Here is a 72089-nt window from a genome sequence, read left to right on the forward strand (position 1 = left end):
TTTTTAATCACTGTGTGGGATACTCACTTCTTTAAGGGAATCCTTTTTTTCCCTACTAACTGCTTCAAGATGAATGGCAAAACCTAGAGTTTTCTGGTCTTCATAGAAATATCAGTTTGGAAAATTTAGTTTCTTTCTTGGTAGTAACCTTCTGCAGCAGACATGACATCCTAAGCACTTGGTAAAGAAGATAAGTCTCCATGCAGATGAGCCTGAGAGCAAAGAAGTGCTCCTTGTCCCACAACCTGACTCACATCCAACACAAAATAAGGGGCTCATGTTTCTGATAGTTTTAAATACGTTAAAACCAGGTCTCTGAAGAACTAAACCTTTAAGAGTTTATACCTGGGGGACAAAATTAAAGTGATATCATTGGCATTTGTGCCAAGATTTTTCTCCAAAATAACATCTTCTCTCCAACAGAGGATTCCTGAAAAAAAAAATTTTTTTCCCCTTTGAGATCCTCCTTGTCAAAACAGACCATATTTTCCATCTGTAGTGATATTAACAGTAAACACATGCTAAGATGGAGTAGTGGATCCTAAAGCCTGAGTGCAAATCCCAGCTCCACAGTTTGTTCCACAGTTTGGCAAGTGGGGCTTGCTGTTTGTTCTGTTTGTTTTTAATGCTCTGTTCCTCAATATCCTCCTCTGTAAAATGGAGATAATAATAGAGCCTGGCTTACAGAGACATTGGAAGAATTAGATGAGTTATTACATGTACTGGGCTCGCAAGAGTACACGCCACATGATAAGTGATCAGTAATATCAGTTATTGTTTTTAGGAATCTACAGCCTAGTTGTGGAGACAGGACCTAGGAATAAAAAGAAAGCCCACAGTTCAATGTATCACTGGATTGGTTCAAAGCAAAACAAACCACAGAATTTTAGAAGAATGAGGAATCGTTGTGAGCTGAAGTGGTTGGGAAAAATTTCATGTGCAGATTAGTTTGGAAAGACAGACAAGTTTGAGATGATGACCTGAAATTAAGAGGAAGGGCATCACAGGTAGAAGTTAGGAGATGAACGGAGACAAGGAGGCAGGAACATTCAACTTGGTTGGAATAAAGGTTTATAAAGGAGAGAAGAAAACATCGCATCTGAGGAGATAGTGTGATAGGCAGAATAATGGTCTCCAAAGATGTCCACCTCCTAATCCCAGGGACCTGCAAATAGGGTACCTTCTGCAACAAAAAGGGACTTGGATGATGTTATTAACCTAAGGAACTTGGAATGAGGAGATTATCCAGTGGGCCTTCTGGTGCAACAGAGGGAGATGTAACTAGGGAAAAATGGTTAGAGATATACAACTGCTGGTTTTGAAGATGAAGGAAGGGGGCCATCAGCTGAGGAATGTGGGCAGCTTTGAAAAGATGGAAAAATCAAGGAAACACATTTGCCCTAGAGAGTCCAGAAAGCAATGCAATCCTGCCAACACCTTGATTGCAGCCCAGTGAGATGCGTGTAGGACTTTTTAGGCTGCAGAACTTTAAAGTAATAAATTTGTGTTGTTTTAGCCACTAAGCTTATGGTAATTTGTTAGGACAGCACTGGGAAGCTAATACAATTAGGTTGGATGACCTCAGTCACCACTTCCTCTGGAAAGCTTCCCACGATCCCCTAAAAGGGATGTGATCTCCCACTCCCGCAACCATCATAGCATTTTCTTCATAGCTCATCCTATCATCTGACTTTGCAAGTTCAAGGATATAGCCTTACAATTGTCTTTATCCTATGAAGTATCTATCTCAGAAAGTTGCAAAGAAGACAAATTCTATAAGTATTTTTGAGCGAAATGGAAAATAAAACAAAAATATTTTGCAATCCATAATGGTTTAAATGTACCAATTTAAATCATATCATATACTTCAATTAAAGAAGGCAAAACAAAAGCATTTTACCCTTTTCTTCTACTTGAAATCACCTAAAACTGGAAAGGAAACTGAAAATAACAAAAAAAAGATAAATAAAATGATACTTTATTAAACTTCAAGAGGAGGAAATAATATGATATGAAAAAATATGATAAAGCAAATTCTATTACAGGAAAATGCTTCTCTTGGACATTTATAAGAAATTTTCCCTCTGGAGAATGAAAACATTTTAAAAAAAGATAAAATTGCTTAATATGATAGTCAGCTGGCTGACTGGAGGTGGTCCTCAAGAGGACATAACCATCCATTGACCCTCCCACTGGACCTGGGCAATCAGAGGCTCTGAGTCCCTATTCCCTGTCCTTGGAATGTACATGCTGCCCACCCTTCCCACAGTGGGAGCCATTTTCAAGATACAGCCTCAAGGGGGTAATGTGTTGTTGAGACCATCTGGATGGTGTATGTGACTGAACCCAGTTAAGGCCTCTATATAAATGTTTAAGATTCTGATGGGCAGGTGTGGAGATCTGCTGCCTAAGATAAGCCTTGAATGGCAGTTCTCTAGCTTATTAAACTTGCCACCTGCCATCTGAAGTGGCCTGCCTCCTCCTTAAGTCTCTCCTTGCCCTCTTGTGTAAAGGGACTAGTTGTAGATTTTTACCCAGGAAATACCCAAGTGTTTGAACCAACAGTTGGTGAGCCAGCTAGGAGACCTAAGAATGGAGGCTTGGGAAAGAGGCATCAGGAGGGAAATCCTGAGTTGGCCCATAATCTCTATGTGGAGAAGGGTGGCCTGTATGTCAGAGGCTTGTGGACTGCACCTAAGTACAGAGATGCCCCCCATGCCAGATGCTTTAATGCACTTGTCTGAGGAACTGCAGCAAAGCAGGAAAAAAATGGCTGCCGGTGTGCTTGCCTCTACTGTGGGCAGCTCGCCCAGTCGCTGATGCCCAACTAGAGACTGACGCATGCATTAGAGAGTTACAAGAGCTCAGGTGAGAGAAGAATGTGCAGGGGTCCACCCCTCTGCTAGCTTCAGGGCTGGCAGACAAGGCATACTTATATAACACTAAAATTTAATTTTCCCTCATCTGCTAAAAGCATGAAGTTTTCTTGGATTATGGGTCTATTCTTGATAAGATTGTGGAAAGTTTTTCTTTCTCTTCTGAGTAATCTGCCCAGAAAACAAAAATTCTGTGTTTTATCAAAATAATTTCCGGTGGCTTCATGTTGCCTTTATCGAGTCTTCAATTACTTAAGAATTCAGTCTTTACCAGACTGACAAGAAAAAAACAAACTAAGACTATCAGAAAAATACAGTCCTCAAAGTTTTATTATGTGAAAGTAAGATATATTTTTTTAAAAGATTTTATTTATTTATTTGACAGAGAGAGACACAGTGAGAGAGGAACACAAGCAGGAGGAGTGGGAGAGGGAGAAGCAGGCTTCCTGCTGAGCTGGGGGAGCCCGATGCGGGGCTCGATCCCAGGACCCTGGGACCATGACCTGAGCGGAAGGCAGACGCTTAATGACTGAGCCACCCAGGTGCCCCAGATATATTAATATAAATATGTTTCAATGATTGTATACATGTTAGGTTAAAAGAAGCTCAAGCTCAAGTATACACCTGTTGGGGCACCTGAGTGGCTCAGTCGTTAAGCGTCTGCCTTCATTCGGCTCAGGTCATGATCCCAGGATCCTGGGATCGAGCTCTGCATTGGACTCCCTGCTCCGCGAGAAAGCCTGCTTCTCCCTCTCCCACTCCCTCTGCTTGTGTTCCCTCTTTCGCTGTGTCTCTCTCTGTCAAATAAATAAATAAAATCTTAAAAAAAAAGTATACAACTGTTACAATAACTGTCTGAAGTCTTTGTTTCTAAATAGTAATCCTATCTCAAAAGGAGACAATTAGTGGCGACAGTGTGTGTGTGTTTTATCATTACATCAAAGGCCTTGAAGATTAGTCAGTGTCCTCCCTGTTATATGTGATTACTTTGTAACAGGGTAATCACTGACTAAATCTTTATTAATTATGTGTTATCCTTCAGCAGAAGATTTCATACTTTTCTATGTTTTATTGCTGGCTAACAAAATGATAGAGGAAAATTGACTAAAATCTTAGATCAGCATTGGTAGGGCAATTTTGCTTAATATTATTGAGAATATTTCTTTTTTTTAAAGATTTATTTATTTATTTTAGAGAGAGAGAGAGTTGAGGGGGAAGGGGGAGAGGGAGAGGGAGAGAGAATCTCAAGCAGACTCCCTGCTGAGCACGGAGCCCAATGCGGGGCTCGATCCCACAACCCTGAGATCATGACCTGAGCCGAAATCAAGAGCCAGACATTTAACCAATTGAGCCCCATAAATTATTGAGAATATTTCTAGCACATATTCCATCAGCCAAGCTTAGAGCTCAGATAAAACTCTAAAAGTAGAACAAAGGTACGAACAAATGCAGAAAGATCATGTGAACATTTGCATTTTAAACAATTGCCTTCAGTCCACTAGACTTGCTTTCCTGGTTAGGACTAAGAAAGATAAGGGGGCACAAAGGAGACATTTCAGATCTATTAATGATATTACTTCCAGTGTTCCTTACCACTATAGTCCCATATTTTATACTGCTTAGAGTTTAAATGCCTCTGTGTAACTGCTAACTACTAACTCAAGAGATGATTGCAACCATCCCAGAAAATCAAAATACTAAATCTTAGCTATCCTCCAAAATTCTTAGCTTCCAAATGTTCCTCCCCACCCCTTATCCCTAAATGAACTTAAGCAGCCAATAGCTGTTACTCTGAGATTCCATCTTCCTTTTCCTACATCCTGTCCCATGATTAAGATAACTCATTTCCCCCCTACTTTCCAAGAATGTGAACAGTGAATACTTCTCAGAACAAAACTAAACTTGGGATGACCCTCCCCAGTCAGTCTTGTGAAATCTTTCAGCTACTTGCTCCCTGCAAAACACTCATCTCAAAGCTACTCCCATATTGTAGCATTCTTAGTACATGCTTGAGTTAATGACTTTGGATTGTTTTTTTGTTTCTTTTTTTTTTTTTTTAAGAGAGAGAAAGAGAAGGGGGGAGGGGCAGAAGAAGAGGGAAAAAGAATCTCAACAGACTCCCCAGTGAGCGCAGAGCCTGACAGATGTGGGGCTCAATCCCAGGACTCTTGAGATCATGACCTGAACTGAAATCAAGAGTCAGATGCTTAACTGACTGAGTCACCCAGGCGCCCCTGTTTTTGTTTCTTTCAGTGTAGTATCTACCGTACAGAGCTGTAAATATAAAATATACAGGCAGATCATTCAGCAGGCTTCATAGCAGATCTTTCACAAATGGTAGTTAATAGTGATACAGCCAGTAAATAAAACATTCATTGCCAGATCATTGATAATGAGGAGGAGGATGATAATAATGAAGCCTAGGAAGGTAAATGGCAAATAATTGGGTGGCAACTTGAAACAATCACAGTGGAACAGTAAACTTTTTGAGGACAGACCAAACCCAAGAAGGGCAACATTGTCAGCAGTAAATCGAAGTGCAAAGAGCAAATTACTTTGAAGATTTAAAAGTATTGTTTTCATTAGTGATACCACACAGCCTTGCAGATTTCAGGCCATTGTCTCTTTACTGATACACATCTCCAAATTGCTTGCAGACATTTTTGAGAGGAAATTTTATATTTCTTGTGAGAGATTTCTTTGTCAAACCTCTAGAAACAAACCTGGTATTTTCCTGCCATATAAGCCTCTGACATTAGGATAGAAATAATAACATTTCTTTGTTTTTTTTTTCTCATGGTAAAAGGGAAGGTCTAAAAATTGGCAGTCTTATCCCTTGACACTGTGAAATGTGAAATGAAATGAGGTCGCTTATGTCCAGGGGTTTTTTAATGGAGCCAGGAGACCATTAAGGAGATGGGCTTTCTGTGCACCCTCCTCAGTGAAACCATCAGCTTTTGAACTGGGTCAAACCACAAATATTCCAAGGGCTCAGCCCAAATACCTGCAACTTGCTATAGTAGGACACTGCGGCTTAGTGTTAGCCTTAGCAACCAATTATATTCAGTTAAGATTAGTTTCCTGCCACCAACACCAATCAGAAGTCTTTGTAAACAACATATGCAAGCATTCACTTTTGTCTTTAAAATCCCTTGACTTTTGTTCCCTGAGGGGACACAATTTGGGGGCTACCAAAAGCTGTGCTTCCTGAATTGCAATTCTGAGACCCTCAATAAATGCTTTTGTTTTATTTTAGCTTTGCCTCTTTCCTTGGTCAACACCAAATTTTCTAGTGTCAAAGACTTTCTACATCTTTGAAAGATGCTTATATTCAGAGAGCGGATTTATTTTTAAATCCCATGATAAGTGTAGTCACCATCTGTCACCATATATTATTTTTTTAAAGATTTATTTATTTTAGAGAGAGAGAGAGCGCACAAGCAGGGGGAGGGGCAGAGGCAAAGGAAGAAAGAGAAGCTCAAGCAGACTGTCCATTGAGCACAGAACCTGATGCGGGGTTCCATCTCACCACCCTGAGATCACGACCTGAGCTGAAATGAAGAGTTGGCCACTTAACCAAATAAGCCACCCAGGCGCCCCTATTACCATACATTATTGACTATGTTCTCTATCCTGTACTTGATTTTTTTTCACTTGAAAGTGTCTTTATTTTATAAAATTTAGAAAACAAAAAAGGAAGAGGAGAAAAATGTTACCCAGAATCTTTACCATCCAAAGACAAACAATAATAACATTTGAGCCAATTTTCTTTCAGTTTTTTATTCTGCCTTGTTCCTTTTTCATTATTATGACTTTTTAACCCACATTTTAATTCATATTATGTATTATTACTAACTCATTTTTTTCAATTCAAGTATAACTAACATCCACTGTTATATTAGTTTCAGGTGTACATTTTAGTGATTCAACAATTTTATATATTACTCAATTCTCACCATGATAAATGTTCTCTTCATCCCCATCACCTGTTTCACCCATACCCCCACCCATTTCCCCTCGGGTAACCACCAGTGCATTGTCTATGTTTAAGAGTCTGTTTTTTGTTTGCCTCTTGTTTTCTTTGTTCATTTGTTTTGTTTCTTAAATTCCACATATGAGTGAAATCATGTGGCATTTGTCTTTCTCTGACTTGTTTAACTTAGCATTATACCCTCTAGTTCATCTGTCTTGTTGCAAATGGCAAGATTTCATTTTTTATGGCTGAGTAATATTCCATTATATATATTATATATATAACACAAAATTATTATATATGTTATATATATAATGGAATATTACTCAGCCATAAAAATATGTTATATATAATATATAATTATATAATTATAATATTATATATAAATAATATATATTATTATATATAACTATAGTATCTATTATAAAATATATAACTTAATTATATAATATTCCATTATATATATGTGTGTGTGTATATATATATATACACACAAAACAAATGCTGTACTTTCTTAAGTGAATTGCCTTTTAATCTGTTAGCCAAAGTCTTTACAGAACTGTACACTAGGTTCAAGATTTAGAGAGGCAGAGTCTGTTCTTTTTTTTTCTCTTTTTTTTAATTAATTAATTTATTTATTTATTTATTTTGGATGCAGTGTTCCATGATTCATTGTTTGCATATAACACCCAGTGCCCCATTCAATATGTGCCCTCTTTAATACCCATCACCAGGCTAACCCATCCCTCCACCATCTCCCCTCTAGAACCCTCAGTTTGTTTCTCAGAGTCCATAGTCTCTCATGGTTCATCACCCACTCCGATTTCCCTCCCTTCATTTTCCCTTCCTACTATCTTCTTTTTTTTTTAACATATAATGTATTATTTGTTTCAGAGGTATAGGTCTGTGATTCATCAGTCTTACACAATTCACAGCACTCACCATAGCACAGACCCTCCCCAATGTCTATCACCCAGCCAACCCATCCTTCCCACCTCCCACCACTCCAGCAATTCTGTTTGTTTCCTGAGATTAAGAATTCCTCCTATCAGTGAGATCATATGATACATGTCTTTCTCTGATTGACTTATTTCACTTAACATAATACCTCCTAGTTCCATCCACATTGTTGCAAATGGCAAGATTTCATTTTTTTGATAGCTGCATAGTATTCCATTTTCTGTGTGTGTGTGTGTGTGTGTGTGTGTGTGTGTGTATATATATATATACATATACATATATATATATATATACCACATCTTCTATTTCCATTCATCTGTTGATAGACATCTTGGCTCTTTCCATAGTTTGGCTACTGTGGACATTGCTGCTATAAACATCGGGGTGCACATACCCCTTCGGATCACTACATTTGTATCTTTGGGGTAAATACCCAATAGTGCAATTGCTGGGTCATATGGTAGCTCTATCTTCAACTTTTTGAGGAACCTCCATACTGTTTTCCAGACTGGCTGCACCAGCTTGCATTCCCACCAACAGTGTAGGAGGGTTCCCCTTTCTCTGCATCCTTGCCAACATCTGTCATTTCTTGACTTGCTAATTTTAGCCATTCTGACTGGTGGGAGGTGGTATCTCATTGAGCACTTTTTCATGTGTCTGTTGGCCATTTGGATGTCTTCTTTGGAAAAATGTCTGTTCATGTCTTCTGCCCATTTCTTGATTGGATCATTTGTTCTTTGGGTGTTGAGTTGGATAAGTTCTTTATAGATTTTGGATACTAGCCCTTTATGTCATAAGACATTTGCAAATATCTTCTCCCATTCTGTCAGTTGTCTTTTGGTTTTGTTGACTGTTTCCTTTGCTGTGCAAAAGCTTTTTATCTTGATGAAGTCCCAATAGTTCATTTTAGCCCTTGCTTCCCTTGCCTTTGGCGATGTTTCTAGGAAGAAGTTGCTGTGGCTGAGGTCGAAGAGGTTGCTGCCTGTGTTCTCCTCTAGGATTTTGATGGATTCCTGTCTCACATTTAGGGCTTTCATCCATTTTGAGTTTATTTTTGTGTGTGGTGTAAGGAAATGGTCCAGTTTCATTCTTCTGCATGTGGCTGTCCAATTTTCCCAACACCATTTGTTGAAGAGACTGTCTTTTTTCAATTGGACATTCTTTCCTGCTTTGTCGAAGATGAGTTGACCATAGAGTTGAGGGTCCATTTCTGGGTTCTCTATTATGTTCCATTGATCTATGTGTCTGTTTTTGTGCCAGTACCATACTGTCTTGATGATGACAGCTTTGTAATAGAGCTTGAAGTCCGGAATTGTGATGCCACCAGCTTTGCTTTTCTTTTTCAACATTCCTCTGGCTATTCGGGGTCTTTTCTGGTTCCACCCAAATTTTAGGATTATTTGTTCCATTTCTTTGAAAAAAGTTGATAATATTTTGATAGCAATTGCTTTAAATGTGTAGATTGCTCTAGGTAGGATTGACATCTTCACAATATTTGTTCTTCCAATCCATGAGCATGGAACGTTTTTCCATTTCTTTGTGTCTTCCTCAATTTCTTTCATGAGTATTTTATAGTTTTCTGAGTACAGATTCTTTGCCTCTTTGGTTAGATTTATTCCTAGGTATCTTATGGTTTTGGGTGCAATTGTAAATAGGATCGACTCCTTAATTTCTCTTTCTTCTGTCTTGTTGTTGGTGTATAGGAATGCCACTGATTTCTGTGCATTGATTTTATATCCTGCCACTTTGCTGAATTCCTGTATGAGTTCTAGCAGTTTTGGGGTGGAGTCTTTTGGGTTTTCCACATAAAGTATCATATCATCTGCAAACAGTGAGAGTTTGACTTCTTTGCTGATTCAGATGCCTTTTATTTCTTTTTGTTGTCTGATTGCTGTGGCTAGGACTTCTAATACTATGTTGAATAGCAGTGGTGATAGTGGACATCCCTGCCGCGTTCCTGACCTTAGGGGGAAAGCTCTCAGTTTTTCCCCATTGAGAATGATATTCGCTGTGGGTTTTTCATAGATGGCTTTTATGATATTAAGGTATGTACCCTCTATCCCTATACTCTGAAGAGTTTTGATCAAGAAAGGATGCTGTACTTTGTCAAATGCTTTCTCTGCATCTTTTGAGAGGATCATATGTTTCTTGTTCTTTCCTTTATTAATGTATTGTATCACATTGATTGATTTGCGGATGTTGAACCAACCTTGCAGCCCAGGAATAAATCCCACTTGGTCGTGGTGAATAATCCTTTTAATGTACTGTTGGATCCTATTGGCTAGTATTTTGGTGAGAATTTTTGCATCCATGTTCATCAGGGATATTGTCTGTAATTCTCCTTTTTGAAGGGGTCTTTGTATGATTTGGGGATTAAGGTAATGGTGGCCTCATAAAACGAGTTTAGAAGTTTTCCTTCCATTTCCATTTTTTGGAACAGTTTCAGAAGAATAGGTATTAATTCTTCTTTAAATGTTTGGTAGAATTCCTCTGGGAAGCCATTTGGCCCTGGGCTTTTGTTTGTTGGGAGATTTTTGACGACTGCTTCAATTTCCTTAGTGGTTATGGATCAGGTTCAGGTTTTCTATTTTTTCCTGGTTCAGTTTTGGTAGTTTATACATCTCGAGGAATGCATCCATTTCTTCCAGATTATCTAATTTGCTGGCATAGAGTTGCTCATAATATGTTCTTATAATTTTTTGTATTTCTTTGGTGTTGGGTGTGATCTCTCCTCTTTCATTCATGATTTTATTTATTTGGGTGATTTCTCTTTCTTTTTTGATAAGTTGGCCAGGGGTTTATCAATCTTATTAATTCTTTCAAAGAACCAGCTCCTAGTTTCATTCACCTGTTCTACTGTTCTTTTGGTTTCTATTTCATTGATTTCTGCTCTGATCTTTATTATTTCTCTTCTCCTGCTGGGCTTAGGCTTTATTTGCTGTTCTTTCTCCAGCTCCTTTAGGTGCAGGGTTAGGTTGTGTATTTGAGACCTTTCTTGTTTCTTGAGAAAGGCTTGTATTGCTATATACTTTCCTCTTAGGACTGCCTTTGCTGCATCCCAAAGATTTTGAATAGTTGTGTTTTCATTTTCATTGGTTTCCATGAATTTTTTTAATTCTTCTTTAATTTCCTGGCTGACCCATTCATTCTTTAGTAAGATGCTCTTTAGCCTCCATGTATTTGAGTTCTTTCCAACTTTCCTCTTGTGATTGAGTTCTAGTTTCAAAGCATTGTGGTCTGAAAATATGCAGGGAATGATCCCAATCTTTTGGTACCGGTTGAGACCTGATTTGTGACCTAGGATGTGATCTATTCTGGAGAATGTTCCATGGGCACTAGAGAAGAATGTGTATTCTGTTGCTTTGGGATGGAATGTTCTGAATATATCTGTGAGGTCCATTTGGTCCAGTGTGTCATTTAAAGTCTTTATTTCCTCGTTGATCTTTTGCTTAGATGATCTGTCCATTTCAGTGAGGGGGGTGTTAAAGTCCCCCACTATTATTGTATTGTTGTCAATGTGTTTCTTTGCTTTTGTTATTAATTGCCTTATATAATTGGCTGCTCCCATGTTAGGGGAATAGATATTTACAATTGTTAGATCTTCTTGTTGGATAGACCCTTTAAGTAGGATATGTGTCCTTCCTCATCTTTTATTATAGTCTTTGGTTTAAAATCTAATTTTTCTGATATAAGGATTGCCACCCCAGCTTTCTTTTGATGTCCATTAGCATGGTAAATGGTTTTCCAACCCCTGACTTTCAATCTGGAGGTGTCTTTGCATCTAAAATGAGTCTTTTGCAGACAGCATATTGATGGGTCTTGTTTTTTTATCCAATCTGATACCTTGTGTCTTTTGATTGAGGCATTTAGCCCATTTACATTCAGGGTAACTATTGAAAGATAGGATTTTAGTGCCACTGTATTGCCTGTAAGGTGACTGTTACTGGATATTGTCTGTGTTCCTTTCTGGTCTATGTTATTTTTAGGCTCTCTCTTTGTTTGGAGGACCCCTTTCAATATTTCTTGTAGGGCTGGTTTCGTGTTTGCAAATTCTTTTAGTTTTTGTTTGTCCTGGAAGCTTTTTATCTCTCCTTCTATTTTCAATGACAGCTTAGCTACATATAGTATTCTTGGCAGCATATTTTTCTCGTTTAGTGCTCTGAATATATCATGCCAGTCCTTTCTAGCCAGGCAGAGTCTGTTCTTAATGAAGTCCTCTCTTGACTTCCAAGAGGTAAATGAGAGGTAAAATTTCCTAGGCAAGCAGTTTCTAAAGGATATCTTTTTGTAATATAATTGTCCAAAATTTTATTGGGAATTGTTTTCCTTATCTCTTTTTATTATAATTTCATTGAACCACATATGTAAGTGGATTGATTTAACTCAGGCACTTGCACCATATTAAACAATAAGGGTTTTTTGTTTGTTTGTTTGTTTATAATATGGGTACTAAATTTTGTTTAGGTTTTGTGATTCCAACAACTTTTGTTAGGTTACCTCTTTCATGACCATAATTAATTACCCCCTTTCTTGTAAATGTGTGCTAGTCTTCCATTGTAAGATTGAGATAGGGGTTTTTCCATGTCTTTGAATAAAGGCTGAACTTACTAATTTGCTGGATCAATGAATTGAGCAGATTCTTGGATGGAATTCTGGAATTGGAATGCTCACTGGACAGATGGCAGTAAGAGTCCAATGCTGGGTCATAACAACTAGCATGCCCAAGCATTACAATTACTAAGACTCACCAGCAGTGAATTGGGATGGGGTACAGGTAAAAAATACACATTGGCTTATGTAATTATCTCTAGGTTGTGAAAGATACGGGGAGCAATGGTAACAATTGGACTATGGAATTAGTTGTTGTTAAATGTCACTAACATGCTAAAAGATGAAAGTAACAGACTCAGGCCAGACAATTTCCAATTCATGATATGATGTCAAAGTCAGATAAGCAGCATTTTAAAAGGTCCTGATCTCCTACAGTTAGAGACCAAACCGCATATAAACTCAACCCAACAATCTGAGAGTAGGAAATAGAATCAGAAAGCAGCTGAATTCACAACCTCTGCAAGTTTCCTGTATAAAAGTCAGAACTCTGATAGGGAAGGAGTTGGACACTGAGAATTGAGATTAGGACATCTGTGTGGATGTGTTTGAGATATTCCAGTTCCCCCAAAGCTTCTTACCCTAGAGAAGTGGCCCTCACCCCCTTGCTGGAAGAGACAAGCCTTTCTTTGCCAGAGAACATAAAGAGGCCTCACCTGAGTGAGACACAGCACAAGATAATAAGTGTTTTTCTCAAGATCTTGTCCCATCTCCCTTCTTAGCTTTTAGACCTAAACCAGGGGCAAAGCTCAGAACAGTATGGTCTGATGACTAAGGAGAATTGGCCTATTAGTCACCAAAAGAGTTATAGGACTTGACTAATAAGTACCAGCCAGAACTGGAAAATGTGCAATATACATCATGAAGGTAATGTGCTTAGGATGGGAGGAATATAAAGCTAAATAAGGAAGAATTTACTGATCTAGAACTCCAGTAACTCAAAAATTACCTTGTAGGCAAGACACCAGAAGCGGATCCTAATGCACTTGGATGACTCCATGAACCTTGGAAAAACTGACAGCCTACAGTAAGTGAAGTAGAGATATCATTATTGCCAAGCAATAGTGTTGAAAAAGGGGCCCAAAGGCTTAGAGATGTAAGGATGCTTGAAAGGATTTATGTTATAAGTAAATATATATGATGATGATGCTATCAGATATCCATCAAAGAAGATATCAGGTGACTGTGTTCCCTGAGAGGACACTTCTTTCCCTGAAGCAATAAAGAAAAACACTAGTAAGAGGGACTCCAAGGACACCTGGGTGGCTCAGTCAGTTGAGTGTCCCACTCTTGATTTTGGCTCAGGTCATGACCTCAGGATCATAAGATTAAGCCCCATATGAGGCTCTGAGCTCAGCATGGAGGCTGCTTGAGATTCTCTCCCCCTCCCTCTCTATCCCCCTCTGACCCTCCCCCCACTCATGCTCTCTCTCCTCTCTCTCTCTCAAATAAATAAATAAAATCTTTTGGGACTCTAGCTGGTGAAAAGCCAGTTGTATGAGATATTGTTATGCATCTAAGCTTCCTAGAGTCAAGGGGAATGATAGGATTCCAGAACACTTGAATACAGAAATTACTGCCACCACCAAAGACATAGAGGATGCAGCAGAAGTAATCATATTACTCCACTTAATTCAGCAGTCTGGCCCATCCAGAAATCAAATGGCTCTTAGAGAATGACTGTAGACTGCTTAGAGTTCAACCAAGTAATAGCCCAACAGCAGCTTATAATGAATAATGAATATAGATAACAATGCTATATTATAATTATGTAATGTGATAAATAACACAAAATGGCAATCATATTACAATATATAAATGTATCAAATTAACACAGTGTCATCTTAAATGTATACATTATATGTCAGATTCATTCAATAAAATAAATAAATAAATAAGCCAGGAGTAGAGATGTGTATAAGGTAAGCTTTCTTTTACATTATTTGTAAAAATGCACACATATGTACAAATATGCATGCTTTTATATGCAGAGAAAAATCTCTTGATAAGAAATCTCTTCATAGGAATCTGGAGTGGATGGGAAATTTACATTTATTTATATTTTCTTTATGCAATATAAATTTTGCACTACTCACTATCATACTTGATAAGTGGAAAACAACAAACCTTTGAAATTATTTGGGGAGAAATATTTAAATTCCATTAGCCAAGGTATAGTACATCATTAGTTTTTGATACAGTGTTCAATAAATCATTAGTTGCATATAGATATTCAAATTTTTATTAATTTAAAAAAAGAATATGAGAAGTATGTATAGCATGTACGATCTGACTAAGGAATTACATCCAAATCTACTATTTTATCCATGTCTTTACCTCTATACCTTGTAATTTAATTGTCTTCCTAAAGTTGTCCAAAAATAAACATAACATGTAAGCCACCAGCCATAAAGCAAAAAATTTATTTCTTTAGAAAATGTATATGTATTTCAACGTGAATAATACAAGTGTTGGCAGAGAGAGTCCTAGCTTGAAGTGGCTTCTGATTGTTGATGTCCCAACTTATCCCACCATCTTCAATTCACTGTTGCATAATCCTTTTGTGTCCACCATTTAATCCCTGGGTTAAAGCCAAGAGGTAAAGTTATAAAGCTGATACTGCTACCTTGATAAATAATATAATACCTTATCCTAATATTCCCAGCTATTTACTTGAGTCATATTTGTAGTTTCTCCTGATCTAGAAACAGTAATTTAAAATGAGCCTTAGCCACTTACTGGGCACCCCTACCATATCCTAAGATTGCCTCTCCAATTACTAGCCAGCAAGAAAGAGGCTTAAAATCATAACTTTGAATGAACTTCAGGCACTTTAGAAAGTGTAGTGTGTACACTGCTTCCCTCTGTTACACTGGGTAGTGTGGCAGACTCTGTTGTGCCCACTCTTACCAGCCAACTTCCACTGCCTCCACCTGCATTTCTTTATTTGAGGATTTCTCTTCCTACTACTTTTCTACTAGTAGTGCCAGAAATGCCCCCCCAAAATTAACACTCCCTGGGAGCAGTTTTCAACCAAAGACTGATTCAAAAAAAAGGAGAAAATGAAGGAAAAATGAATAAAAAACAGATGGAACAACAAAAAAAAACAGATGGTACAACAAGAAAACAAAAAGCAAGATGGAAGATTTAAAGTCAAGCATATCAATAATCACTCTACATCTAAATACCCCTAATTACTGGGGCACTTGGGTGGCTCAGTCATTAAGCGTCTGCCTTCAGCTCAGGTCATAATCCCAGGGTCCTGGGATGGAGCCCTGCATCGGGCTCCCTGCTCAGCAGGCAATCTGCTTCTCCCTCTCCCTCTCCTACTCCCCCTGCTTGTGTGCGCACGCTCTCTCTCTGCTAAATAAGTAAATAAAATCTTTTTTTATTATGTTATGTTAATCACCACACATTACATCATTAGATAAATAAAATCTTTTTAAAAAATAAAATAAATAAATATACCTAATTAAAAAGTAAAGTTGATATTGTGAATAAAGCAAGATCAACAACAGTATGCCTCCTATGAGAAACCCACTTTAAATATGCAGACACAAATAGTTTCATATTGAAAGGCTAGAGAAAGATAAGCTTTGCTAATATTAACAAAGGGGTAGGTGGTGTAGCTCTATTACATCAGGCCAAACATATGTTAGAGCAAAGAAAATTATCAAGATAAAGACCGTAAGTTCATAATGATAATGGGGTCAATTTATCAAGAAGATATAACAACTCTATACATTTATGCACTTGATAACATAGCTTCGAAATACATAAAGTGAACACCAACATAACTATAAGAAAAAACAAATAAGTCCACAATTAAAGTTGGGGATTTCAACATTGTTCTCTCAGTCATTGATATAATAAGTAGACAAAATATCAGTAAGGATATAAAAGGCTTAGACAACACTATGAACAAAACTTAGCCCTTCTAGAACACTCTAGTCAGTAATAGCAGAATGCATATTGTTTTTAAATGTACTTAGAATATTTACCAAGATACAGCATCATAAAAAAGTCTCAAATTTAAAATAATTCAAGTTATGGAAATTACATTCTCTGACCTCAAAACAATTGAATTATAAAACAATAACAGAAAGATCTTTGGAAAATTCCCAAATATTTGAAAAATAAATAAAGCACTTCTAAATAACCTCTGAGTAAAAAATTTTTAAATAAATATAGAAATTATTTTTAACAGAACGAAAACATGACATATCAAAATTAATAGGAAAAAACGTAAAGCTCCACTTATGGGAAATTTCTAGCACTCACCACCAACAGAGAACAAGATAAAAAGTATTCAATCAATGACTTCAGCTTCTACCTGAGAAAAACTAGAAAAAGAAGTGCAAATAAAACCCACATAAGCACAATGTGAAACTCAAAGGTTTCAGGTCCTGATCCCTGGAACCTGTAAACATTTCTTGATTTGGTTTAATGGGTTTCACTGATATAATTAAATTGAAGATCTGAGATGAAGAGGTTATTCTAGACCTCTGGGTGGGACCCAAATGCAAAAAAGTAGTCTTATAAGAGAAAGAGATGTAGAGGACATCAGAGAGAAAGAGAGAGAGAGGAGAAGGCAATGTGAAGACAGAGGCAGAGATTGGAGTAGTATGTTTCCCAAGCCAAGGAATTCTGGCAAAGCTGGAAGAAGCAAGGAATGAAATCCCCCCACCCAAGAACCTCTAAAGGAAGTATGACCCTGCTACCCTCTTGATTTAAGCCCACTTTTTAGTAATCTGTTACAGTAGCCACAGTAAACTAATATACAGAAGAAAAGAAACAATAAGAGTTGGAGCGGAAATCAATTAAGTAAAAAAACAAAAACAACACTCTTTTAAAAGCAATGGAATCAAAACGATGTTCTTTGAGAAGATCAATAAAATCAATACACTTATCAGACTGATCAGAAAAAAAGAAAAGAAACAAATTACGAACATCAACAATTAAAGAGGTGACAACACTATAGATTCTACTACAAATGGAAGTGGCCTGGGTTAAAAATATACTTGGACTTCTGAGATGTAGCACATGGCTTGGCTGGTTGTTCAGGTACCTGGAAGATTCAAGATTGGAAAAGCAGAGACAAAAAGCTCTGGGGGGAAAGCACATGGATAGAGTGTATCCAGTGGATGCAGATCTTTGTGTCTTATATCACTGCCAACAATATCACCTGGTGCAGACATTGCTGACCAGGTGGACAGGATGTCAGCCAGCCTGTGTCCTCAGTCACCTCAGTCCAGCACAATGAACCCATGAACAGAGCAGCCATGGTGCAGGGAAGGATGTACGTATTTGTACAATCATGGATGTTTAAATACTATTTAATCCTGACATGTCACTCAGCATAATGCCCTCAAGGTCCATCCACATATGGCAAGCAGTCATTCTTTTTTATGGCTGAGTAATATTCCTTTTTTTTTTTCTACTCCATTCATCTATTGTTAGATGCTTAGGTTGCTTCCATATCTCTGGTATTATAAACAGTGCTGCAATAAACATAGGGTGTATGTATCTTTTCAAGTTACTGTTTTCATTCTCTTTGGATAAATACCCAGAAATGGAACTGCTAGGTAGTATGGATTGTGTAGTAGTTCTATTTTTAATTTTTTTTAAAGATTTTATTTATTTATTTATTTGAGAGAGAGAAACAGCATGAGAGGGGATAGGGTCAGAGGGAGAAGCAAGCTCCCTGCTGAGCCGGGAGCCCGATGTGGGGCTCGATCCCAGGACTCCGGGATCATGACCTGAGCCGAAGGCAGTCGCTTAACCAACTGAGCCACCCAGGCGCCCTCTATTTTTAATTTTTAAGGAACCTCCATACTGCTTTCCAGAGTGGCTGCACCAATTTCCATTCCCAACCAAGTGTACAAGGGTTCTCTTTTCTCCACAGCCTCGCCAACACTTATTTTTGTCTTTCTGACAATATTTTGAAAAAAAAAAAGAGAGAGAGAGAGATACATTCTAAAGTACTAAGAGTAGTTAGATGCCTGTTTGGTGGAATCACAGATCATCCCTAGACCTGAGGAAGCATGAGCAGCATCAGTCGTATTGACGTATGGAAAGCAGAAATTGTTAATGCAGTTAGGAAGAGGAATAGATGCTTGGGTGCAATAGATGTGCTTCGGGTGGCTTCCAGGAGGCTCCAGGAAGCTTATGTCCCAAGCTGCCCAAAACTGGGCTCATAGCTACTCAGGGTGCCAGTCCTTAGAGGGTCAGTTTACCATCACCTTTGCCAGGAAGCTTCCCTTGTGCCCAGACTAATGTTATCTTCCCAGGCATGGACTCCTTGGTATTCTAGCTGGACCCCTCTTACTGCAGACATGGCAGGTACACATACTAAACCATATGGCAAGGCACTGTTCTGTACTAGATAGAAGTCGCCTGTGGGGATGGATCTATATTGGAATAAGCTCTGTATTTCCCCTACCTATGCTGCCTAGTACAATCATTTGTCCAAAAAAGAACTCACTAACATATATATTTTCAAGTGCTACCTTTAAAAGCCTTTATGGCACCTTAGTGTCAGCTGAATCAGGAAGAAAAACTAAGAATGGGCCACTGGAAACAATTAAGGAAGTCAGGAATCAACTAATGTAAGCCTTGGTGTCCTGGCTTATAAAATGGGAATAATAACAGTATCTGCTTTATAGGATTATAACAATGATTTAATGAGAGAACTCAGCTAAAAACCTTAACACATTTTCTGTCAAGTAAGAAGTTGTCAATAAACCTTAGCTATCATTATAACTAATTCATTAAGAAAAGAAGATATTGAAAAAACAGAGCTGGAAGAAATCTTTTAAAAAACATTTAGCATCATGGCTAAGGGTATGTGTTCTTAAATCAGAACATCCTGAGATCAAGCCCCACCTCTGTCATTTATCAAATCATTTGCTTGCTCTCTTTGCCAGTTTCCTCATTTGCAGGTGGATATAATTGTTTGGCCCCAGTAACATAATACATCCAAAGTATTTAACAAATGTCATTTTCTAAGCTCAATAAATATTTGCTGATCATGATCAATTTTTTTGGCTGTTTTGCAAATGAGGAAACTACCACACAAAGAAGTAGGGACATGTCCAGGGTCCCAGAGCAAGTCAATGTCATTGTTGGCACTAGAATCCAGCTTCCTTGACTCCCGCCCAGTTTGGGAAAAAAACACACACACATTAAAAAGTCTGCTAAAGTCTCAACCCAAGAAGTCATAATTAGGATGAGTCTAGATCTGGCCATATTAAGAATCCACAGAAGCAGCCTTTGAAACCCGGCCAATGACAAGAAAAGACCAATGGGTGGCAGTATATTCATATACAAAGAAGTTGGTTGTCTTGATTTCCAGTCTTTTAGAATGCCTTTCCTCTCCTGACACAAAATCACCGCAGAAAATCTGAACTTGACTATTAATATCCTGCCCATGCCACAGTGTCTCTTTTGCCTGCGTAAGATAGCCCCATTTACGAACTCTGCTACCAATTCAAAACAGAATCTCCTGCAGCAGTTTGCTCCTGAAAGCCTTATTATTAATTAATTGATTTCCTAAGGCAAAAACAGCCTTTCTAGAACTGCACCTCAGTGGTGCAGTCAGATGCTCCGTAAAGCATCTGACTCTTGATTTGGGCTCAGGTTATGATTTCAGGGTCGTGGGATCCAGCCCAAGTCAGGCTCCGCGCTCACTGGGGAGTCTGCTTGGGATTCTCTCCCTCTCCCCCTTCCTACCTCTCCCCCCACCTCTCTCTCTCTCAAATAAATAAATACATCTTCAAAAAAAAAAAAAAAAAAGAACTCAAGGAGCATCACTTCATCTAAGGGTTACCCGTTAAATCATTCTAGTGTTTACTGAGTAGAGACTATCACCTTATATTTCACAGTTCACGGGGATAACATTAAGATGCCTCACTGCTACCTCCACAACCCCTCCCCTCTAAAAAATAAAATATTTGAAATAAAAGGAAATTAGGATTGCCCATTCTGAGGGTAAAAGTTTAAGTGAGTGGAAAATAATTAAGAGCAAAAATATACAAAGTCACTTTTGAAAGATCTGTCCTGACATTGGACAGAAATAAGATTCAATTACTTCCTTATCTAAAGATAGAATACGTCCAATTAGAGGAGTTTGCCAGTAATGCAACCACAAGAGAAGGAAGGAAGGAAGGAAGGAAGGAAGGAAGGAAGGAAGGAAGGAAGGAAGGAAGGAAGGAAGGAAGGAAGGAAGAAGGAAGAAAGCTCTAAGAACAAAGCCTAAGGGTGCATGGGTGGCTCAGTCAGTTAAGCGTCTGCCTTCAGCTCAGGTCATGATCCCAAGGTCCTGCTCAGCAGGGATCCTTCTTCTCCCTCTGCCTCTGCCACTCCCCCCTGCTCATGCGCGCACGCACGCTCTCTCTCTCTCTCTCTCTCTCTCTCTCTGTCAAGTAAATAAATAAACAGAGAGAGATAGCAAGGGCAGGAACATAAGCAGGGGGAGTGGGAGAGGGAGAAGCAGGCTTCCCGCCAAGCAGGGAGCCTGATGTGGGGCTCGATCCCAGGACCCTGGGATCATGACCTGAGCCAAAGGCAGACGCTTAATGAATGAGCCACCCAGGCGCCCCTAAATAAATAAAATCTTAAAAAAAAAAAAAGGCTAAATGGGAAAGTCCCTATTCAAATGTATTATATGGGGTAAAGAACTCTGGAATATCATGCTTATGGAGGCTTAGCCAGGTGCCACTAAATATTCCAATTTTAGTCACAAATTCTTTACCCATTTCCATATCCACCAACCAAGCTTCAAACTAGTATGTGGCATCCCACACACCAATATGTAGATATTCGCCAGGGAGCCTGAATGAATGAGGCCCATGTGAATTTCACTGTCTATGGAAACTAATACCTAATAATAAAATCATAAATTGATACTTTACTTTTATCTATCATTCTCTTGTGAGCTTTGGGGGGCTTTTAGGTATCACTCTATTGTGATATTCTTTGGCACAAGTCAGAACTCATCAACCCAATGACCCTTCAGACCAAGATTCTGTACTTGAAAACCTAACTAGATCCTGGACCCAAAGTGTCCAAAGTAAATATTTTAGTGAGATCTATGAGCAACCTCTGAGCTTCCTCTCATGACACTTCAAGTCCAGGGACTTAACTTTCAGGCATCAGCAAATCTCCTTTGATGAATATTCAGCTTACTTACATATACACTCCTGTTTTTTCCTCTACAGAGATAGAAATAAATGGTCACCTGGTTACTTCATAGACTTAATGATGATGGCTGTTAATGTATCATGTAGCCTCTTCCTCAGCCATACGGGCATTCAGACAATTGGATGATATCAGAAAAAATACTAAGGTCAATTGGTGAAGTAGATCCCAAAGAGGAGCAAATTTGATGTAATATTGTTCTAAATGAAATAAATTGACAACTGAAAATCTGTTATAATCACACATCTATCTGCCGCTTCAAAGGTGACTCATGATTCCTCCATGACACAGCTCCTCCCTTCCATTTGCCAAAACAGTGAAAGGTGATTGATCTCACTAATTTCACACAAAGCACTGTCCTTCCTAGTCAAGTATACTTAGGTGATTGATTTATTCATGCTTATATGAAATATTTAGCTGAAGGGCACTCTAAAGATCATAGAATCCAACTTCTTATTTTACAAATAAGGAAATGAAGGTCTCACACATGCAACATGACTCATGGTCATGTAACTATTGGGTGACAGCAAGCTGACCACAGGGGACACTGATGCCATACTAGAAATGACCTCAATAAAAATAATATTGAGATTTTATTTGGGCTAAAATTGACCCCAACTTAAACAAGTGAGTGTTCACTGACCTTTCCAAGTTCCAAAGTGGATTAATGGTCACAGTAATCTACATGATATCATTTTAAGTTTCCATGAAAGTCCCCGGTGCCCCATTTATGAATATTTGCAAACGCCTGATCACTTGACTCACCTATACTCTGGCAGTGTCTGACGTGCTGTGATTAAAATAGCATTATTTTAGCTTAAGGTTTTATCTACCTGTTACGTTTGGAATGCAAATGTATCTGGGAGATACATCACAGGTCAGTCAACCCTCAATAACTCTTCAAAATGAAAGAACTCCTTTCTCTCTAAAGAGCTATTTGTTGATTCACTGATGTCTTTGATCATGTGTTTAATGAGTACCTGCTCCTCTAAGAGACTGTGCTAAGAGTTGGTGGAATTCATGGAAATGAATAAGGCAGGATTGCTGTCTTCACAGATTTCACAGTCTATCAGGAGAAAAGGGGATCTAATAAGATGTGACATGTCACAGCAGTTCTGTGAAAACATGCTCTTGCTGCTACGGAGGACTGAGAACCAATTTTATTTAAGGGGGCTGGAGTAGAGGAGAGTTAGGAAGGCTTCCTGGAGCAATCCACAGAAGGTTTTGATGGGAGAACATTAGAGAAAAATATGAATGCATTCTATATCTAAGGGGGATGGGAGAAAAGAACAGTGTGAAGGGAAGAGGAGAGTAGAAAAATCAAGAATTTGGGTTCCTCAAAAGCTGATTTATCAATTACCTGTGTGACCTTATCCAGCTAAGCCTAACATTTGCTCTAGACATGAGCTGCAAATATACATAGACTTTTTACTGAATCATATTCCAGAGTGAATACAAAATTAACATAAAACATCAATTACACATGGTTGGATAATTGAAATGACTCATGACACTCCAGTACAGCAAGAAAAAAGAAAGCACAGGCAAACATCAAAGAGGTCCAGGACTTCAGACACAGATCCGCAGGGTGCTTCCTCAATCACATAGGATGCACTTTTGTTTCTGAATCATGAAGTACTAAGGTACATGCAGGAGACCTTGGGCTCAGGAGATCCACAATCTTCTCCAATGGAGTGGGATTATACCCCTCTGCTTGCATAGCAGAAAAATTAGGCTTCATGGCCAAGAGCAATAGAAGAAACCAAGAGAACACAACAGAAACTAAGTGCAAAACCTTCTATCTGTTTTTTAAGAGCAAAGCTAATAAACCGGTAGAGATTGCCTACTGCGTTTCTCTTAGACCCCAGCACAGGAATATTTATCACTAGGTAGTTAATTTCATTCTGATTTGGCAAGAGTCTGCACCTTGGCTCCAGTCATCCCTGGAAATAAGCATAAGATTCAACAGATCAGCTGCTATTAATTCTGTATTTACACATAGAACCTGCACTTCCTCAAACCAGAAGAGGACAATCAAGGGTAAAGTGCTAACACAATGGTAAGAAAGACACCTTTTGGCTCCATTCCTACCTCTCATCCCTCCATTCTCCCTATTCAAATATTTTCCTTCAGCCCCTGTTGGGGCCAGAAGATGCCTGAAGTTTTGTTGGCCACTGGCTGCAATTGCGACTGGCACCTGCTCTTCCTTCTGAGGCCAGACTTAGCTGCCACTAAGTACATCTAACTAGTACATCCAACTCATGGCTGACCAATCTCAGCTCTGTTGCTGGAGGTAGTGGGTCCTCTCTCCAACCTCATAAACTATGCGGCTCTCAAGCACAAGAGGGAGAATCACTGCTTTCTCCCTGCCACAAGCAAAACCTTTTCGATCTTCTGCAATAAGAGTTAATCAGGTTAAGGGTGGATATTCTGGGCCTTGTCTTCTGATGCAGGGTTGGCCACATATAAACTTTGGAGCCACTGGTATAAATTGCTTTCCACTCAGATCGCAGGAATTCACATGATGAACTTGCCAATGGTTGAAAAGGAAAGGATTTTGAGTCAAGGTTAGAACATAAAGCAGGGGCACCTGGCTGGCTCCGTTGGTAGAACATCCGACTCTAAATCCCAGGGTCATGAGTTTAAGCCTCACATTGGGCATGGGGCCTACTTAAAAAAAACAACAACAACAACAACAACAACTAAAAACCCATAAAGCAGACAGTGAAAGCATTCACAAGTCCAGAAATGTCTCTGTCTATGAAGTTTTTTAGCAATGCCTTCTCCTAAGGGCTGTTGATGGACTCAAATCCACTAAAATTGATGTTTCTCTGAAAGCCTGACTTCACTGTCCTAGAAACATTCAGATGACAAGTTAGTAATTCAGTCCTGACTTGAAAAACCACTACAGCATGGCACTGTCCAACCACAAATGGAACAATGCTTAGAAGCTCATAAGTAAGCCAGCTGAGTTTTTGAGTGAGCAATACACAGTCAGGACTTACTAAATAATGCCAAGAGCCAACTGGTTTTTTCCAGTTTTATTGAGAAATAATTGACATACATCGCTGTGTTTAAGTTTAAAGTGTACAGCATGGTGGTTTCATTTACTATTGTAAAATGATTAGCACCATAGGTTCGGCTAAAACCCGTCTTCTCATTTAGATAAAATATCAAGAAAAGAAGGAAGATAGAAGAAAAAAACTTGTCTCCTTGTAATGAGAATTCTTAGGATTTACTCTCGTAACAGCTGTTCTATACATTGTAGAGCAGTGTTGCTACGGGCACCACATTGTTAATAGCCAACTGTTAATTGAATCTAAACTTGACTTGGGGACACAGGGAAACAAATCTCATGCCCAATAGGATGCAGAACTGAGGAATGAAACTCAAGGAGGGCCCCAGAAAGTGGAGATGAGTAAATGTCATCCCCGCCCCACAGCAGCCTGGGTGAGGGCACAGATGCATGTCCCTGGTTTCCTCCAGGGCAACACTGGCACCCATGAGGGGAATGGTCAGAATCACGAAGTGATTTACACTCACTCTCTGACTAACTGGGAGCCCCAGAGGGCATGGACTAAATCCCAATACCTCGGGGTTAGAGATGGATATCTAGTGGTTGCTTCCCTCCTTGTTCCCTTTCCTACCGATAGCAAAGAGCCTGGTCTTAGACAGAAAGACCGAATTCTAATTCTAATTAATTTGCTCCCGAACAAAACTGTTCCCCAGCCTCAAGGTTTACACAGCGGGGAATATGATGCCTTCAGCCAGGCTCCACCCAGCAGCAATTCCAGAATACCAAGGATGAATTTACATTTCAGTAAAAGGCTAGAGGAGCAAGCCAGATATTGGACACCACTCCACAGGAATGTACAGAGATTGATCAGAGTGAGAGTGTCCTCAGATCTAGATTTACAGCCTTCTCTCCTCAGCTTCTCAGCCCAGGCATAGCATTTAGCCACAGACTAGTTAGTGCTGTGCCCCCTTTTTCTCTCTCACAAAGAGGAAAGAAAAGTCAGAAGTGGTATGAACAGAAACTTGCAAGAAAAACAGTCAGAGTGGAGGACAAACTCCCCTTTCCAGGGAGCTAGGACCAGGGAATATAAGATGTTATGTAAGCAGCTCATCACACAGAAGGCAAGACTTGGGCAGGAGACTACAGAAGGAAAGACCAGAGATGGGATGGCAGAAATGAGCAGGAAATTTCTAAAGTAGAAAAACTGAGGGGTGCCTGGGTGGCTCAGTTGTTAAGCGTCTGCCTTCGGCTCAGGTCGTGGTCCCAGGGTCCTGGGATCGAGCTCCACATTGGGCTCCCTGCTCAGCGGGGAGCCTGTTTTCTCCTTCTCCCACTCCCCCTGCTTGTGTTCCCTCTCTCACTGTGTCTCTCTCTGTCAGATAAATAAATAAAATCTTTAAAAAAAAAAAAAAAAAGAAAGAAAAACGGAGTGGCTCCTGGAAGCTGTAAGTGCTAGATAATGACAGGACAGAACAGGTGAAGAATATTCACTTTAAATGTGAATTTGATAGGCTTTCAGTAAATGTTAAATGTTAAAAACACAGTTCCTTCCTTTGAAGAGCTAAAAAAAAAAAAAGGTTAAAAAAAAGGAAAAAGGAATAAAAGTGAGATGTTCACCAAAGACGAATGAACACCTATTAACACATGAAAAAAATGTGTTAAAACAAAAAAAAATGTTCGAACAGGGAGGCAGGCTCCTGGTACCAGTATAGACCCTGAATGACTAACATAAAATCAATTTTTACGTCAATAGGAGAATAATGGACATTTATAGACATGAAAGACCCATTGTCATTTTGGGGGTTTGTGAGGATGAAGACCTATCTTAAGCTTTACAGTCTGGAACACGTATCTCCAAAGGGGATTGAGATCCTCAGGGAGACTTGCCCACCTTACCGATATGCAACCACCTTTCATTTTCTTATATCACAAATTTTTATCACACTGTCTACATAAGTGGAATCACTTAACTGGTGAGTAAGCCTAGCCTTCTGCCCATAATTTATGAAGCTTTGTTGTTTTATCTTCGTTGTGAATATGGTAATTCACTTAAAGGGATGAACCCCTTTTTGGACAGAGGTGGGTATGATTTTAAAAAATGGCCCTATCAAGAAAGGCAGCTTCTAGGTTTGGAGATGGGGAGTCTGAGAAAGTAGTGGTTCTCAGGCTGAAAACAGGGCTGCTTGAATGAATAAGTGGAATATCAAATTTAGTTATAGCTTACGTCTCCATGTACTCTCTACACAAAAGCAGAACTCAACAGAACTGTCTCAGTGAAAAAATTACTCATCAAGTGAGAGACAAAAGTATGAAGTCAGAAGTGGTATGCACTTCTACACTTGACACAAGCAAGTTTGGAAAGATGTGGTTTGGTAGGATGGTGGGTAGAGGGTGCTCTCTTAGGCCTGACAGGAGCAGTCAGAGGTCTAGTTTGCTTTGAACACTTAGGGACACAGGCTGAAAAGATTGTTTACTCATCACATGAGCATCAACACAGGAAATAAAAGCCTCTGGGTAGAAAAATACTTCAGGTAGGAAAATCAGGAACTTGCAAGTACACAGCCTTAAATTATAAATGGCGAAGCTACTGTGAACCTGCCCAATGTTTACCACCCAGTAAAGGCTGGTGGGAGAATTTTAAGAACCGTTTTTCCTTGTTTAATGTAAATTTGATAGAAGAAAGAGTATCATCTGACTTCCCTATCAATTGAGTGTGTGTGTGTGTGTGTGTGTGTGTGTGTGTGTGTGTGTTGTGTGTGTGTGTTTACCTAAATTGAAAAGCGGAGGTTCATTGTGGGGAAGGTTATGGACCAGGATAAATGTTCCACACAGACAAAATCTATCTATATGAGATGAAAATGCTTTGGCACACTAAGATACCCAAGGAAAAACAAGTTTCTGGGTTTAAAGCAGGTAAAGACTACGTAACTCATCTTCTCTGGGGCAATTACGCAGGCTTTGTTGTTAAGCTGGATTTGCTCTGCTCTGCTATGTTATTAAGTTCTGGCTTCTGTCTACACTCACTCCTTTGATGGTCTTAATCTGGTTTCATCGTCATGGGCCAATGCCTCCTGAATTTATATGTCCCGTTGAAACCTCTCTCCAAACACAGACTCCAAAATCTACTTGACAAATATTCTTGGATATTTTATAGGCAACTCAAAATTAATACATTCAAAAACAAAACTCCTGATATTCTCCTCTTAACCTCATCCACCCACGGCCTTCCCCATCCTAATGGTATTTCCATTTTTCTAGATACTCCAGCCAAAAATGTTGAAGTCATCCTGATTTTCCTCCTCCTTTTCTACCCCACATCCAATCCATTCACCAGTGCTATTGGCTCTACAACAAAATATTTCCATATCCAATTATTTCCTACTCCCTCCTTTGCTACCACTCTGGTCCACCTATTGATAATTCTTTCACTGGAATTATTGCAACCCTCTCCTGTCTGGTTTTTCTGCTTCCACCTTTCCCCCTGAGTCATGAAATGGAATCTCAGCACAGCAGCTAAATAATCCTTTGAGAATAGAAGTCAGACCAGGTCAGTCCTCTGCTCAAGACGTCAGTGGTGGTTCCCATCTCACCTGGAATAAAACAAAAAGCCCTTTCCATGACCATAGTCCTTTATTTCTCTTACCTCATTTGCAATTACTTTTCTCCTGACTCATTACCTTCCAGCCCCACTGGCCTCCTTCCTGTTCCTCCAACACATACAAGAAATAGTCCTACCTTCCACCTGGAAGTCTCTTCTTCCACATATCCATGTGGCTCACTTCTTCACCTCTTCCAATTTTTGGTTCAAATTTCATTTATTCATGAGATGTTTCCTGACCAGATAAACTTTGACTGCACTCCCCCCCCCAACACACTCCCTCTCCCCTCTTTTTTTGCTTTGTCTGAAACAATCATCACCAGTTAAGGTACTATATATTTTGCTTAGTTATTTTACTTATTATCTGACACCAATCCTTGAATATAAGCTTCATGAAGGTGTACATTTTTTGTCATTTTTCTCCTCCTAATCCTCCAACTCCCATTCCCTTGCTTTTCCCTAGTACCTAAAATAGTGTCTGGCATGTCATTGATAATAAATATTCTTTTGTATTTTAATTGCTCTTATTTCTCATAGCACATTCACTCCACCTCTGAATTTGCAAGAAATTTCCTGGGGGTAGGTCAAGAGCTTTGAGATTCATAATTCTGGGTCAAAACTAGATGTTCCTCCCCAGCCAATATCTAGCCACTATCCAGGATCCAAAGGCCTGAATAGCTCATGGCTGGCTAACTCACCTATACCGAGACCACTTCACCCATATACACACACACTGAGAAGTTGGGTGAAGGGCACTGAGGTTTTATAGTCCTTTATATGAAAGTTTGAGTCCAATGGCCCTTGAGCCCTCCTTAGGATGCTAATCAAATCCTCCTATAAGAACTGGTTACCTCCCAAGATCCTTTGATAAACTAGAATTTTCACCACTTCTCCTCCCCTTCAACTCTGTACACTTGACGCAAACAAGTTTGGAAAGAGATGTGATCTGGTAGGATGGTGGGTAGAGGGTGCTCTCTTAGGCCTGACAGGAGCAGTCAGAGGTCTAGTTCGCTTTGAACACTTAGGGACCCCATCTATGGACTGCATCAATAGGTATCCCAGAGCCTTCCCAGACCCTCTGCACCTCTTCTTATAACCCACGCCATCATCACCAGCAAGACCAGTGAGGCCTTGAAAATGAAGAAGTCCTCAGTACCCTTCCCATGTAAGAGAGAAGAGGCCTGGAGATGACCCGCTGACGAAGAAGCCAGCAGCCACCGGATGATGAGAAACAACGAGGTTGGCAAGGAAAGTTACCATAGACAAGTTCCCCCAAGAGACTCCTCCCATTTCATTCACCTCAGAAGTCTCCTCAGAAGGCCAACCTGGAGAGAAGCAGAGAGATGAAGCATCTGAAAAACAGGACCTTAAGAGATCTGTTCATTTGTGTTTCACAGATTGAACTCAAGTGTAACAGTCCCTGCTACTTAGCAGCATGTGGGCCCTTAAGATGAAATCAGCTACAAGAAAAAATGTTCAAATACACATTATTTGTGCATCTGAATGCAATATAAATGGATCTCCCCCCACCACCACCACTACATTTGTCTTTTGCAATCCAACCCCACAGTCTGGATCTCTCCAAGGGATCTTGATGGATCTTCGGTCTGGGTCTTCTCTGCCAGGCTAGCCTCTCCAATCCTGAGGCTTTGCACACTACCCAGGCCATCATTAATTCATTCATTCATTTTTCTTTCAATTGTTACAATAAATGAGGGCAGCTGAGGTATAGCAAGAAGAGTCAATTTAGAGATAAAAGAGCTGCCACCAGTCCTCAGAACCATTAAGCGTTACCCGCTCTGGTACTTGGGCAATGCTTTAACGTCTCTGAGTCTGTTTCCTTATCTGTAAAATAAGGACAATATACCCAGCTTTGAACTATGGGCATTTGTAGTAAATAAAAAAAGTAAATATGAAAAAGATTGATGCTTTTCAAAGTGCTCTGTAAACTTAGGGCATTATTATTATGGATGTTGAAAAGTCCCATCAGTTGATTGCCCACTTATGCTGCTGCAGGGTGCAAATTTGAACAGACACATTTCCTGCCTCAAGCTTTTTATAATCTAATGCAGTCATACCTTAGGTTCATCTGGCTTACCCTCTCAGTCTTGCTCTGGCTTATCAGAAATCCGTTTACTTCATTCTGAGAAAGGAGGTTTAGAGAGAGGTTTGGTTCCAGTCTCTTACCCTGAAATGAGTTACTGGATCATGTACAATTCCCTGATCCCTGATCCAGCACCTGCACCAAACTGTTTGCTCGCACACCAGGTATGCAAGAAATATGACACAGACACGCACACACATGCATGCAGAGGGACTGAAATGGTTCTGCCTCTCCAAACTCCCACGTCGGACATCTCTGCTATGCTCTCAAGCACAAAGGAAAATCTTTGACGATTCCCTTGCATAATGTTTGCAATATTGTATATAAATCTCCCAGCTTGTTTACCTCATTAATTCAGTCCCTATCAGTGTAGCGGGAAATTGAAGTAATCAACCAAATAATGAACACCTGAGAATTTGTTATTGCAGGGCCTGGAATTAGCCAGAGAAGCTGGTGATGCTCTGCAAAGTGGCTGGAAAATAACTCACCTCGCCACCTCATTTTGCTAAAACTATACAGAGAGAGAGAGAGGGAGAGATGTATATATAATGTTATATTACCATATGTTGACCAAGAAGAAGAGGTTATAAACAACCAAAAGCATCTATTTGGGGTCTTAGGGATTGCAATCTGGGAGACACAGAGAGGCCAAAAATTGAAAGTGTGCTCTGAATTGCAAGCAGAGAGTGTAGGCTTAGAAAGGCAAAAACCACAAGGCTATATAACTTGTTTTGAAGGAATTAAGATTGGTGCTGACAGAGTTGCCCTGCCTGTCTAAGACACGATTGGCCATTTAGCTAACAGACGCTATACTATCTCAGTTTCAGTCCAAAGTAGAAGGATGAGTTCCAGGAGGTGGTCGAGGTGCAGCTGACAAAATTCACAAGTCCACAGTGTCCGGAAAATTGAAGCACAAAAAGTGCATTGGTCCTGCTTCCTCAAGATCCTCCCCACCCTATTTTGAATGATGCTCTTAGCAATGCTTACTCCACTTGAGAATCTTTTTTCACACATAATTATTGTATTTTATAATTTTATATTAATTTTGTATTTATTTTAATTATGTTTAATTAATATTAATTTTTTAAAATTATTGTATACACTGGAAATTAAGCATGAGGATAAGCCTCCCATAGGCCCCATCATGTTTGGGCATGGGGGAAGAGAGTCCAAAGGAAAAAATATGTGAATTAGAGCACATACTGTATTTAAGGATATAACTCCCTTATGCCACTCTAAATACTTCTTTTTTTTTTTTTTTTAAAGATTTTATTTATTTATTTGACAGAGAGAGACACAGCGAGAGAAGGAACACAAGCAGGGGGAGTGGGAGAGGGAGAAGCAGGCCTCCTGCGGAGCAGGGAGCCCGATGCGGGGCTCGATCCCAGGACCCTAGGATCATGACCTGAGCCGAAGGCAGACGCTTAATGACTGAGCCACCCAGGCACCCGGTTAAATACTTCTCTACAAAACAAGAAACCAGGTTTTTAAAAAAAAAACTATTTGCACACACCACAAAGAAGGTGATATATATATATACAAGCCTATATATATATGTGTATATATATATATATATATAGGTTTTTTCCTTCTCCTGTTTCCATCCCCAAGGTGAAATCAAATTCAAAGATACTACTTTTCTTAAGGAAGAAAAAAAAAAGAAAGAAAAACAGACCCTGAACTTTTTCTCCAGAGATTCTGCAGAGGGAGATAATTAAGCTCCTTCTCTCTGATAAGATATGCAAACTAATCATGAGCAATTATCTGACACCAAGGTACAAGCACCTGCAGGGCTTTTACTCTGAGCCTACATCTTAGAGAGGGCACAGTTCCTTGGTTTCTGTCTGTTATGGAATAAAATCAGAGTGAGATTGTAATGAGGCTGGGAGAACACCAAAAGTCTAATTAAATATGAAAGCTCGATCCAGGGAGCAGGAGAGTGGTCTTGCTTTTTAGAAAGTCTTTTAATTTTATTTAATTCTTACTCTAAATGCTATCCACATGAGATAAGTCTTACTGTTAAGGTTAAACAAAGACATATATTATTACAAGCTCGTATTTGGATACAGAAGTGGGGCCGTATGCCCACCATGGCCTGATCCCTGATAAGTAGCCCCTGACAGAAAGCTGTGTCTTTTCTACAAATTTTGCATTGGGTACAAACATTCATTCATTCGAAAAATATCTTAGACATGAGACATGGCTCTGGGTTCTTGGGATTCAACACACAAATGTTAAATAAACAAGTGAAAAAGGAGAGAGAGAGAGAGAGGTTTAGCCAACTTTAAGAAGTTATGAGAAAAACAAAATAGAGAAATAGTCCAGAGGCTAACTTTTCGGAGGAGGAAACTAGCAACAGAGAAGACTGTCAGATGAACGGGCTCTCGAAACCCCTTCCGCACAGAAGGCACACAAGCGTGTGTCCTGAGTCAAGAATAAGCCTGATTGGCAAGGCGCCCGGGTGGCTCAGTCAGTTAAGCGTCCGACTCTTGATTTCGGCTCAGGTCATGATCTCAGGGTCCTGGGGTCCAGTCCTGTGTGGGGCTCCGCGCTCAGCAGAGAGTCTGCCTGACATTGTCTCTCTCCCTCTCTCTCTGCCACCCCCCCCCCCGCTCTCTCTCTCTCAAATGAATAAATAAATAAATAAAAAGAATAAGCTTGATTTGCATAAACAACTAAAAAAAGGCTTTAAGTAAACTCCGTTTTCCCCCATTGTATAGCTAAGAAATTTGAGTTTTAAAAAGTTGCCCAAAGTTCTTTACAAATATGTTCCACTTGTGGGAATTCTTTTAACTTTATTTTCCCTTTTTGGATGGCAAATCATTTACGTTTCATTGAAGCAACATAAAAACGCATTCATTTGGAACTCTCGCTTTCCCTTCTTCCCTGTGCACCCCACCCCATCCCTCATCCCCATGCCCTAGCACTAACTAAAAGTGGTTTAGTTTTGGTTTTGTGACCATCATTCAAGCATTAATGCAAATACAAGCAAATACAATTTCATACTCTTATCCTCCTTCCTTATCCCAAAACAATATATACTACATAAAATGTACTGCTTTTCTGTTTCACTTAAAAATATATCCTGCAGGGGCGCCTGGGTGGTTCAGTCGGTTAAGCGTCTGCCTTCGGCTCAGGTCGTGATCCCAGGGTCCCCTGCTCAGCGGGGAGCCTGCTTCTCCCCTTCCTTCTGCTGCTGTCCCTGCTTGTGCGCTCTCTCTCTCTCTGTCGAATTAATAAATAAAATCTTATATATCTATATCTGGAGGCCGCTCCATGACCACATAGTTTCTTATTTTGTCATAAGCTCCTCCTGTGTAGAGGTGAACAATAGTTTATGTAATGTCTTCCTCTGATGGAAACCTAGTTTATTCCTAGGACTTTGCGAGTACAAACAGTGAATAACCTTGTGCATATTTCATCTCGTAAAAGAGAGATCACTGGGTCAGAGTACTGCTAAAAGTTGCCATTTTGCCTTCCACTGAGGTAATAGATTTCTACTCCCACCAGTACCTCATGGAATGTTCTCAAGGTTCAAGAGGAGTGTTTTGTAAACTTTTGGATTTTTTCCCATTGGAAAGGTGAGAAATATCATCTCTCCTTAATCTACAGCAGCTCTCTTTATGTTAAAGAAATTAACCTTTTGTCTGGCACATAAGTTGCAATTTTTTTTCTCAATTTGTCATTTGTCTTTTCATTTTACTTATGATGGTTCTTTGTCTTGCCATGTGGAAGACTTCATTTTTTTAATTATGTTTTGTTCTTTAAGGTGAGCAAATTTATCAATCCTTTTTTTATGGCATGTGGATGTTTATGTATAGTTACAAAGGCCAACTCAGGATTATAAAGAATTCACTGCTGCGTTCTTCAAACAACATTTTGGTTTTGTTTTTTATATTTATATCATTCCACCAGCTGGAGTTTATCCTTGTGTATGGTAGTGACGTATGAATCTAACTTCCAAGAACCAGGATATAAATTCAGATCTGCCAAACCTCTCTGGCTGCACCCTAAAGTTTGGCAGTAGCCCTTAAAAGAAAGAAGATGTGGTATATATAAACAGTGGAATATTCCTCAGCCATCAGAAAGGAGGAAATCTTACCATTTACATCGACATGGATGGAACTGGAGGGTATTATGCTGAGCGAAATAAGTCAATCTGAGAAGGACAATTATCATATGATTTCACTTATATGTGGAATATAAGAAACAGTGCAGAGGATCATTGGGGAAGGGAGGGAAAAATGGAATGGGAAGAAATCAGGGAGACAAACCATGAGAGATTCTTAACTATGGGAAAGAAACTGAGGGTTGCTGGAGGGGAGGTGGGTGGGGGGATGGGGTAACTGGCTGATGGGCATTAAGGAGAACACCTGATGTAATGAGCACTGGGTGTTATATGCAATGATGAATCACTGAACTCTACCTCTGAAACTAAAAAGAAATTTACTCAAACTCCAAAATGCCTATCTGACCCCATCAAAATTAGGTTAATGACCCATGTGACACAAGTTTCTACAGGTTCGTGGCAGGCTGTTTTGGGACATGCCATTCTTTTCCAGCCTGTTCTAAGGGTTAGAGCCAATATGACTAAGCTCCTCAAAAGAAATTACTAAGAAAGGGACTGAATAACTCTTCTGTCGAAAGAAAGCAGCCTTCTTCTGTGTGAAATGAAGGCTCATGCTGATGTGCTTGTAAGTCCCTTCACTTTCTATCAGGAAACCCACATCTTACACCTGCCTTGGGCCCCTCCTAGCTATGAGATTTGGACAAGCCACCTGATTCCCCTCGGCCTAAGTCACATCAACTATAAGAGGTATTTGGGCCATTTGTGCTTTGATATTCTTAGTACAGTAGTCCCCATTTATCCACAGGGGATACATTCCAAGATCCCGAGGAGATGCCTGAAACCACAGATAGTACCAAACCCTATATATACTCTGTTTTTATGCTTACCTACAATAAAGTTGAATTCATAAATTAGGCACAGTAAGAGGTTAACAATAACTAATATTAAAATGGAACAATTATAGCAATATACTATAATAAAACTTATGTGAATGTCTTTCTCTCTCAAAATATTTTATTGCACTGTACTCACCCTTCTTGTGATGATGTGAAATGGTAAAATGCCCATGTGATGAGATGAAGGGAGGTGAATGGTGTAGCCATTATGACATAGCATTAGGCTACCGTTGACCTTCTGATAATACATAGACAGGGGGGTCGTGGGCTCCCTGACTGCATTGACCATGGACAACTGAAACTGTGGAACATGAAACTGCACATAAGGGAGGACTCCTGCATTCGTAAGTTACTTACAGTCTATGCTGGTCTGGCCAGAACTGGAGCCCAGCAGTATGTCTACTATTGTGTCGATTCCTCATGGTATGGTGGTAACAATAAAATAATAAACATTTATTGCATGCCAGTCACTCACTGCTCTAAGTACATCTCATGTATGAACATATTTAATCCTCATGACAACATTGGGAGGTAGACACTGTGACTGTCATTTCATGGATGAAGAAAGTGAGGCACTATGTTTCAAAAGCCACTCACAAGGAAAAGTGTGACAGAGAGAAAAGCAAGAGGAGGAGGAGATAGTGGTCATAGTCAATTGCAATTAAAATATCTCACTTTTGTAAACTTTGCAAAAACATATGATTGTGTGAGCACATTCCTGGGATTCCTCACAGGGCCTGGGAAGGGACTGATCCAAGTGAGGGGTTTCTTGGCAAATTGACCTCTAAAGGAAGCACCTTTTGGGAACCTATTTATTTAGAGATTTAAATGATGAGAAAGAAGCAAATCATGTGAAAATATGGAGAAACAGTATCTTTGGAAGAGATTGCACTGATTTGACCAGTGCAAAGGCTCAAAGCAAGAACAAATTTGAGACGTTTAAGGCATTGGAAGAAAGCCACCATGTATAAGATGTAGTTTCATCTTTCTAGCAAACTCAGGAGAACAAAGGTGTTAAGGAATTCAATGTGGAACTTCCACCTAGAAACTCGTGCTTCACTATGATGAGCTTAAAGAAACATCTGAGACTATCTGATAACCTGCAATGCCCCCTAGAATTCTGACAATGCCCCATAGAGCCCCAGAGATTGGGGACAAGGAAGTTCATACAGAGGTCAAGCAAAATTCAAGCTCCTCATTCCAGCCTTACCACTGCATATTTCATGTATCTGTTTCATATCTTGGGTTCCTCACAAGGACTTACTAGAACCAAGGGCTCTATATAGGGAAAAGTTGAAAATCTACAGAGCCCCAACCCCACCCTTTAGTGTGAGAGGACCTGAAGCTCAGAAAGAGTAAATGGCTATCCCAAAGCCTCAGTTAGATAGGGACACACCATTGTAAGAACTCCAACCTCTTGGTTCCCATTCTAGGACTCTTTCTCATACATCGTATCATGCCCATCCATAATTTTCAGTATGTTTTCTTTCAGGTATTTTAAATACAGCATAACATTTATATTATCTCTCCACCTTATGAGACAAAGCAAAGATCTGTAGAACTTGCTCAGGGTAATAAATACACCATTTGCCACAGCGGAAGATGAGAAGGAAAAAGGGAATCTTTTGCAGCTGTTAATTCTACCAACTGGAGCTTCTACTAGAAATATTATTTCTTGATATCTCAACAAAAGAATCAAGGGATGATGTGTGTGTTCGCAAAGAAAAGGCTAGGAGATATCATCCTCCTCCCCCCTTCACTCCCACCATCCTCATCCTTCTTCAAATCCTCATTACTTCTCACCTTAAACCATTGCACAAACCATCTCATTGTTCACTCTGCCTCCAGTCTTTCCCCATTCCAGTCTGCCCTCCACAGTCTTGCCCAATTCATATCTTTCAAGTAAAGCTCTTATAAAAACATTCTCCTTCACATACAACCTTGAGGCTTTCCTACAAATAAGATCATAGAAATCCCAGAATCTTCAAGAATGTTCAGATCCAATCACCTAAACTCGGCATTCAAAGCCTTTTGCAATCCAACACTAACATTATAATTCCCATTTTGTCTGCAAATCCTGCTTCCATTCACACTGTGACCCAGGAATTTTGAGTGTTCCTCATTCCCACACTGTGCTCTTTATTTTTACAAACATAGATCTTTGCTTATTACCTCTACCCTCATGTTCTCCCCGAGTGCTGCCATTGGACAGCTTCTTTATCTTTCATGGTCTAATTCCATGTCACCCCCTTTATGAAGGTTTCCTTGTTTATGACAAACAAATAAGAATTCTTCCAACTTTGACTCCCCACACTGGAATGGCAGTTTTAACTGCCTTGTGTTGTCGTTATTTGTGAAATTATTTTGTTCCCCTTATATACTGTAAGGGAAGAACTAGTCTATTGATCTTGGCATCTCCTAAAGGGCTTCACAGACTGCCAGGGGCACAGTGAGTGTTCAGTACCATATTTGGTGAAAGGACAGGATGGAGAGATCCTCAGTATTCCATTCCCCCAGTTTAGGATCAGTCTGCAGACAATAGGTCGGAAATTGAAGATAAATTCCTTTATGAATATTCAAAGGCTCTGCCCAAACAGGGAGAAAAATGGAGGGTCACTGGGGTGCAGCCTGACAATACATAGACACCGAATAAAATTAGTTATAGCCAAGTGACACTGTGACAAAATACAAAGAGCTTCAGCTGGAACCAGTTGCAGCCATGTCCACATTCTGGTCAAGTCACTCTCCAGCTGTGTGACTTTGAGCAGGTTCCCATCTATTCTGAATCTTTCCTGCAGAACCAGGCTAAGGGTCAGCCATGAAGACTGCCTGAGAAATTGCAATTAACATTTTGGAACCTAATATTTATGCCATAAAAAGTAACAACGGTTACAAGAATCAGAAAATCAACTGCAGAGCTGAATATTTACTACTGAAGTCAGCGTGCACAGGCATGAAACAGGCATTTGGAGCAGCAAACAGCTCTTAGAAACCCGAAGTGTATCTTGTCATCTGAAGAGTTTATTAGGCCTTCAGAGATCACCCTTCTCCCTTCCTGAGAATTTGTTTTGCAGGCTTCCCAATTATCATCAGATCTAAAGAAGATGAAGAGGACACAAGACTATAATGGCACATCCAAAAAAAAAAAAAAAAGAGTGCACCTGGAATGAAAGACCTAAGGACACTTCTAACCAGGGTGGGAGGGAACAGTCAGGGATGACACTGAAAGGAGCCACAAGGCTTGGTACTGCTGAGATGGGAAGGGAGCCTGGGGTTTGTTTTAACTGAGACTTTCCACCTCCATCATACAGAATATATGACAGAGTAGAACATGAACATCTCTGGGCCTTCTTTAGGCATTGATCCATTCATTCACCCTGTAATCAAGTCCTGAGCACTACGTAGCGCCAGGTTTGAAAAATGCAGAAATGAAAATGGCTTGTGCCTCAAACGACTCATGCTCTCGTGGAGGAAAGACAACAAGGACAATGCAATCAAGATGCAACAAGAGCTATAATCACCCTGTGCCCAAGGGACAGGGAGAACACAAAAGAGTCCTAGCTCTAGCAAGGTTGATCATGAAAAAATAAAAGTGTTGCTTAACCTGAGTTTTGAAGGATGAACAGGAGTCTCCCAGGAAGGCAGGGTGGTTTGCACAAGCAAGGCACAGTGCCCCCTTTGTGAGTCCACACATAGTCTAGTGTAGCAGCACAGAAAATGCAACAGGGTAACAGACGGTAAACCAGTGGTGGGCAGAGATTGCACATTTACCCTTTCTTATGGATCCTCTAAGAATGCCCTACTAGGATGTTCTAAGGAGAGGAGTGTTTATTATTAAACCTCATGTTATCTGTAGGATTAATTTCCCTATGTGATAGAGCAGAATCAGAAGTATGTTTTGGCTATGGTCAGAGAAGAGGACTGAAGTCACAGCCAGGAAATCAGACATGGCTTCTTTTTATCTGAGAGCTGGAAGGAACCTCAGATACTATCCAATGTAGTGTTTCTTGGCATCCTCAACTACTCTGTGAAAAATTTTGTTTTCATTCAACTTATGAAAATAATATGTATATTAGGATGACCACCTTATTAGCAAATTCTGCCATGCAATTTTGGTGCTCAAGTGTTTCGTGTTTCTGGTCTTAAATATCTGGATACTAAATGATCAGCCAAAGTGATAGCTTTGGCTTCTGATTCAGTACTCTTGGGGATCCCCAAGCCCTTATGTTTGAGAACAACTGTATCTGATACAATCCCTCAGTGTGACACCCAGAAAGGGCAAAGGGCTTTCTAATGCATCCAGCTAAGCAGTAACTCAGACGAGAAGCCCAGATGCCTGGCTCAACATTTGCTTTATCACAAATTAGCCACCACCCCTCTGAACAGGCAGCCACCAGTCCCATGACTTTCAGGACCTCCAAGGACATATCCAACTTCATAATTCACAACCGTGATTTACCTTTATGGTCAGAGTTTCATCTTCCAGTTTATCTTAGACTACGTCTGTACTCCACCTCTGAGAAGCAAGCAGAAAAGTTCAGGATAAATGACTCCAGCTTGGGATAATGAAAATAGATTTTTAAAAATCCTCACTCTCTGACCCGCTTGTATTGCGGAATTCATGACTTCACATATACTAGGAGGGATTTTTCTTATGTCCTGATTAGATGGTACCATGAAACTTCTGACCTTAAAGTAGGTGTTGTTTTTTTGTTCATTGAAGTGTGTAGCAACTGCTTTCCTATTAGGAAATTTTTAAAACAGATCAAGCAACCAATTTTTTGCTGTGCTTTACCTATATTTGATATTTTATAAGTAGTCACTGAATGAATAGCAAATTGACATTATCTAAAACACCCGTTTCATACAGTAAATAACCTCTCAGAACTAGGAGGTGAGTGTGCTACAAGGTGTGGGGATTCATGGAACCACAGAGCATGGTTCCTAAGAACCTGGCTGTTTGGCAAAATCACCTGGAGGCTTTGGGAAAATGCAGACTCTGAAACCCCACCATAGATTAGTTGCATCAGAATTTCCACAGCCTGGTACCCAGAATTCAACATTTGCAGTGGGTCTCTAGGTAACCCATGAGTATCTAATCTACCCAAATAAACTCTTGCCATGTTTTTCAGAGCAAAAGATTCTAAGTTAAAATGATGAAATCAGTTATGGCAGTCAGTTGGAATCCAGCATGAGAAATGAGACCCTCCAGGATCAAGGTAATTGGGACGAGTGGTCCCTTTCCTTCATCCAGCTATTTCCTCTGCTTGGGACCCTACTTATTCAATCATAGAACAAATAATTATTAAATGAATACTGTGCTAGACCTGAGGATATAATAGTAAATACAATATAAATCACCATCTTTTCATGGAGCCTGTGATCTCATGACTGTAGTACTATGAGAATTCTATCCAGGAGATTTCCCAAATTTATAAACTTGACTTTTTTTTTCCTGATATTTCCTTACTTTTCACACTTGGTGCAGACAAGCCTTTTTTTTCTTTTCTTTTTTTTTTTTTAAGAACTATTTGCTGCCTGTGCTTAGGACTTCCACTCAAGGGATGAGAACCATACCCCTTCAGGTTTGGGTAGCAATTACAGAACTCTTTCTATTCCTTCCTCTCTTTTCTCTATCTCTTTAATCAATGACCAACAGTGAGGATAGTAACATTTTGAACCAGAAAAGCCATCCCAGAACCACACAGTTTGTTAATTCTATTTATATTTTCTCCTGGGTTAGCCAAGGACCCTCAACCCTTTCAGGCTTGCTTCTTCTTTACAAATAATGCTCTTTCTGCTAAAATCTGCCAATCACTGTGCAGGAGGTTGGAAATGGAGGCATGAAGGTCATGTTCTCTGCCCCTTAGTAGGGCATCCCTGTGTGATAACAAAGTTAGGCAATTAAAAATAGACACATACAAGGTGGTAGGAACCAGCACAAGGATGGCACAAGATATATGCTCAACAAGTGTATGTTCAACTGATATTTGTTTATTTATTACATGGAACCATATGAAACTAATGATATTTGACTGTTTCGACATGTAAAAAAAAGTGGAAATTATATATAATTCAATCTAATACAAGTTCTGAGAGGATTAAGCATTAGACAATGTGAGAGAGCGGGGAAGTAGGACCAAGGAGCTGCCTTTTGAAAGTTAAACTTTTACTTTTTTTTCTGGTTAGAAAAGCAATATATCAGAGAAGAATCTTGGAGAATAAATTCAGTCATACAACCCATTTCCACTGTCACTCCTCTTATCCAATCCACCATCACCTTTTACCTAGACAAGGGCCATCAGGGCATCCTAACTGGTCTCTCCACTTACGTTTCTTCTCCCCTCTTCCTATGCAGTATTCAAATGAATGATCTTGGAAAATCTCAAATCAGATCATGTTCCTCAGTTACTTAAAACTTCCCAGTGGTGACCAGTTATGCTTTAAATAAAACACATATCCCATCAAGGTATCAGTCTGACCTTGGCATTTATTATCTGTTTAATTCTTTCCATGCCACTCCCACAGTCCCCATCAAAGACAGCGGGCACATGGACCTTCATGTCCAGGTCCCCCACAAGATTCTTTTACATCTGTGGCTCAGGGGAAGGGTGTTTCATTTCAAAAATAACAAAAAAGTTCTATAAATTTCAACTCATGTCAAAACTTCATCAGCTAGGAGTTGTTGTCATAACTTAGGTTGCACCAGCAAAAAGCAAGGACACATACCTTCATACTTTTTTATGAATCTTGGGGTAAAAGTATGTTTTTCTGGAGGCATTTTGAATTATAGAAGATAGCTCCAACTTCCCCACCTTGTATTCTCTTTGCTCTACTGTTTGTTGGTTTGTTTTGGTTTGGGGTTTTTTGCCTAGAATCAAAGTGACAAAAGGCATTTAATGAGCTGTGATCTGGTGATCTTTTCCTGCCCCATTCCATCTGTCTGAACTTCACTCTCATTTGGGCCTCTCTCTGATCCCTGCATGAGGTATAGGCTGCCTAGATATCAGAGCTCATGTCCTATCTCCCTGCATCATCTGCATCAATGAGTATTTATGGAAAACAAGTTATGGGTTCAGCTCCAAACCATATGTGTGTGGTCCTATACTGAGGTGAGGACCTGCCCTCTAAGAATTTTTAGGGAAGTATGTTGGCGAGAGGCAAGTGAACACACAAGAAACAATAGAACAATTGGCGCGAGCAAATATTTAGCACCTACTATATACATGCAAGGCCCCAAGATAGCCATCAAGGACAAAAGTCTTAACTGGTTGGGCAGGTACGTTGGTGGAGAAGCACGAGTCTTGGTATCAGAAGACCTATGCCTGTGTTTTTGTGTCGACAGGATGTGTGGATTTAGTCAAGTGTTTTTCTTTTTCTTTTTTTTTTTTAATTTTATTATGTTATGTTAGTCACCATACAATACGTCATTAGTTTTTGATGTAGTGATCCACGATTCATTGTTTTCTTATAACACCCAGTGCTCCAAGCAGTATGTGCCCTCCTTAATATCCATCACCGGGCTAACCCATCCCCCCACCCCCACCCCTCTAAAACCCTCAATTTGTTTTTCTGATCCTATTCCACATCTATAAAATATCACTGACACCTACCTCCAAAAGCCACCTGTGGGTTAGGAAGATAAATGGATGTAAAAGAGTTTTCTAAACTCTAAAACTCTTGCTACGATGATGATGAGGATGAGGATGATGGGGTGTTTGCATGAGGCAAGTGCTGTGCTAAACAATTTAAGTACATTATTTCAATTAATCTTCACTGATGTATTTATAAATTAGATCCTATCACAATCTTCACTTCACAGATAAGATTCAGAGAGGGCACAGATTTTTTTCAAGGTCACATAGCCTATGTAATTGTGGAACTGACATTGGAATCTAGATCTATCTAGTTCCATAATTAAAACTCAATCATCATGCTGTACAACCAAACACCTTTGTCTTTGGGAAGTACTTTTATTAGAAGGTCACTGACTGTGGGTTAGAGACCCTGGGTTAAAAACCCTGGGTAAGGCCTGGGCCTATAACTTATTCCATGTCTGACCCTGGATAAGTCCCAATCACCTGTTTGTAAGGAGGTTGAACTCTAGCCTTTCTCAGGTCATTTAGGTCATTCTCTTTAGGTCATTTGACATTCTATTCTCTTTGTTCTAGTTGATATGCTAGACATAGCCCATTAGGTAATTAACAATCGAATCATCCTGGCTTCATGCCAAATGAATGAAGCAGACTACAGATAACGGAGGTGATTGAAGAGGACGATCTCCAAGACTATTACAGGTGGAGAGAGCTTTTCAGAGAGGATGGGCCTGAACTACTTATTATTTTCCTCTATAGTCACTATATTTACAAATATTTTATTTTTACTTCACCTAACGTGGTGGCATGGCCTGGCAAAAGTGGGCAATTACAGCTCCTTCAGCAGAGAAGAGGAATCACATAAACCCCAGAAAGAGTCAGGCAGGGAGGCAAAATTGGCAGTTGCATGCTTCCTGCAGACCACCACAGTACAGGGACAGCATTTTGTCATCAGCTATGAGTTAACTAGAAGTTGTAGCCAAATGCCCAAGAGTTGCTTGGAGTTGAGTCTTCTTCCCCCAGGAGGCCTATGGCTGCTTCATCCATCCACACCATCCTTGTCATTGTGGGAATGATCAGATAAGGCACGGATTCCTTACCATGGGTGATTTTGTCCCCCCAGGGAACATCTGGAAATATCTGGAGAGACAATTTGTATGTCATGATTTAGCAGAGGGATGGGGGCAGCTTTCTACCGACACCAAATGGGTTGAGGCCAGGAATGCTACCAGACATCCTACAAAGCTCAGGACAGCCCCACTCCTACAGCCCACCCCCAGAAATAAAGAATTATCTGACCCAAAATGTCAATAGTGCTGAGGCTGAGGAGCTATGGTATAATGGAACAGCAATTACAGGAAACGTTCTCATTCCCACTCCAACCAGAGGGGAGAGAGAGCCACCCAGCCAGCTTGTGCAAGGTTTTTGGGAAGTGTAGGAAAAGCTTTAAACTGAACATGTTGACTTTTAGTAACTATTTATTTTAAAATAGTTTAAGATTCACGAGAGTTGCAAGAATTATAGTGTAGAGTTACCATGAACACTCCCCCTAGCTTCTCCCTCTGATATTGTTATGTAACCACGGTACATAGTCAAAACCAGAAAACTGACCATGACACAATACTACTAACTCAGGTACAGACATTATTTCGATTTCACCCACTCTTTTTGTTTCTTTGTTTTATCACATGTGCAGACTCAAGTAACCATCACCATAATCAAAATAGAGAATTGTTCCATTGCAACAAAACTCCCTTGTGTTACCCCTGGATAGTCACCTCTCTTCCCTCAGCACTAATCTCTGGTAACCAGTGATCTGTTTTCCATCACTATAATTTTGTTATTTCAATAACGTTATGTAAGTGGAATCATAGAGTATATAGCCCTTTTTTTCACTTAGCATAATGCCTTTGAGTATCACCCAAGTTATTGCATGTATCAATAATTTATTCTTTCTTACTGATCAGTGGTATTCCATTGTATGGATACACCACAGTTTGTTTAACCCTTTACTTGTTAAAAGACATCTGGGATTGTTTCCAGTGTGGAGCCTTGGTAAATAAAGCTGCCATGAACTTTTGTGTTCAGGTTTTTGTGGGAACATAAGTTTTAATTTCTCTAGGACAAATACCTAGGAACACAATTTCTGCATCATTCATACAACAAATGCATATCTAACTTTAGAAGAAACTACCAAACTGTTTTGCATTGGATCCGTACCATTTTACATTCCCATCAGCAATGCATATGAGATCCATATATGAGACTGATGTTTTAAAATGGAAAGTGCTATATCTTAACAACCATAATGAGACTGCCTTAATAACTAAAATGATTGCACAGCTAAGGCATCTGACTGCAATCATATTAATGGAACTCACTGCTCACCTGGAAAAGGAGGATCCAAAGAACAGAGGAGGTAACAGTTATTAAAGAAAATAAAACCTTTATCTTTGTTTCTCAACAAGTAGAGACTCCTCACTCGAGCATTATGTCAGCAAATATCATTTCCTCTGAAGGCAAATTTCTTTTTTTTCTTTTTTTTTTTTTTTAAAGATTTTATTTATTTATTTGAGAGAGAGAATGAGATAGAGCATGAGAGGGTCAGAGGGAGAGGCAGACTCCCTGCCGAGCCGGGAGCCCGATGTGGGATTCGATCCTGGGACTCCAGGATCATGACCTGAGCCGAAGGCAGTCGCTTAACCAACTGAGCTACCCAGGCACCCTGAAAGGCAAATTTCTATTCCCAGTTTTTATCACATAAGTAACTGCCACTTGGAGCTTCGGATCACCATGTGATAACTCGTGGCATCACTGAGATAAACAAATTCAAGCCACATGCAAGGAACCTGATTTCTCAGTGAGTCTCATTGACCTTCTATGAAAAATTAGTACTTTTAGTGAATCTGGAAGCAACTGGATCTGCCAATTCATGATATGGATATATCATCAGGTAAATTACTTAACCTCTCCAACCTACTATAAATTTAGCAAACAACAGTTTCTCTATTATATTTTTATGCAATTTGATAATGTATGTAAATCACTTAAAGCAATGCCTGAGACCTAGTGAATACTTAAGAAATGTTCACTCTTTACGGCATATAAGAGGGTAGCACAAAAGATGACAGAAGTTTTGATTCCTGGTGACTGATAATGCCTTAATATTAAAAGAGATGTCAGGATTAGGGGCTGCTTCAGAATAGGGTTCAATGATTTTTGAGGTAGATTGAATGTACTTTGCTAAGAGTTTTCTAGCAGGTACGGGGAAATAAATATTTAGATCTGCACTTATCTGTAAGTCTCCAGTCACATGTGGCTATTCATAATAAAATTTTAATTAATTAAGTGAAACTAAAAATGGGTCATCACCAGGCACATGTATTGGACAGCACAGATATAGAGCACTGCCGAAAAGGCAAGAAGTTCTATTGAATAGAGCAGACAAATCCTTATACTCTTGATCATATTTTTAAATAACTGAGTTTTTGTAATATAATGTATTTTGTTTTGTGTGTTTAAAATATCTTTCCAAGGAGGATTTCATAGCCTTCACCAAATTGCCAAATATGATTTAGAGGCAACAGTAAAAGACCAGAAGTAGAGGTAGAGAGACTTTGAGACACCTTTGTGGAGAAGTCATGAGAGTAAGTACTATTGCACAAAGAGAGAAGGTACATGTGAGGGAGGTAGAACCTCAGGAAATGCTCACCCGATGGGAGGAGACTTGAATGAATGATTGGAAAAGGCAAGGAACCAAGGGAGTCCTGACTTCCACTACTGAGAGGAATTCCCTTTACCAGCTTGGAATTACTAAGACCAAGAAGGGGCAAAATAAGAACTCTTAACAACCAACTAAAATGGTTGACAAGCCCTACATCACCCAAACACACTAGCCACGAATATTTCACACTATCCATGGTGAATCACCTATAATAAACTTAGCAGAGTACATTGGATTCATACACACTAGGGATCAAATTCCACTCAGTCCCTTGGTAAATATATGATCCAGAATAACCTGCTTAATCTCCCAGACCTTCAGTTTCCTCATCTATATGATAGCAATGCAAATACCTACCTGTTTGTTGTGAAGAAGAAATAAAATAATTCATGTGAACACATAGCCAATAGTAGAAATGCCATAAATGTGAGCTGACATCTTGAGTGTTTTGTCCTGGAGCAAATGTGATATAGAATTAAAAAGGGAGTGGTAGCAAAAGCCAGTTTTAAATTTACCTATTTACTCAATGCCTTTGAATTCTTTCTCCCTTTGAAGCACATAAAGATTGCAAATAGGCTAGAACATCATGTTCTGCCAGCTTTTTGTTGTCATTGTTCTTTAAAATTATTGCCATAAAAGTAAACACTTGCTACTGGTGAAATAAGTCAGCAAGAGGAAAGTAAAGGTGTCCCCCCTGGACACTTAAGACGCTCAGACTTTCTTATATACTTAAATTATTATGTATTTCCTGAGTGACTTTGATTAAAGTACTATAAGAAATGTTGCTCAGGAGATATCTTCTTACACAGAAAATAGACAACCCCTCTTTATTTCTTTAAGATCTGCCCTGGTTCAGGTAATATATGTAGTGTCAGCAGAAATGAATCCACCAGCATCCTATCAGCACCTACTAGAAACTCAGTACCACCCCAAACTCTGGGAAAGGGTATAGTCATCAGCCAATCAATCTGCTGGTAAGATGGCAAATTCTGGAAAGTAATCTAGCAGCGGATGTATGGCAATATGAATTCAGACTCTTAGAAAAGTTCTCATATACTCCTTTGCCTTTGTAATTATTAAACTTTTATGAAACTGATAAGCATAAATTCTCAAAGTCAATTTGATAACAGTTGTCAATAACTATAAAAAAAGTCAATCCTTTGACCCTGTATTTTCCTTTCAAGGCATTTTTCCTGTAGATATAATGCAGATAAATACTTATTTAAGGGGACTTTGTTATTTTGTTATTAATAATGGAAACAATTTGAGAATTGCCTAGATATTGTTAAACAAAAGATGGTACCTCCCTAATGTGGAATTTGTTAGCTATTTGAAGTTATGTTTTTCAAAGAATACTTTGCAGAGAGGAAATGTTAAGAAAAAATACATTAAGACACTTCCTCTGAGCTGTTGCAGTTGTTGGTGTGTCCCTGATCTGGGCTGTCCAGGTCCTGCAGGGCCGTGAAGACGTCACCATGCCTAAAGCCTTAAAGGGAAAACTTGTAGGACAGGGAAAAAAAAAGTCATCCATCCATATAGTAGAAAAGCAGCTCAAATTACAAGAGAGGCCCACAAACAAGAAAAAAAGGAAAAATTGAAGAATGAAAAGGCATTGCGTCTCAAACTTATTGGTGAAAAACTCCAGTGGTTTCAAAGTCATCTTGATCCCCAAAAAGTAGGATATTCAAAGAGAGATACTTGTGAATTAATTGAAAGGTATTTTAATCGATTCAGCAGTGAACTAGAGCAGATTGAATTACAGAACAGCATCAAAGACAGGCAGGGACGGCGGCGCTATTCCCAGGAGACAGTCATCAAGCAGACAATGGAGTGTGAGCGACAACAGAATGAAGAATATGGCCTTGAGATTCCAAACATTGTAAATGCAGGTAATCTGAGAACTTTTAGGGAATGGGATTTCAATCCGAAGAAATTGCCAAACACTAAAATGAGAAAAATTTGTGCTAACGATGCAGTCCCCAAGAAGTGTAAGAAAAAGACTGTGACGGCTGTAGACAAAGATTTAGGAGAACTGGAACTAAAAGATGAATCAAGTGATTCAGATGAGGAAATGACAGCAGTGGCCTAATTGTCCTTTGTTTGAGGTGAAAGCAAATAATTGGAGAGCTTCAAGTTCTGTTTGACCTGATTATGGTAAATAACTGTCCAGATTCAAGAATTTGCTATGTAACTTCTTTCATGGTGAGAATCCCATTTGCAGTTTCAAAAACAGTGTTATGACTTTCATTTAAAAATGAATGTTGCTTTTCATTTACATTAAGTTGCTAAAATAGATATAGTGAAATAAAAGTACAATCTAAGATCCATTTAATCGGAATTTCCCGGGCAGGGGAAGGGATATGAATAAGGACAGAAATGTTTTGATTTTTTTCCTCATGTTTACGTCGGATCACCTGATCTCACATTCTGGGGCTTGTATAGCAACGTGTTTGCTGTAAGGGTCCTATGGATACTTCTTGAGCAGTGATGATAGCAAAATTGGCTTTCAGTAATAGTGTTTCACTTATCTTCCTCTTAAACATAACACCTACTTTCTTTCTTGTAAAATAAGGAAAATGTGATAGGGAATAAATATACACTGATAGATTGTACGTTATTTTTATTATCTTTAAGCCAGAGTTAAATGGTAAAGTAAAAAACTGGTGACTATTTTCATGATGTTGGCCTCCCACACTTAATCTGTTATCTTTTGATCAAGGGGATAAATGATTTCAGGTTAACTCTGTTTCTGTATTATTTTACTGCTTTCTCATGAAAAATGATAGGTTTTATTTGTGGAAACAACTAATGATTAGAGAATCAGTTACTGCAATTGTGTTATTTGTGTTATTTATTATTCTAAGAGATAGGCTAAATGACATATAACTCAGTATTTCAAGTATCATGAAAGACATGGATGTGTTAGAATGTTGTTCTTCATAGAACTTGTTAAAGGCAATTATCTTTTAGGCTATTTTCTAAAGGATACAATGCAAATGTATTTGAGTATTTTCAAGAAAAGAAATACAAAACATTAATGCTATAAGAGGTTAACTAGATATCAACTAAGTCTTATTAACTATTTAAAATGTTACAGCTTTTTTATTATTGAAAATTAAGAGTAAAATTTTTTTTCATAAAAAAAGAAAAAATACATTAAATAAATAAAAGTGGGATGCAAAATAGTATTGTGATTTAATTCAAGTTCTTTATTTGGGTTTCTTGAATTATATGCAATAACTCTCTGCAACACCCCTCTTCTGTCTTGATCCCCTATCTTCTGGATCCCTCAGCTGTTCCCACATCTTTTTATTCTAAAGCCCTGAAAATTTCACCTTCCACCACCGGCCTAACTGAATATACTCTTTATTTTTTACCTCATATTGAATCCAGTTCCAGACCCCAAATTATGGCAAGAATGCCTCATATCAAGCATTGTTAGTGCTATCCCTTGCCCCTTATGGTAAAAGAGCATCAGTGTTTACTTAGTCCTGAGGGAAATAAAATGATAGAAGATGCCCCTTCTTCATGTAGAGCAATTGCCCTCATCATTGCTGATCATTCTGCTACACAAAACTATTTTTAACGGTCAATATTTACTGATTCTTCCACTGTGAGATGCATTGAGCTACATGCATTTTCTTACTCCTCATAACAACCCCTTAAGAAAGGTGGTCAGTACCTCCACTTCTCAAGTGCTTGCTGTGTAACTTAGGAGGAGTCACATGCCTTCTCTGATAATCAGCTTTCTCTTGTAAAGCAAGATGAAATCCCAACTCTGACATTTGATTTTTCTCCTTCTTTACTACATACAAAATCCCAAACAAGAGACTGTAATAAAGGAGGGGGATGGATTCTATTCTATAAATTGGTCATATTTTTCTGAACTGACCATGTATTTAGTGTCATTTACTGGCTGAAAGTAACTTTATTTCTTGTTCAGCATACTGTGACCTTCTCAGGACACGTTGGGACCATGATAAATTCTCTGGATACACAGACACGTTCAAATTCTCAGAGATTTCCTGATCACTCCAAGATCTTAGTTTCTGAATACAATGTCTTGTTAACATGAACCAAGTATCTGCTTCCAGGGAAAACAAGACTGGCACGTCTTTGTATGCTAGGAAGTAAAGATTCCCATCAAAAGTTGATGGGAATATATCAATAGGACAAGAAGTCTGCTTTCTTTAGCCATAATTGGTAAAATTGGTAAAATGAATAATGGTAGGAATGATTAGAGTTCATTAATCTAAAAATAATCCATGAGTACTTATTCATATAAATAAAGATAAATGGATAGATAGATGATAGATGATAGATGATAGATGATAGATAGATAGAGATAGATGATAGATAGATGATAGATAGATAGATGATAATAGATAGATAGATGATAGATAGATAGATAGATAGATAGATAGATAGATAGATAGATAGATGATAGATAGATGATAGATGATAGATAGATAGATGATAGAGTCCTTATACATCCATGAAAGAGATGAAGCAAATGTGGTAAAATTCTGACAGTTGGTGAATTGACATGATAGGTATATGAGTATTCATTTTTCTATTCTTGTAACTTTTATGTTTCAGATTTTTAAAAATACAAATTTGAGGGAGGAATTGAACCAAGTGACTTTGTTCTTAAATGATTATCAACTATGGACTTCAAAAACTCTCTGAAAATAAAAAGATTTCATCTCTCCTTAAAACCAAGGGATTCAATGAGCACTGATCATCCACATTATTTTTGAAATTTAGTTAACTCTTTGATTTAGATGGCCATCATGTTCCATTTCGTCAAAACGTTAAATTTTGCCACTTTAATTCCTATAAAAGGTAAATTATTCTGATGTGATGCATAGTATGTATCTCTACTGGTAAGTTCCTAATGCTATGTTCAAGACTTATATAATAGTGGTGCTGAAAATAAGGGGGGAAATGTTTGAATTCAAGATAACCAATAAAATTATTTTAATATATATTTTCAAAACACCTCCAGAGCCTCCTCTATTCACGTATCATATGAATCACTATAGTGAATTCCTATGTCCACCCATGAAGACCTGTCTAGATTTTTCCCCCAAAGCAACTTGCTCTGGCAGGTCAAATCTTCCTTCTTCACTGTGACTCACACACACACACACACACACACACACACACACACACACTCTCATACACATGGACTTAGGGGAAGTACCATCAAGATTTTGATGAAACACAATGCTAGTTTCTCTTCACCTAAAGAGACATACTTTATGAATCTCTGAAAGATTTGCAGAAAGGAAGAAGAAAGGAGAATGCAGAAAAGAGAGAGAAGGAGGAAACAAAGAGGCTAGCCCGGGATGGAGAAAAGGAAAAGGAGAGAAAAAACATCAAAACATCAGCTGTGGGGGCGCCTGGGTGGCTCAGTCACTTAAGCGTCTGCCTTAGGCTCAGATCATGATCCCAGGGTACAGGGATCAAGCCCGGCCGCTGGCTCTCTGCTCAGTGGGGAGCCTGATTCTCCTTCTCCCTCTGCCTGCCTCTCTGCCTACTTGTGTTCTCTCTCTCTCTCTGTCAAATAAATAAATAAAATCTTAAAAAAAAAAAAAAGACATCAGCTGTGGGATGGCATCTGTTTTAATAAACCAACGTGTTACAATCACATCTCCCCACAAACTAGACCCCACCGATGCACGGCGGGTATGTAGGAAGGGTGTGTAAGTACTTGCAAACATGGCTTCTGCTTCCAGGAGGCCAAAAGACCTCATATGAGGTTCAGTAAACCTGGGGACCATTGCCAAGGTTCTCATGAAACCACACAGTAGGCTTACAGTGTCTGCCAGCACCGACATGAGCTTGCATGGACTATTACTGAGCAGGAAGCAAAGTCGCCAGAAAGTGTTAAAACAAACCTGCGGTGACCAGTGGCATGAAGCCACCTGAAGCATGACCCCCAGGGCACGTCTTTGTTTATTTATTTTTAATATTAGAGAGTAGATGCAAACCACCTCCATCTCCACCACTTTTGAGCCGTGTAATCCCTGGCACAGTATTGAATATATTCGATCCCTCTGAATCTGCTTTCTCCTGCCTGAGAAATAGAGCTAATAGCACTTCCTATGCCACTCTGGTAAGAAGTAAGTAAAATGAGGGAGGTAAATAAGACGGACCCCAGCAAACGCTTAACAAATGTCTCTTTTTGCCATGTGTTCTCTCTATAAACAATGTAGATAGGAGGCCAGCTAAAGGCCCCTGGCAATCCTGAAACTCAGTCCATTCTCCTGATCATTCATTCATGTGTTTATTCATGTGCTTAACAAATATTTGGTGAGGACCTAATACTAGGTTGGACTCTACAAATAGGGTGATGAGAATCAAACAGGCAAAAGCCCTGCGCCCCTGGACCTTAGAATTTAATCCCCCACTCTGTCCTCTAGCCTTCCCCACCCCTTCCTTGACTGGTGGAACACGAATCCATGGGTGTTCATGTTTTCCTTCTCAGGAACCATCTCCTTTCTCCCCATGAGATAAGGCAGCCGTTGAGATCACCATGGAGTCTGTGAGAAGAGTAAGCCATGCCGCCACACAGGAGTCCAGCCTTTGGCAGGACCAGGGCCAGGCAAACGGCAGCGGACGGGGGACCAGTTGGGTGCTGGGCGTGTCTGCAACTAAGGCAGTTCTTCCTGAATGTCAGCTTTGAGACAATGAGACTCTTCAAAGCCAAAGCACCAGTAGCTAATTAGGACGTTTTTCAAACAAACTGTTGAAATGATAACTTCAGAACAGTCGTCCTGGGAAAATGGGTGTGCATTTCATACAGTCACTCCATTCACAGAGCCAGGGCGTGCCCGAACCAAATGAACCCTTGTGGAAAGCAGATCACAGGTTATCCTAACAGCTACACTCACAGGCAGTTATACAATGTCAGTCTTCCGGGAGCTCAAAGCACTTTATAAAAGATAGGTAGCTGATAGCAACGAATCGTAGCAAGTCAACAGAAGAATTGAATCCCCGACAGTCAGTCCAACACGCTGCGTGATATTGTGGTTAATAAGAAAGGTTTCATTTTTCTCTGGGCCATGAGGAGATCCGGTTGGAATAGATCTCATGGAAAATTGGAAAACCTTGCACTCACTATAAAATCACAATGATTGTAATCACAAGTTTCTGCATTAAAACCACACTTCCAGCTTCATTATCTCTTTTGAACCTCACAACACTTTAAAAAATAGGCAGAATGTAGTAAGGGAGAAATGAAGGGGGGGAAATCGAAGGAGGAGATGAACCATGAGAGACTAGGACTCTGAGAAACAAACTGAGGGTTCTAGAGGGGAGGGGGTGGGGGGATGGGTTAGCCTAGTGATGGGTATTGAAGAGGGCACGTTCTGCATGGAGCACTGGGTGTTATACGCAAACAATGAGTCATGGAACACTACATCAAAAACTAATGATGTAATGTATGGTGATTAACATAACATAATAAAATAAATAAATACATAAATAAATAAAGTAGCATTATAATGACCAAAAAAATAAAATAAAAAACAGGCAGAATGGGTATCACTATACCCAATTTAGCAAGGGTAGAAACTGAGGTTCAAAGAGGATAAATGACTTCAATAAACATGCTCAGCTTTTAAGAAGGAAGCAGCATGAAAGAGGTGTGATTAGTTCTGCTAAGACCAGAGTTTTCCCGCTCTCCACGCTGTTTTCAAACAAGTGTTTCTTTCTCCCTTCGTGACAGTTTGAATCCTCAGGCACAACAAGCGGCACCAGCGCTTACTGTAGAATTTCATTTTATGTCACGGTTTTTTTATGACACTGCAGAGCTGGAGAATGTTCACCGATTGACCTAAAAGGAGACAAGGAGCCTGGAGAAGAGATTCCAAGTGGTAGAAGGTGATGCAGAGACCCAAGCCAGTGATAGGGTGAGGAGGAACCCTCCGCCTGCTTCTTCAGTCTGTAATTTATACTTTGATCTTTTGTGTCACCACCTCAGTTGCTGTACTGCTGTACAAAGAGGTACTGATACATCTTTGTCTCCTTTTTTTGCCTATTTAACTATCTTCCCACTTCCTTTAAGAGAACAGAATTCTTGTAAAGACGCCGTATCTGGCAATCGCAAGCGCTCATCAAATATTTGCTGTGGGTGAATAATATGCTGACTCAGAGATAAGAGAATCCCAGAGGCTAACATTTATAGAGAACTTAATACATGCCAGGCATTGTCCAGCACATTCCGTGAATTAGCACATTTAATCGTCACAAAAGAAAATCTATAAGGTTTTTTAGTCTCATACCTAATTTACAAATGGGGAAAATGAGGCACAGGAAAGTGAAGGCTTTTGCCCAAGTTCACGGTGCTAGAAGCATTAGTACTGGATTTTGAACCCTAAAAGTCTGACTCCACAAAGATACTAAATGCTTGGGGGTTAAGGGGAGGGGAAATGCATTTTGTTCAGTTGTTTGGTTTTTAGCAACTCTCCATACAGAGAAAAGGAAGCTCTGTCCATTCCTTATTTCCAGGTTATCTAGCATGGCAACTAGAAAATAATTACATTGTCTGTAAATCTTCAAAGAATTATGGAAAGGCAAGAAAGCCCTTGATGCAAGAAGAACTTCTATAAGCTTCTGACAAGTTCCAGGCTCAGAGATGCGGGCACTTGGATTCGGAAAGTCTTGTATTGATCTAACCTGCCTGACCCAGGGCGCTGCCTTGAGTCCCCCAAGTGATTGAATGCATACATTCAAGTCATAGTAACCCCTACTCTGACCTCCTAGGGAGTAATGATGTCAAGAAGATTCACGTTGTTTTTAAAGATGCCAGAGAGGCCTGGAGGCACAATGCCAGCCCGCATCATCTCCTCAATACAGGCTCGGTGGATGGATCTGTAAATACATGAATGATTCACCTTCCCCTGCTAAGAGATGTTAGCTTTTGAAAAAGCTCATTGTGGGATTGACATCTCAGAATCATATCTTTCAAGGAAATTTTGGGTTAAACACACCTTTTTGTAATCAGAACAATCTTAAGCATTACCTCTTAGGTGAGGCATTTACCTCATTTCCACCCCCCCAAGGAAGAGTTAGAACACTGGGTGTTATAACCAACTAATGAATCATTGAACACTACATCAAAAACTAATGATGGACTATATGTTGGCTAACTGAACATAATAAAAAAAAAAAAGAGAGAACATGATGAGGAAGATAGTTACTGAGGAGGGATCACTCTCTATGAGGCTGGGAAAAGCCCCTCCAAGTCTGGGAAAGATTGGAACACAGCCACATACACCCATATTCTGACAGACTTGCATCCATTCTGAAAAGGAATGTGTTGCAGGAACCAAGTGTACTGAGGCCTTTTGCCAGGAAAATCTCCATTACCAATACTTTCTGAGCCTTCCAGACACCATGCACATAAAGCAGGAACCAAGTCATGCCCAGTTACCTTATTTAAAGAGGTTCTGGTCCCCAGCTAGCAAAGGCTCTTGTGCTCTCTCTCTCTGTGACAAGGCCAGTTTAAGAAATCATTCTAAACTGTCCCCTGAACCACAAGAGGTCCTTCTGGAGAGGGCCAGCAACAATCCTAGTGCTACTGATGCACAAACTACTCAGAAGCCAATTGTTACACTTTCCTACGAAATGAAGTAAAGACGCTTTCTCTCTCTTTTTGTACACTGTTAAACTTGAAGGGCTACTGGCCGCCATCAATTTTAACATCTCATGTTGCAAATGAAGAAACAGTCCCAGTGAAAGGGCCAGGCTTGCAGTAGTCGGGGACGAAGCTGGGACTGGCATCCCAGTCACCACTGTTGGACGTACTTCCTTTCTCTACTCCATATCACTTCCTTCTTTCTTACCTACTTCCTCTGGGGTTTTGTTCTCGTTTCATTCACATTTATCATTTCTTCTGTCACTTTCCTTCTCTCCCGCTCTCACTTTCCCTCTCTCTCTCTTTCTTCCACAGAATTGAGTAAAACAAAAATGGAGTCCACTGGACGTCAGTCTCTCCTAAAAGAAGATAGAACAAAACTCCTAGCCTAGAAAGTGCCAGATGTGGGGCTCTTTGTTTTGGGAGTTGAAAGAGGTAGAATCTAGAGAGCCTCACCTTCCGTAGTCAAACACCTTTAGTCTCTTCTCCTGGACCTTAATAATGATGGTCATTTTAATCACAACATTAAAAAAAATAATAATAATATGAAGTGAGGCCCCAAACACAGACAACTATGTTCCAAAGCAAAAATAAAACACATAAAATAACAGTAATAGCAGCTACTACATTAATTATGTCCAGGTGTTAGGCATTAAACTAGCTTCTTCCAATACATAATATAATTTAATCTTCTTTATAAATTCATAGGTATGGTTTTCATTCACCCCACTTTGTAGAATAAGGAAACCTACACACAGAGATCATACGAATCTTGTGCAAGAATACTCAGCTTAGGTATTTCTGAATCCAGAGTTTATTTCCAGTGTTATAAGCAGCCTCCTTACCCCCAAAACAAACAAGTACAAAAGCTTTAAAGGAATGAGTAGCTAGACTCAATATCCACGCAAGTATAGACAAGAAACTAAAAATTACAGAAGTCCTGCTACGTGCCAAGTGTTTCCAATGCAACACCAATGGAGGGATAAGAGAGTTTTGGTTATCTCCCCCAACACACACCCACACTTCCCATCAGTGTGTTTGCATTTTGTAGTATAGGAAAATGACATTATTTCAAGCTTACATAAGGGGCCAGCCTACTCCCCTGGGCAAGCCGTTTACCTGCCCCTGACAAATTTCCAATCAGATTGTTGCCCTCAAACCTCAATTACACTGAAATTCTGCAGGTAGCCTGAATGTATTTGTATAGCCTACAAATACCAAGGGTATATATGTTAGATTCATGAACCCTCCATACAGAAGTCATGGAAACTACTGAGGGTTTCTGTAAATACCACAGCGTTTATGTTAGTTCAATGTAATACTGAGAATAGTGCTTCTTTCATTTTACAGATGGGAAAACTAAATCCCGGAGAAGTAAGGTGATTTGCATCATGCTCTACAGCTAATAAATGGTAAACAGAAATATGATCCCAGGTTCATCTAGCTCCAAAATTCATGCTTTATATATATTTTTTTCTTGGATCCTTATTTTTAAAAAACCTGATTTTTCTAAATTATAAAAGTAACATGTATTCATTTGTAGAAAATCTGGGAAATACTGTTAAAAATAAAGATGAAAAAATGTTTCAATAACACTATAATCCAAACTAATGGCAACATTTTAACATTTTCCCTTCCAATCATATACCATTCAGTAAATAGAATTTCATCAACTGGTATTTTTCATTATATTGTATACATGAGTCCATGGATTAAAAATTCTATAAAAACTTCTTTTTAAAATATGTATATAATATTCAACATATACATAGTTCATCAGTCTTCTTTCTTATGGCTGGACATTTAGGCCATCCCTGATTTTTAGCAATTATAAACAACACTAGAATAAAACTCTTAGCATATAAATCTTGGGCTGAATTATTGATGATTTACTTAGGACTGATTCCCAAATATAAGAATGGGTGTTTTCTATCATTTCATGCTCCTTCTTTTCTTGAAATTAAGACCCTTCCCCCCTACCACCACTACACTACCCCAGAAGCTCTCTTTCTGCCTCATTTCTAAACCACTGAGTCAAGTTATTATCATATATGTCTAGACCCTAGGTTTGAAGAATGCAGGGGGAAAAGTCGGGGATCTGGAATCTGGAAACTCTGAATTCCTGCACCAATTTACTTGTCACTGAAGTGATTCTGGCATGTTACCTGAGGTCTTCAGCTCATGTTTTCTCACCTGGAAAATGGGACACTAAGAGTACCTCCCTCAAAAGATTGATGTGAGGATTAAATCAGATATAGCGTGTGACAAGGGCTTTGTAAACCATCGTGCATTCTGGCAAACATCAGTTGCTGTTTCCTTTAGGAGTGCGACAGAGTTAGACAGCTTTCAAAGATAAAAGAGAAAAACTAGTTTTCTGCTCATTGGCTTTTTTGGTAAACCTAAACCATTATCTTTTTTTTATAATATAATTTTTTATTATGTTATGTTAGTCACCATATAGCACATCGTTAGTTTTTGATGTAGTGTTCCATGATTCATTGTTTGCGTATAACACCCAGTGCTCCATGCAATACATGCCTTCCTTAATAACCATCACCGGGTTTACCCATCCCCCCCACCCCCCGCTCCTCTAAAACCCTCAGTTTGTTTCTCAGAGTCCATAGTCTCTCATGGTTCATCTCTCCCTCCGATTCCACCCCCCTTCATTTTTCCCTTTCTTCTCCTAAAGTCCTCCATGCTATTCCTTATGTTCACAAATAAGTGAAACCATATGATAATTGACTTTCTCTGCTTGACTTACTTCACTTAGCATAATCTCTTCCAGTTCCAGATTTTAAAATGTGGGTAGAGAAATGTGGGCCTAGTGAACTCAATTTAACTGATGGATAATTTTCTATTATTTTTATACCATTATTTATTTAATCATTACTTGTTTGGGTTCTTTTTAATACTTTGTCTATCACATAGCCTGATCTACATTTTTAAAATCCAATTTGATAATCATTGAATTTTAATGATGAGTTTATTCCTTTTATATTTATTATCCTCACTAATTCATTTAGACTTATGCCTTTTCAGGTGATTTCTGTTTGTCTTGATTTTTTTTTTCTATTATTCTTTTTATCTCCTTCATTAAGGTTATTTAGATTGATTTTTAAATTCCTTCTCTTCCCCTAAACTTTAAAAGAAAACTTCACTTTTATCTTTTGTAATTTTTGAAAATATATACATCTAAGTAAAAGTTGAAAGTATAAGAATTTTAGAGCATCTTAAATCTATTGAACCCTCTAATCTGTCAGTGTTAGCTGATATTTTCAGTTTCTTGACCCCTTCCCAATGGAAAATATTACTAATATTTTATACCACCTCTATTCCAACTTTTTCACCTGTTTACCAATTTCTAAGCTCCCCATTTCTTCTTATTTCTGGGACTTTTTAAAGGATCATATTACTCTCTTCCGAACAACAGTCTTTAGAAGCATATTTAGTGCACAACAATTGATGCTTAACTCTCTCCATTTTTTTTTTTTTTTTGCATGACAGTGTTTTATTTTATCCATGCTTTTCATTAACTTCTTACATTTAGATATAAAACCTTCATAAAAGTTAAAACGATGGTGCAGTGAGCACTGGGATACACTGCACCTACATTAACCAATTCTTTTTCTTTCCCTTTTGCTTTATCTCCACACATACAAATGGATAGATGAGAGATATATAGCATGTACCTTCTGCAAACAAAGAAAATCTCTGTTATAACCACCTGTTCCCACCAAAGAAATTTGATACGGATGAAATTACATTATATATACTCACTATTCTAATTCCCCCACTTTTCCCCACAATATCTTTAGTAGATGTTGTATTTGCAGATTCAGGAGCCAATGAAGGATTGTGTATTGAATTTCATTGCAATGTCTTTCTACTCTTATTAAATCTAGAACAGTCCCCTGTTTTGTTTTATGTTTGTTTGTCTTTTATGAAATTGATATTTTTTAAGTGTCTAAGCCAGTTAATTTGTAGAATTTCCCATCATCCGGATTTTTTCAAGTTGCTTCATGCTAATTAGATCCAAGAGAAACACTTTTGGCATTTAAATAACATAAGTGATGTTGTTACCCTTCTTTCTATATATGCACATATATATGCATACATGTATATATAAAATGAGAGGACTATCTGGCATGTAAAGATGGGAGTTGCGGGGCGCCTGGGTGGCTCAGTCGTTAAGCGTCTGCCTTCGGCTCAGGTCATGATCCCAGGGTCCTGGGATCGAGCCCCGCATCGGGCTCCCTGCTCAGCGGGAAGTCTGCTTCTCCCTCTCCCACTCCCCCTGCTTGTGTTCCCTCTCTCACTGTGTCTCTCTCTGTCACATAAATAAATAAAATCTTTAAAAAAAAAAAAAAAGATGGGAGTTGCATGCTAAGGATAGTAGTAGAAAGACACTCTAAAGTCTTCAAACATGTGTATACCCTGAACAGGTCTCGGAAAATTTCTCTAATTAATGCTACTAATTTCAGGAGCTTGACCAGGATTAGATGGATAAATGGCTGAGAAAACCTACAGGTGTTGAAAAGGTGCCAAATCATATTTGAATATTGCTTTCAGCAAATATGGATACCTGTTCAATATAGTGAAAACGTGTGTTAATCTGTGTTTCTTAGAATCACACATATTAGAAGTCGATCTCCTTCTATGAGATAGCCTTCATTTTAAAAACAAATCATGGAGAGGTTGTGGAGAAAGGGGAACCCTCTTACACGTTGGTGGGAATGCAAGTTGGTACAGCCACTTTGGAAAACAGTGTGGAGGTTCCTCAAAAATTTAAAAATAGAGCTACCCTATGAGCCAGCAATTGCACTCCTGGGTATTTACCCCAAAGACACAGATGTAGCGAAAAGAAGGGCCATATGCACCCCAATGTTCATAGCAGCAATGTCCACAATAGCCAAACTGTGGAAAGAGCCGAGATGCCCTTGAACAGATGAATGGATAAAGAAGATGTGGTCCATATATACAATGGAATATTACTCAGCCATTAGAAAGGATGAATACCCAACTTTTACATCAACATGGATGGGACTGGAGGAGATTATGTGTGAAATAAGTCAAGCAGAGAAAGTCAATTATCATATGGTTTCATTTATTTGTGGAACATAAAGAATAGCATGGAGGACATTAGGAGAAGGAAGGGAAAAATGGGGGGGGGGATTGGAGGGAGAGATGAACCATGAGAGATGGTGGACTCTGAGAGACAGACAGGGTTTTAGAGGGGAGGGGGAAGGGGGGATTGGTTAGCCTGGTGATGGGTATTGAGGAGGGCACATACTGCATGGAGCACTGGGTGTTATACGAAAACAATGGATCGTGGATCACCACATCAAAAACCAATGATGTATTGTATGGTGACTAATATAACATAATAAAATTAAAAAAAAAAAATCATGGCTCACATACCACTTTTTATGTGGTGATTACTTACCAAGGAAGTAGAAGAAATATAGAAAGCAATAAATCCTGTTGTGAGTGTTTGCCATAAGAATCAAATTTAAAAACAGGTGGCTGAAATATAAGAGGCTTGTTCTTTCAAGAAGTCACAAAGATTTTCTTTCTTTTCTTGGTCCTCTCCCTGGTCCTTTCTAGACTTTGGTAGCCATGACAAAAGAAAATAACACTGAAGTGACTGAATTTTTTTTTCTGGGATTTGGTGCCCAACACAAGTTTCGATACATCCTCTTCATTGTATTTCAGGTCATCTATGTGACCTCCATGGTGGGTAACGTTGGGATGATCCTACTCATCAAAACAGATTCCAGACTTCAAACACCTATGTACTTTTTTCTACAACATTTGGCTTTTGTTGATATTTGTTATACATCTGCTATCACTCCCAAGATGCTGCAAAACTTCATATTAGAAAATAAGTCTATATCATTTGAGGGCTGTGTAATATAATTATTGGTTTATGCAATATTTGCAACCAGTGACTGCTACCTCCTGGCTACTATGGCAGTGGACCATTATGTAGCCATCTGTAACCCACTTCACTATCCCAAAATCATGTCCCAAAGAGTCTGCATCCAATTGGTAGCTAGTTCATACATCATGGGTTCAATAAATGCTTCTGTGCACACAGGTTTTACATTTTCACTGTACTTCTGCAAATCCAATACCATCAGTCATTTTTTCTGTGATGTCTCTCCAATTCTTGCCCTTTCATGCTCCAATATTGACATCAACATCATGCTCCTCGTTGTTTTTGTGGGATTTAACTTGATGTTCACTGTGTTGGTTGTCATCTTTTCCTGCATGTATATCATGGCCGCCATCCTGAAGATATCTTCTGCTGCAGGAAGGAAAAAAGCCTTCTCCACGTGTGCCTCCCACCTGACAGCAGTCATCATTTTCTATACAACCCTATCATATATGTACTTACAGCCTCAGGCTAATAATTCCCAGGAGAATATGAAAGTGGCCTCTGTATTTTATGGCATTGTGATTCCCGTTTTGAACCCCCCGATCTATAGCTTGAGAAATAAAGAGGTAAAAGAAGCTCTAAAAGTGATGAAGAAAAAATACTTCTAGGTTGGACCCAAGTTTTTAAAATTCAACACATCAAAGCATCAAGTAGGGATGTTTGACCACTGTGTAATGTTTCTAAAGTTGGGAACATGTTCACGACTTAAGCCAATGCTACCTCTTTCAATAGAGAAGAAAGATGCAAGAAATATAGTAACATCTCATGGAACTAATTTTCCCCCTGAATATAGTTTGAGAAATATGTCTCATACTACCCATACTTTATTGAGAATATTTAAAATATTAAAAAGTATATACAGACTTCACAAAGTATTTAGTTGCTTCAAATATATTTCAGATATGTTCTTAAAGACTAGAAAACCTCAATTTTGTATGTAATCAATATTAAAATTGAAGTTCATTATTTTCCATTCACTTAACCGACTTCCCTAAATTACCTACAAGGAAACTCTTCATATTATTGCATAAGCCTGAATGTAGAATAAACGTACTGCTTTGAAAAGTCCCTATGAATCTGGCTATACTTCCTACTTAATAGTCCCATATTAGTTACACTCTCTAGCAGTTGAAAACACTTATTTCTTATGTAATTATGACTTATGTTTGTCATTAGTTTCCTTCTTTATTCTGAATCCATCTCTTTCTTGCATAAGGTGAGGAAACTTCCAGAAACATTTTCTATATCTCTCCCCAGTAAAAATAGAAAAACTAGAATATAGATTGATCCAAAAACCTAAACAATTCACTTATGAAAGGCTACCAGTCATTTTAATCTAGACAAATAACTTTAAACCATAGGAATTCAATAAGAAGTTGAAGGGAGTCCAAGAGCCCTTTGAATCAGAAGATAAACTATTGACAGAAGTGCTTTAGTAGGTAGATTGAGGGTAAATGGTGGAAAATGGTGAATCTAAAGAGGCCATGCTAGCTACATGAAAAAGAAAGTTTCACATGAAAATAACACCAGACCAATGATCTGGTGAGAAAATGTATTATTAAACAACAGCAGAAAAAGAATCAGGCAAGAGAAGAAGATATATTTTTCAAATATGATATCCTGCATTAATTCTGAAAGAGAAAAAATTAACCTGGAGTTAATGTGGGATGACCAGAATCTTTCCAGCAAAGACTCTACCTTTGTAAAGGAGGAGACCTTCTATAAAAGGAAGGTCCAAGTACCTTCAAAGACCAGGATCAGGAACAATTGCTAGAGAGTCATTGGCAAAGTAGACAAAGGGTGTCCTGAGACCCTGGAAAATCAGAGACTAATGTACAATATGGTGTCTATTGTTAAAATACTGTATTGTATATTTGTAATTTGCTAAGAGGGCAGAAGAAGGAAAATTATAATCATGTAAAGTGATGGATATGTCAATGAGTTTGATTGTGGTGATCATTTCACAATGGATACTTACGTCAAAATATCAAGATGTATATCTCAAATATATACAAACTTTGCCAATTATACTTCAGTAAAGCTGGAGGGTAAAGATGATAAAACAAAGAAAAGCAGTACATGTTGGGAAGTCTAAGTGGCCAAATTGGAAATAAGGTGCAAAATGGAGAGTCACACAGTACTCTGCATTCAGTACCGAGGTGAAAGAAACCCTAAAAGGAAATAAGTTCTGTGACAAATGGACATAAGCAGTGAAATCCCTGAAATTTATATGAAGGAGGAAATGGTTGATCTGGGCCATGACCAGGAAATGGTTAGTGATTGTTAGCCCTTATCAAAAGAAAAACTTCCTTTCCCACCTACAGAGCAGTAATTGTCTGATGTATAATCATACATTGTTTCATAAATCACCAGCTACACTTTATTGTTTCATAAATCAGCAGCAGCCCATGATTTAAAGGGTGTTTTGGGTTTGGCAACTGTCTCTAAAACATTATGATAGAAGCTCAATTCTTCAACCAAAATTTGAAGTCGATGATTAGCAAGATGGCTAACTTTACAGAAAATATTAGTCTAGACCGAGATGGAAGAAAATATAGCATCACACACAAAAGTTTGGAAAAGAACAACACAGAGAAAAGAATAGCTACAGAAGCTGAAAAGCAAAGAGTCTACTCACCATCCCTTATGAGTATTCACTAGCTACTGCAAAATGTAGCTGGTTGTCTGTCCATTCTCCTCTTACTCCTATTTTGTGTGGAAGATGATGCAGCCAGGTAAGAAGTTATTACACTTCTCAGCTTTCTTTGTAGCTAGGATGGCATGTATCTTAGTTTGTATCCCTGGGATATGGACTTGGGTAAAAGCAACATATGCAGGAGGTGTATCGTGAAGAATTAACCATAACCTAAAGAGCAGTCTGGTCAATGTCCTCAGCTACTGGGGTGATCTGTAAGCCCCTGAAATGTCCTTCCTAATATGAGTGTCTTTGTTTGCCTGGAGAATTTGGCCACTGGACAGCCTCACCTTGTGATTTATGATGGAAGCTTTGAGACATGCCTCATCAGTTCTAACTTCCACAGAGGAACTTGGGACCAAAGGTACTATCCCCAACCTCCAGGACAAGTTGAGAATGAAAGATCAGCCACATGAGCAATATGTCATACATAGAGCCACAAAGAAACTGGATACTAAAGGTGAATCTCCCAGGTCAGCAATATTCCATGTGTGTTGCTACATGTTGATGTTCAGGAGGGTAATACATCTCTGAGGACAACGCAATTTTTGTGTTTGGATCCTCACAAACTTTGCCCTATGCATTTCTTCCTTTGGCTGCTTTTAATTTGTATGTCTTTATTATAGTAAAACTAAAATTGTATGTAGAGTTTTTTCCTGATGTGTTAGTCAGTTTGGGCTCTATCACAAATTACCATAGACTGAGTGGCTTCTAAACAACAGAAATTTATTTCTCACAGTTCTGGAAGTTAGAAGTCTGAGATCAGGGTGTCAGCATGGTCAGGGTCTGGTGAGAGCCACATTTTGGATGGCAGTCTGCCAACGTCTGCTATGTCCTCAGTGGTAGAAAAAGATCTAGAGACCTCTCTGGGGTCTCTTCTATAAGAGAATGAATCCCACTCATCAGGGCTGCACATATCACATTGAGGATTAGGATTTCAACAGAAGGATTTAGAGGGGCACAAGTATTCAGCCCATATCACCAGAGTTCAGTGAGTCATCCTACTGAATTGTCAAACCTGAGGGTGATTGTGGAAAGGCCCCCACATTTGTAACCAACTACAGATGGGGGTGGCCCTAGAGACCCCTGAACTTTTGACTGGTGTCTGAAGTGACACCAGTCCGACGGGAACTGTTCCCTCACACTATGCAGTTTGCTAACCTCTTTGGTGGGAGTTATCCCAAGCAGCAGAGAGCAGGAAGAGTGAGCTCTAGAAGGAAAGCTGGCTTACACCCTGGAAACTAGAACTCAGTCTCAGTCTCTGAAGGACAAGACAATTATTCAATCCTTCTCCACCCTTGCTTGAAGGTCACCCAAGATCTTCCACAGTTTCGGAGATATTCCTGAGGCAGAGAAGCAGAGAGAGACCATAGGGAACTGGTCACTAGTAGCACAGACAGCACTGTCCACCACAGATGCATGAAATCAAGTAGCTGAGGAGATGTGGTACAAGACACTGAGATCTCTGCTACTCATATAACACATTTCCAGATAGTAAGATGTGAGTAAACGTCTGCTGGATTTGGGGAAACCTTGCATTTTCCTAATGAAGAGCATATATTTATATTTATATTCATATTCCTATTTATTTATACATTATATATATACACATATATATATAGTTTGACCTATGACTATAGTTTTACTTGAATTTTTAGAAAATGAGAAGCTACTACTTCATCTATCAATTTAATTTGGGTGAAAAATATAACAAGAGAATAAGAAAACGAAATGTCAAGCCTGATTAACCTTATTTTAACTGGTTAATGAACTCAATTTCCAATTTGTAAGATGGATTTTGATTCAATATTTCAGTTTTATTATTCTAAATCTCTAACATAATTGCTTCTGTGTGTATTCTTTTGGATTAAGGTGTGATTTTCAAATACAAATGTATTTTACCCAAATTTTCATGGTAAAGGAAATGCCTCCATAGGTTTTCTTTCAAAACGTTACATGACAATTATTTTATCTACTATATTTTATTTTGTTAGAACTCAAATCAGCAAATATAGGAGACTCTTAAAAATTTGAGATCAATCATGTCAAATGAAATTAAATAATTCCAGATAAAAATTATTACTTTTTCTATGTCAAAAAAAAAAAAATGCAAGTCAAAACTTCCAAACTATTGTTATAAAGGAAAAATAAGTCCCTGTTTTTGTAAGCCAAAGTAAATTGGGGTTTTTTCCTACCAGGAGTAGAACACATTCCTAACTGAGACACTGGTCATGTGATAAGTAATGTTGAATGTTGATTCACCAGACTTTTGACCATAATTCTCCTTCACAGGTATGCTTGTTAATCAAAAGCTACAGACTCACTGAATCTAGCCTTCTACTCTCACTGATTAAATTAAAGGTTTAACCCTAGCAACTTTATAGCCAAAAAACTTCCTATAATAGCTTATTCCACAAATTGTTATCTGAAACATTCTGATGGCATAAAGTGCAATTGGAAGAAAGAAATTATCCAGGGCTTATTTTTAAAATATATACATTTTTAGAAAAAAAAAGAAAGAAGAGATTAAGAGTAAATTTTTTCTTCAAATAAACAATTATCAAAGTGTTAATAGAAAATAAGTACCATTCTCTTACACCATACACAAAGATAAACTCAAAATGGATGAAAGACCTCAATGTGAGAAAGGAATCCATCAAATTCCTAGAGGATAACATAGGCAGTAACCTCTTCAACATCAGCCACAGAAACTTCTTTCAAGATATGTCTCTAAAGGCAAGGGAAATGAAAGTAAAAATGAACTTTGGGACTTCATCAAGATAAAAAGCTTCTTTACAACAGAGGAAACAGTCAACAAAACTAAGAGGCAACCCACGGAATGGGAGAAGATATTTGCAAATGACATTTCAGATAAAGAACTGGTATCCAAGAGCTATAAAGATCTTATCAAACTCAACACCCAAAAAACAAATAATCTAGTCAAGAAATGGACAGAAGACATGAACAGACACTTTTCCAATGAAGACATAGAAATGGCTAATAGACACATGAAAAAATGATCAACATCACTAGCCATCAGAGAAATATAAATCAAAACCACAATGAGATACCACCTTACACCAGTTAGAATGGCAAAAATTAACAAGACAGGAAACAACAAATGTTGGCAAGGATGTGGAGAAAGGGGAACCCTCTTACACTGCTGGTGGGAATGTAAGCTGGTACAGCCACTCTGGAAAACAGCATGGAGGTTCCTCCAGATGTTAAAAATAGAGCTACCCTACAACCCAGCAATTACACTACTAGGCATTTACACCAAAGATACAGATGTAGTGAAAAGAAGGGGCACATGCACCCCAATGTTCATAGCAACAATGTCCACAATAGCCAAACTGTGGAAAGAGCCGAGATGCCCTTCAACGGATGAATGGATAAAGATCTTGTTCATATATACAACGGAATATTACTTGGCCATATTACTTTTGCATCGACATGGATGGAACTGGAGGGTTTATGCTAAGTGAAATAAGTCAAGCAAAGAAACACAATTATATGGTTTCACTCATATGTGGAACATAAGGAATAGCACAGAAGACCACAGGGGAAGGGAGGGAAAACTGAATGGGAAGAAATCAGAGAGGGAGACAAACCATGAGAGACTCTGGATTCCAGAAGACAAACTGAGGGTTACAGAAGGGGGGATGGGGTAACTGGCTGATGGGTATTAAGGAGGCTCATCACAACACGTGTTGTGATGAGCACTGGGTGTTATACACAACTAATGAATCATTGAACACCACATCAAAAACTAATGATGTTATGTTGGCTAACTGGACATAATAATAATTTTAAAAATATATGTTCAAATAGAAGTAACCCTATTTGTCACATTAGGGACCTATGCCCCTAAATTTAGACTAGCTTTGATTTCTTTTTTTTTCAGATAACCATGTTTTTTGCTGACTATGGTGACAAGGTCAACTTTCTGGATCTAAACACAGATTCTTAGACATATTAAAAATTGTTGAACCTGGGGTGCCTGGATGGCTCAGTTGGTTAAGTTTCTGACTCTTGGTTTCAACTCAGGTCATGATCTCTTGGATCTTGAGATCGAGCCACACCTCTGGTTCTGCACTCAGAAGGGAGTCAGCTTGAAGATTCTCTCCCCCTGTTCCTCCCCACATTCTCTCTCTCTCTCAAAAAAATAAATCTTTTTTTAAAAATTGTTCAACCCGGGGTGCCTGGGTGGCTCAGTCATTAAGCGTCTGCCTTCGGCTCAGGTCATGATCCCGGAGTCCTGGGATCAAGCCCCGCATCGGGCTCCCTGCTCGGCAGGAGGCCAGCTTCTCCCTCTCCCACTCCCTCTGCTTGTGTTCCCTCTCTCGCTGTCTCTCTCTCTCTGTCAAATAAATAAATAAAAAATCTTTTAAAAAAAAATTGTTCAACCCAACTTTTGCATCAACATGGATGGGATGGGAGGAGATTATGCTAAGTGAAATAAGTCAAGCAGAGAAAGTCAATTATCATATTTTGTTTATAGCCCCAGCTATAAACTCCCCAATTTAAAGACTTTCTTATTTGTGGAACATAAGGAATATGGAGGACATTAGGAGAAGGAAGGGACAAATGAAGGAGGGGGAAATCAGAGGGGGAGATGAACCATGAGAGACTATGGACTCTGAGAAACAAACTGAGGGTTCTAGAGGGGAGGGGGTAGGGAGATGGGTTAGCCCGGTGATGGGTATTAAGGAGGACACGTATTGCATGGAGCACTGAGTGTTATATGCAAACAATGAATCATGGATCACCACATCAAAAACTAATGATATAATGTATGGTGACTAACATAATATAATAAAATAAAATTTAAAAAATAAATAAATAAATAATAAAAATAAAAATTGTTCAACCTGATTTATAACAAGAAAAAAAATTTTAAAGAGTTGTTTTATAACAAGGCAACACACACACAGATCCCTAATGACAGTAACATGAATTAAATTTATCCTTTCTAGAAAGCTTAAATGTTCCTCAGCAGAAAATAACTACTAACCATTGTTTATTCCAATTCCAGCTCAGCTCCTAGAATCTCAGATTCCTGAGGGAGCCAGTATTGATCCCTTAGGCCCCAGCTATAAACTCCCCAATGAGAAGAAAGCACACAGAAAGACCATGGTGGCAATCAGGCTGCATTGGCTGCAGAAAGAGAATCTGAAGGCAACTCTGGCGTAAGTAAAACAAAGCAAATTCCATTTTTCAAAATCAGCCACATATCATCCCACAGTGTGCTGAAAATGGTGGAGCAAAAGAGCCAAAACCGAGAGTTCTAGTGTGTTTCACCCAAGACCAGGAATAAGCCCTTGATCCCTGGTGATCTAATGCCAGTGGAGGAGGGGATCTGAATTAGACTGGATATGAATGACCAAATGATTGAAAGATTGAATGAATGAATGAATGAATGAATGAATGAAAATTATGTGTTTTTCATATATTATTTGCATGGGCTATTATGACCAATTCTGAGTAGCCATTCGATGCCTGGCCCTGTGCTGGGAATTTTACATAAATCACCTCACTTTGTCACATCATTACAAGCAGCCTTTACTTCTTTCTATCTCTCTTCCTTTTTAAAACAGTTAAAGCTATTTCAAAAAGAAAAGGTGCTGAAGTTTATAAGTTTAAAGACTTTCTCTCCCAACTCCCATGCCCAAGGATAACCACTAAACATTTGATGTGGATCCTTCTTGACCTTTTTCATGGATAGATAAAGAAAGTGAGAAAAAGAGAGAATGGATGTGAATAAACGTTTTATTTTTAAAAGGGTCCACACTTGGGGCATCTGGGTGGCTCAGTTGGTTAAGTGTCTGACTCTTGATTTCGGCTCAGGTCATGATCTCTGGGTCGTGGGATCAAGGTCCGCATGGGGCTCCTCGCTCACTGGGAGTCTGTTGGAGATTCTCTCTCTCCCTCTTCCCTACCACTCCCCTGCTCAAATAAATAAATAAACCTTTAAAAAGGGGGGGGGGGGTCCATGCTTTACATATTATTCTGCAGCTTGCTTTGCTCATTTTACAATATGACAGGAGCACCTTTCCATAAGAGCATATATTTATATCATACTTTTTGGACAGTGTATTAATCTAATAATATGAATCTATTCTGATTTATTTAACTCTATTTCCAAATTTTTGCTTTTATAAGCAGTATTACAATAAAAATCATGACCTTCTAAGCAATTTTGTGATCCCATCTTATAGATAATGGAACAGAGGCCAAGGGGAGTTACATACATCCTTTTTCTCTATGAAGTGGTGTGACCAGAATTCAAACCCAGGTCAGCTTACTTCCTTTCTACCACATGGTACTGAATATAAAGGATGCTTCAGAAGCACCAGGGTTCAATATAGGTTAATCATGTTCATAATACTCAGGTACTTGTGGGAGGGAGTATATCCCTTGTTCTGGTTTCTCATAGCTCTTGAAAAGTGTCCCCCAATATGTCATACATTTTATTTAAATTCAAAATGATTAAATTGAAATGGTAAATGTCATTGCGCTATCAAGATTCTAAGTTGAGCGGAAGCATGACCAATTCTAGCTTCCTCTGACAAGTGCTTTTACCCACTGGTGGAAACTCCCTGAAAGGACTGCATTTCAACCCGTAGCCCTCACTAAATATTGAAAAGAATTATTTCTTTTTACATCACTACAGAGTTAAGCCACTCTGTTTATTCCTCAAGCTATTTGGAAGAACCAGATTGCCCAAGAAACATTAACAACAGGTTTAGTTTGTTATACTCCCCACCACTAAAGTTACATTTTAATCTAAAACTGACTATCTCATGTACGGAGCTACAGCTCTGCCTGGCATTACTGACATCAGGGTGCAGGCGCTTTCTACTGATGTGTTGGGGATGTGGCTTTTCCTTTGTGAGGGATTTCTGTCATAGAATAGTATTTAAAGTGCATGAAAATATATTTACGATAAAGTAACAACCATCCAGGGAGCCACCATCTAACTTCTGCAACTTACTTCTTATTACCCAGCCATCCATTTGAGAAATTTATCCACGTGGACGTTGTGGCACCAGTTTGCTGAATTTTCACTGACTTACTTAATAGTTTATATTTTTTTCTATGATCAACAATGCTTCCTGTGTGTGTATGAGTATATTTATATGTATACACTTACGTGTGTGTTTATGTGGTCAAGAATTTCTCTAGAATATGTA

At 39.0% G+C, this 72089-nt stretch overlaps 1 protein-coding gene and 1 pseudogene across 1 annotated transcript; both read left to right on the forward strand.

Annotated features, from left to right (window-relative positions):
- Positions 1-48092: 48092 nt before the first annotated feature.
- On the forward strand, positions 48093-48706 carry LOC116638102 (annotated as a pseudogene).
- Positions 48707-61879: 13173 nt separating this feature from the next.
- On the forward strand, positions 61880-62809 carry LOC116638105 (putative olfactory receptor 5AK3). The gene is given in 1 exon segment (XM_032413819.1): positions 61880-62809. A coding segment is annotated over 1 exon segment (930 nt).
- Positions 62810-72089: the final 9280 nt, after the last annotated feature.

The sequence above is a fragment of the Phoca vitulina genome, unplaced genomic scaffold, assembly GCF_004348235.1.
Source record: "Phoca vitulina isolate PV1807 unplaced genomic scaffold, GSC_HSeal_1.0 scaffold16, whole genome shotgun sequence".
Classification (NCBI taxonomy): Eukaryota; Metazoa; Chordata; class Mammalia; order Carnivora; family Phocidae; genus Phoca; species Phoca vitulina.